This window comes from Cololabis saira, chromosome 22 (genome assembly GCF_033807715.1).
Source record: "Cololabis saira isolate AMF1-May2022 chromosome 22, fColSai1.1, whole genome shotgun sequence".
Taxonomy (NCBI): domain Eukaryota; kingdom Metazoa; phylum Chordata; class Actinopteri; order Beloniformes; family Belonidae; genus Cololabis; species Cololabis saira.
This window is the reverse complement of record NC_084608.1, coordinates 2,035,147-2,107,235: the sequence shown is the minus strand read 5'-3', so window position 1 is coordinate 2,107,235 and position 72,089 is coordinate 2,035,147. Positions and strand designations below refer to the sequence as shown.

At 41.0% G+C, this 72,089-nt stretch overlaps 1 protein-coding gene across 1 annotated transcript; it reads left to right on the top strand.

Moving 5' to 3' along the window:
* The first annotated feature begins 23,268 nt into the window (after positions 1 to 23,268).
* On the top strand, positions 23,269 to 49,435 carry gal3st2 (galactose-3-O-sulfotransferase 2). The gene is made up of 4 exons (XM_061713520.1): positions 23,269 to 23,357; positions 36,932 to 37,036; positions 45,584 to 46,154; positions 48,492 to 49,435. The coding sequence occupies exons 1-4, from the start codon at positions 23,308 to 23,310 to the stop codon at positions 49,338 to 49,340; spliced, it is 1,575 nt and encodes a 524-aa protein (XP_061569504.1). The 5' UTR covers positions 23,269 to 23,307; the 3' UTR covers positions 49,341 to 49,435.
* Positions 49,436 to 72,089: the final 22,654 nt, after the last annotated feature.

Sequence of the window (72,089 nt, the reverse complement as noted above, 5' to 3'; positions counted from 1 at the left end):
AACCTTGGTGTTGTTTTCGATCAGGATTTGTTGTTTAAACCATATATTAATCAGGTTTGTAAAATAGCATTTTTCCATCTCCGTAATATTGCAAAAATTAGGAAAATCCTCTCGCAGAGTGATGCAGAAAAACTAGTTCATGCGTTTGTATCTTCTAGACTAGATTACTGTAATGTGTGTAGCAGGATGTCCAAGTAATTTGCTGAATAGGCTCCAGCTGATCCAGAATGCAGCAGCACGAGTACTGGACAGGAATCAGCAGGAGAGACCACGTCTCTCCAGTGTTAGCGTCGCTCCATTAGCTACCCGTAAAATTCAGAATCCAATTTAAAATTTTATTACTTGCATATAAAGCCCAAAACAGCTTAGCTCCGCATTATTTACAAGACCTGATAGTGCCTTATGTTCCTGGCCGAGCTCTCCGCTCCCAGAGTGCAGGTTTACTCGTAGTTCCTAGAGTATCCAAATGTAGATTTGGAGGGCGGGCGTTCTGCTATCAGGCACCATTTCTATGGAACCAACTTCCAATCTGGGTTAAGGAGGCTGACACCACCTCCACCATTAAAACTAAACTTAAAACCTTTCTGTTTAGTAAAGCCTATAGTTAGTGTTTAGTAAACCTCTAGCTGGTGTTGGTAAATCTCGGTAGTGTAAACTCTAGTGTGTTAGAGTCAGTAGTCATAGTTGCAGCTATAGAACAAGACTATAATAGTTAGTCTCAAACATAGCTTGGTGGTAGATATGCTGCTATAGGCCTATGCTGCAGGGGGGACCGACATGATCCACTGGGCGGTGCCTCTCACCCTTCTTCTCCTCTCCTCTTCCCTTCCTCTCTTCTTCATTTCCATTTTTATTTATTATAAATATCTCATAGCTATCGTTTTTGTCCATCGCTCCTGTAGTTTCTTGTGTCGCTTTGTCGCTGATGCTCGTTCGCATCGCATGGGACATGGTTTAAAAGCCTGAATTATGGTTCCGCGTTAAATCGACGGCGTAGGCTCTGCGTTGGTGTAACGCAGAACCATAAATCAGCCTTAATAGTGTACAGAGCCGCTGCTCTTCTGCCAGAGCGATGCTTTGTTCCCTCCCCTGCTACACGTCATTCAGGCAGCCAATCAGCACAGAGCCTCATTATCATAGCCCCGCCCCTCAGAATCCCTCATAGAGAAGGAGGTTAGAGAATTGGAAAATAAAGACATGGCCCAGAGCAGTGTTGTGCATGAACGAGTTCAAATGAACACCTTCATTGAACTCGTTCATTTCTGTGAGAACGTTAAACTGAACGCAACATATTTGCAAATAAAGAACTTGAACGTGAACTTGTTCATTCTGTAGATCAAGAACTGGAATTTGAACTGTTCAGATTATGTGAGTTTCAGGTTCACTGTTTAGGTCCAATTATGGAATAATCCTTCTCATTTCACCAGCGGGCGGCGTGCACATTTAAAATACTCCACGAGCCCGGTGCAGTCTTTACATGACCAGTGAAGAGAGAGACGTTGCAGACGCAGCGTCAGCGAGCCGTCAGATGATGATCCGCTTATCATTATCTGCAGGAATTTTACACATCGTCTCCCAAAGAGTCCGACGGTAAAAATCTAACTTTTCTGGGCAAATTATGTCCACCTGCACTGAGAAAACAAGTCTGAGCGTCTGTCTCGTCAACTTCACATGTAAAACGTCATGCAGAGTTAAAGCATCCGTCCAGTGTGAGGAAATATCTGCAAGTCCTTAACAATCAAACAAAGTTAACAGGAAAGACCAAGAAGACCCAACAGCCCCAAACGACCCCAGTCCCACTGCTGCTCCTTCAGGGGGTTGATTTACCTGCAACAGGTAGACAAACTGATAATGGACGACATTGTTGGAGATTTACGGCCTCAGTAAAGTTGAAAAGCCTCTAGAACAATACATGATAGTATACACCAGGGTCTCCAGCCCTGGTCCTCTGGACCCAGGGGCGCAGATAGGATTTTTGAACTGGGGGGGACCAAGCTGTCAGCAAATGATTCCAACTATTTTGTGTAAATGCATATATATATATATATATATATATATATATATATATATATATATATATATATATATATATATATATATATATATATATATATATATATATATATATGACCAGAAACTCTTTTAGGGGGCCGGACCACATGTGGTCATGAACTTCTTATGATTAGCTAAAATTATCTGGTAACTTATGCAGTAATATCTTTATGTAAAGAATATGCACTTTGGGATTTTTATTTTTTAACAGTGAAGCAAATAAAATAATACTGAACTCCATTGAAAAAACCTTCAAATTAACACAACGATGGTCGATGGTTGTGATGAAGTTAACTTACATTGTTACTGAAATGAGTCCACATTTACCTACAAAATATGTGCCGAATTACATTGAAGTGGCTAATGAATGTTATTTTGTTGTATGCTTGTTGTAAATGGTGTATGTTTATAAGGGAGTTCTGCAGCAGCTGGACAGAGTTCAGTATCTCCAGCACACACCTCCACACACCCCCCCCCCCCTTTTTGTTATAAACATGTTATGAAAATATTATAAATTAGTAAATAACTGAAAAGACCCCCCCCCCCCCCTTTGTGTTATAAACATGTTATGAAAATATTATAAATTAGTAAATAACTGAAAAGACCCCCCCTTTGTGTTATAAACATGTTATGAACATATTATAAATTAGTAAATAACTGAAAAGACCCCCCCCCTTTGTGTTATAAACATGTTATGAAAATATTATCAATGAGTAAATAACTGAAAAGACCCCCCCTTTGTGTTATAAACATGTAATAAATGTGTTATAAATTAGTAAATAACTGAAACCCCCCCCCCTTTGTGTAATAAACATGTGATAAATGTGTTATAAATTAGTAAAAAACTGAAAAGACCCCCCCCCTTTGTGTTATAAACATGTTATGAAAATATTATAAATTAGTAAATAACTGAAAAGACCCCCCCTTTGTGTTATAAACATGATATGAAAATATTATAAATTAGTAAATAACTGAAAAGACCCCCCCCCCTTTGTGTTATAAACATGTTATGAAAATATTTTAAATTAGTATATAACTGAAAAGACCCCCCCCCTTTGTGTTATAAACATGTAATAAATGTGTTATAAATTAGTAAATAACTGAAAAGACCCCCCCCTTTGTGTTATAAACATGTAATAAATGTGTTATAAATTAGTAAATAACTGAAAAGACCCCCCCTTTGTGTTATACACATGTAATAAATGTGTTATAAATTAGTAAATAACTGAAAGGACCCCCCTCTTTGTGTAATAAACATGTAATAAATGTGTTATAAATTAGTAAAAAACTGAAAAGACCCCCCCTTTGTGTTATAAACATGATATGAAAATATTATGAATTAGTAAATAACTGAAAAGACCCCCCCCTTGTGTTATAAACATGTTATGAAAATATTTTAAATTAGTAAATAACTGAAAAGACCCCCCCTTTGTGTTATAAACATGTAATAAATGTGTTATAAATTAGTAAATAACTGAAAAGACCCCCCCCTTTGTGTTATAAACATGTAATAAATGTGTTATAAATTAGTAAAAAACTGAAAAGACCCCCCTTTGTGTTATAAACATGTAATAAATGTGTTATAAATTAGTAAAAAACTGAAAAGACCCCCCCTTTGTGTTATAAACATGTAATAAATGTGTTATAAATTAGTAAATAACTGAAAGGACCCCCCTCTTTGTGTAATAAACATGTAATAAATGTGTTATAAATTAGTAAAAAACTGAAAAGACCCCCCCCCTTTGTGTTATAAACATGATATGAAAATATTATAAATTAGTAAATAACTGAAAAGACCCCCCCCTTTGTGTTATAAACATGTTATGAAAATATTATAAATTAGTAAATAACTGAAAAGACGCCCCCCCTTTGTGTTATAAACATGTTATGAAAATATTATAAATTAGTTAATAACTGAAAAGACCCCCCCTTTGTGTTATAAACATGTTATGAAAATATTATAAATTAGTAAATAACTGAAAAGACCCCCCCCTTTGTGTTATAAACATGTTATGAAAATATTTTAAATTAGTATATAACTGAAAAGACCCCCCCTTTGTGTTATAAACATGTAATAAATGTGTTATAAATTAGTAAATAACTGAAAAGACCCCCCCTTTGTGTTATAAACATGTAATAAATGTGTTATAAATTAGAAAAAACTGAAAAGACCCCCCCTTTGTGTTATAAACATGTAATAAATGTGTTATAAATTAGTAAATAACTGAAAGGACCCCCCTCTTTGTGTAATAAACATGTAATAAATGTGTTATAAATTAGTAAAAAACTGAAAAGACCCCCCCTTTGTGTTATAAACATGATATGAAAATATTCTGAATTAGTAAATAACTGAAAAGACCCCCCCTTGTGTTATAAACATGTTATGAAAATATTTTAAATTAGTAAATAACTGAAAAGACCCCCTCTTTGTGTTATAAACATGTAATAAATGTGTTATAAATTAGTAAATAACTGAAAAGACCCCCCCTTTGTGTTATAAACATGTAATAAATGTGTTATAAATTAGTAAAAAACTGAAAAGACCCCCCCCTTTGTGTTATAAACATGTAATAAATGTGTTATAAATTAGTAAAAAACTGAAAAGACCCCCCCTTTGTGTTATAAACATGTAATAAATGTGTTATAAATTAGTAAATAACTGAAAGGACCCCCCTCTTTGTGTAATAAACATGTAATAAATGTGTTATAAATTAGTAAAAAACTGAAAAGACCCCCCCTTTGTGTTATAAACATGATATGAAAATATTATAAATTAGTAAATAACTGAAAAGACCCCCCCCTTTGTGTTATAAACATGTTATGAAAATATTATAAATTAGTAAATAACTGAAAAGACGCCCCCCCTTTGTGTTATAAACATGTTATGAAAATATTATAAATTAGTAAATAACTGAAAAGACCCCCCCCCCCTTTGTGTTATAAACATGTTATGAAAATATTTTAAATTAGTAAATAACTGAAAAGACCCCCCCTTTGTGTTATAAACATGTTATGAAAATATTATAAATTAGTAAATAACTGAAAAGACCCCCCCCTTTGTGTTATAAACATGTTATGAAAATATTATAAATTAGTAAATAACTGAAAAGACCCCCCCCCCTTTGTGTTATAAGCCTGTTATGAAAATATTATAAATTAGTAAATAACTGAAAAGACCCCCCCCTTTGTGTTTTAAACATGTTTTAACAATTTTATAAATTAGTAAATAACTGAAAAGACCCCCCCCCCTTTGTGTTATAAACATGTTATAAAAATATTATAAATTAGTAAATAACTGAAAAGACCCCCCCTTTGTGTTATAAACATGTAATAAATGTGTTATAAATTAGTAAATAACTGAAAAGACCCCCCCTTTGTGTTATAAACATGTTATAAAAATATTATAAATTAGTAAATAACTGAAAAGACCCCCCTTCGTGTTATAAACATGTTTTAACAATTGTATAAATTAGTAAATAACTGAAAAATACCCCCCCTTTGTGTTATAAACATGTTATAAAAATATTAAAAATTAGTAAATAACTGAAAAGACCCCCCCCCCCCCTTTGTGTTTTAAACATGTTTTAACAATTTTATAAATTAGTAAATAACTGAAAAAGACCCCCCCTTTGTGTTATAAACATGTTATAAAAATATTATAAATTAGTAAATAACTGAAAAGACCCCCCCCCCCTTTGTGTTATAAACATGTAATAAATGTGTTATAAATTAGTAAATAACTGAAAAGACCCCCCTTTGTGTTATAAACATGTTATAAAAATATTATAAATTAGTAAATAACTGAAAAGACCCCCCCTTCGTGTTATAAACATGTAATACATGTGTTATAAATTAGTAAATAACTGAAAAGACCCCCCTTTGTGTTATAAGCATGTTATGAAAATATAAATTAGTAAATAACTGAAAAGACCCCCCCCCTTTGTGTTATATACATGTTATGAAAATATTATAAATTAGTGAATAACTGAAAAGACCCCCCCCCCCTTTGTGTTTTAAACATGTTTTAACAATTTTATAAATTAGTAAATAACTGAAAAGACCCCCCCTTTGTGTTATAAACATGTTATGAAAATATTATAAATTAGTAAACAACTGAAAAGACCCCCCCCTTTGTGTTATAAGCCTGTTATGAAAATATTATAAATGAGTAAATAACTGAAAAGACCCCCCCTTTGTGTTATAAACATGTTATGAAAATATTATAAATTTGTAAATAAATGAAAAGACCCCCTCCCCTTTAAGACCCCCCCCCTTTGTGTTATAAACATGTTATGAAAATATTTTAAATTAGTATATAACTGAAAAGACCCCCCCTTTGTGTTATAAACATGTAATAAATGTGTTATAAATTAGTAAATAACTGAAAAGACCCCCCCTTTGTGTTATAAACATGTAATAAATGTGTTATAAATTAGTAAAAAACTGAAAAGACCCCCCTTTGTGTTATAAACATGTAATAAATGTGTTATAAATTAGTAAATAACTGAAAGGACCCCCCTCTTTGTGTAATAAACATGTAATAAATGTGTTATAAATTAGTAAATAACTGAAAAGACCCCCTCTTTGTGTTATAAACATGTAATAAATGTGTTATAAATTAGTAAAAAACTGAAAAGACCCCCCTTTGTGTTATAAACATGTAATAAATGTGTTATAAATTAGTAAAAAACTGAAAAGACCCCCCCTTTGTGTTATAAACATGTAATAAATGTGTTATAAATTAGTAAATAACTGAAAGGACCCCCCTCTTTGTGTAATAAACATGTAATAAATGTGTTATAAATTAGTAAAAAACTGAAAAGACCCCCCCCCTTTGTGTTATAAACATGATATGAAAATATTATAAATTAGTAAATAACTGAAAAGACCCCCCCCTTTGTGTTATAAACATGTTATGAAAATATTATAAATTAGTAAATAACTGAAAAGACGCCCCCCCTTTGTGTTATAAACATGTTATGAAAATATTATAAATTAGTTAATAACTGAAAAGACCCCCCCTTTGTGTTATAAACATGTTATGAAAATATTATAAATTAGTAAATAACTGAAAAGACCCCCCCCTTTGTGTTATAAACATGTTATGAAAATATTTTAAATTAGTATATAACTGAAAAGACCCCCCCTTTGTGTTATAAACATGTAATAAATGTGTTATAAATTAGTAAATAACTGAAAAGACCCCCCCTTTGTGTTATAAACATGTAATAAATGTGTTATAAATTAGAAAAAACTGAAAAGACCCCCCCTTTGTGTTATAAACATGTAATAAATGTGTTATAAATTAGTAAATAACTGAAAGGACCCCCCTCTTTGTGTAATAAACATGTAATAAATGTGTTATAAATTAGTAAAAAACTGAAAAGACCCCCCCTTTGTGTTATAAACATGATATGAAAATATTCTGAATTAGTAAATAACTGAAAAGACCCCCCCTTGTGTTATAAACATGTTATGAAAATATTTTAAATTAGTAAATAACTGAAAAGACCCCCTCTTTGTGTTATAAACATGTAATAAATGTGTTATAAATTAGTAAATAACTGAAAAGACCCCCCCTTTGTGTTATAAACATGTAATAAATGTGTTATAAATTAGTAAAAAACTGAAAAGACCCCCCCCTTTGTGTTATAAACATGTAATAAATGTGTTATAAATTAGTAAAAAACTGAAAAGACCCCCCCTTTGTGTTATAAACATGTAATAAATGTGTTATAAATTAGTAAATAACTGAAAGGACCCCCCTCTTTGTGTAATAAACATGTAATAAATGTGTTATAAATTAGTAAAAAACTGAAAAGACCCCCCCCTTTGTGTTATAAACATGATATGAAAATATTATAAATTAGTAAATAACTGAAAAGACCCCCCCCTTTGTGTTATAAACATGTTATGAAAATATTATAAATTAGTAAATAACTGAAAAGACGCCCCCCCTTTGTGTTATAAACATGTTATGAAAATATTATAAATTAGTAAATAACTGAAAAGACCCCCCCCCCTTTGTGTTATAAACATGTTATGAAAATATTTTAAATTAGTAAATAACTGAAAAGACCCCCCCTTTGTGTTATAAACATGTTATGAAAATATTATAAATTAGTAAATAACTGAAAAGACCCCCCCCTTTGTGTTATAAACATGTTATGAAAATATTATAAATTAGTAAATAACTGAAAAGACCCCCCCCCCTTTGTGTTATAAGCCTGTTATGAAAATATTATAAATTAGTAAATAACTGAAAAGACCCCCCCCTTTGTGTTTTAAACATGTTTTAACAATTTTATAAATTAGTAAATAACTGAAAAGACCCCCCCCCCTTTGTGTTATAAACATGTTATAAAAATATTATAAATTAGTAAATAACTGAAAAGACCCCCCCTTTGTGTTATAAACATGTAATAAATGTGTTATAAATTAGTAAATAACTGAAAAGACCCCCCCTTTGTGTTATAAACATGTTATAAAAATATTATAAATTAGTAAATAACTGAAAAGACCCCCCTTCGTGTTATAAACATGTTTTAACAATTGTATAAATTAGTAAATAACTGAAAAATACCCCCCCTTTGTGTTATAAACATGTTATAAAAATATTAAAAATTAGTAAATAACTGAAAAGACCCCCCCCCCTTTGTGTTATAAACATGTAATAAATGTGTTATAAATTAGTAAATAACTGAAAAGACCCCCCTTTGTGTTATAAACATGTTATAAAAATATTATAAATTAGTAAATAACTGAAAAGACCCCCCCTTCGTGTTATAAACATGTAATACATGTGTTATAAATTAGTAAATAACTGAAAAGACCCCCCTTTGTGTTATAAGCATGTTATGAAAATATAAATTAGTAAATAACTGAAAAGACCCCCCCCCTTTGTGTTATATACATGTTATGAAAATATTATAAATTAGTGAATAACTGAAAAGACCCCCCCCCCCTTTGTGTTTTAAACATGTTTTAACAATTTTATAAATTAGTAAATAACTGAAAAGACCCCCCCTTTGTGTTATAAACATGTTATGAAAATATTATAAATTAGTAAACAACTGAAAAGACCCCCCCCTTTGTGTTATAAGCCTGTTATGAAAATATTATAAATGAGTAAATAACTGAAAAGACCCCCCCTTTGTGTTATAAACATGTTATGAAAATATTATAAATTTGTAAATAAATGAAAAGACCCCCTCCCCTTTAAGACCCCCCCCCTTTGTGTTATAAACATGTTATGAAAATATTTTAAATTAGTATATAACTGAAAAGACCCCCCCTTTGTGTTATAAACATGTAATAAATGTGTTATAAATTAGTAAATAACTGAAAAGACCCCCCCTTTGTGTTATAAACATGTAATAAATGTGTTATAAATTAGTAAAAAACTGAAAAGACCCCCCTTTGTGTTATAAACATGTAATAAATGTGTTATAAATTAGTAAATAACTGAAAGGACCCCCCTCTTTGTGTAATAAACATGTAATAAATGTGTTATAAATTAGTAAATAACTGAAAAGACCCCCTCTTTGTGTTATAAACATGTAATAAATGTGTTATAAATTAGTAAATAACTGAAAAGACCCCCCCTTTGTGTTATAAACATGTAATAAATGTGTTATAAATTAGTAAAAAACTGAAAAGACCCCCCCCTTTGTGTTATAAACATGTAATAAATGTGTTATAAATTAGTAAAAAACTGAAAAGACCCCCCCTTTGTGTTATAAACATGTAATAAATGTGTTATAAATTAGTAAATAACTGAAAGGACCCCCCTCTTTGTGTAATAAACATGTAATAAATGTGTTATAAATTAGTAAAAAACTGAAAAGACCCCCCCTTTGTGTTATAAACATGATATGAAAATATTATAAATTAGTAAATAACTGAAAAGACCCCCCCCTTTGTGTTATAAACATGTTATGAAAATATTATAAATTAGTAAATAACTGAAAAGACGCCCCCCCTTTGTGTTATAAACATGTTAATATAAATATTATAAATTAGTAAATAACTGAAAAGACCCCCCCCCTTTGTGTTATAAACATGTTATGAAAATATTTTAAATTAGTAAATAACTGAAAAGACCCCCCCTTTGTGTTATAAACATGTTATGAAAATATTATAAATTAGTAAATAACTGAAAAGACCCCCCCCCTTTGTGTTATAAACATGTTATGAAAATATTATAAATTAGTAAATAACTGAAAAGACCCCCCCCCTTTGTGTTATAAGCCTGTTATGAAAATATTATAAATTAGTAAATAACTGAAAAGACCCCCCCCTTTGTTTTAAACATGTTTTAACAATTTTATAAATTAGTAAATAACTGAAAAGACCCCCCCCCCCTTTGTGTTATAAACATGTTATAAAAATATTATAAATTAGTAAATAACTGAAAAGACCCCCCCTTTGTGTTATAAACATGTAATAAATGTGTTATAAATTAGTAAATAACTGAAAAGACCCCCCCTTTGTGTTATAAACATGTTATAAAAATATTATAAATTAGTAAATAACTGAAAAGACCCCCCTTCGTGTTATAAACATGTTTTAACAATTGTATAAATTAGTAAATAACTGAAAAAGACCCCCCCTTTGTGTTATAAACATGTTATAAAAATATTAAAAATTAGTAAATAACTGAAAAGACCCCCCCCCCTTTGTGTTTTAAACATGTTTTAACAATTTTATAAATTAGTAAATAACTGAAAAAGACCCCCCCTTTGTGTTATAAACATGTTATAAAAATATTATAAATTAGTAAATAACTGAAAAGACCCCCCCTTTGTGTTATAAACATGTAATAAATGTGTTATAAATTAGTAAATAACTGAAAAGACCCCCCTTTGTGTTATAAACATGTTATAAAAATATTATAAATTAGTAAATAACTGAAAAGACCCCCCCTTCGTGTTATAAACATGTAATACATGTGTTATAAATTAGTAAATAACTGAAAAGACCCCCCTTTGTGTTATAAGCATGTTATGAAAATATAAATTAGTAAATAACTGAAAAGACCCCCCCCCTTTGTGTTATATACATGTTATGAAAATATTATAAATTAGTGAATAACTGAAAAGACCCCCCCCCTTTGTGTTTTAAACATGTTTTAACAATTTTATAAATTAGTAAATAACTGAAAAGACCCCCCCTTTGTGTTATAAACATGTTATGAAAATATTATAAATTAGTAAACAACTGAAAAGACCCCCCCCTTTGTGTTATAAGCCTGTTATGAAAATATTATAAATGAGTAAATAACTGAAAAGACCCCCCCTTTGTGTTATAAACATGTTATGAAAATATTATAAATTTGTAAATAAATGAAAAGACCCCCCCCCCTTTAAGACCCCCCCCTTTGTGTTATAAACATGTTGTGAAAATATTATAAATTAGTAAATAACTGAAAAGACCCCCCCTTTGTGTTTTAAACATGTTTTAACAATTTTATAAATTAGTAAATAACTGAAAAGACCCCCCCCTTTGTGTTATAAACATGTTATAAAAATATTATAAATTAGTAAATAACTGAAAAGACCCCCCCTTTGTGTTATAAACATGTAATAAATGTGTTATAAATTAGTAAATAACTGAAAAGACCCCCCCTTTGTGTTATAAACATGTTATAAAAATATTATAAATTAGTAAATAACTGAAAAGACCCCTCTTCGTGTTATAAACATGTTTTAACAATTGTATAAATTAGTAAATAACTGAAAAAGACCCCCCCTTTGTGTTATAAACATGTTATAAAAATATTAAAAATTAGTAAATAACTGAAAAGACCCCCCCCCCTTTGTGTTTTAAACATGTTTTAACAATTTTATAAATTAGTAAATAACTGAAAAAGACCCCCCCTTTGTGTTATAAACATGTTATAATAATATTATAAATTAGTAAATAACTGAAAAGACCCCCCCCTTTTGTGTTATAAACATGTAATAAATGTGTTATAAATTAGTAAATAACTGAAAAGTCCCCCCTTTGTGTTATAAACATGTTATAAAAATATTATAAATTAGTAAATAACTGAAAAGACCCCCCCTTCGTGTTATAAACATGTAATACATGTGTTATAAATTAGTAAATAACTGAAAAGACCCCCCTTTGTGTTATAAGCATGTTATGAAAATATAAATTAGTAAATAACTGAAAAGACCCCCCCCCTTTGTGTTATAAACATGTTATAAAAATATTATAAATTAGTGAATAACTGAAAAGACCCCCCCCTTTGTGTTATAAACATGTAATAAATGTGTTCTAAATTAGTAAATAACTGAAAAGACCCCCCCCCCTTTGTGTTATAAGCATGTTATGAAAATATTATAAATTAGTAAATAACTGAAAAGACCCCCCCCCCTTTGTGTTATAAACATGTTATGAAAATATTATAAATTGGTAAATAACTGAAAAGACCCCCCCCCCTTTGTGTTTTAAACATGTTTTAACAATTTTATAAATTAGTAAATAACTGAAAAGACCCCCCCTTTTTGTTATAAACATGTTGTAAAAATATTATAAATTAGTAAATAACTGAAAAGACCCTCCTTTGTGTTATAAGCATGTTGTGAAAATATTATGAATTAGTAAATAACTGAAAAAAGACCCCCCCTTTGTGTTATAAACATGTTGTGAAAATATTAAAAATTAGTAAATAACTGAAAAGACCCCCCCCCCTTTGTGTTATAAACATGTTATGAAAATATTATGAATTAGTAAATAACTGAAAAGACCCCCCCTTTGTGTTATAAACATGTTATGAAAATATTATAAATTAGTAAATAACTGAAAAGACCCCCCCCCTTTTGTGTTATAAGCATGTTATGAAAATATTATAAATTAGTAAATAACTGAAAAGACCCCCCCCCCTTTGTGTTATAAACATGTAATAAATGTGTTGTAAATTAGTAAATAACTGAAAAGACCCCCCCCTTTGTGTTATAAGCATGTTATGAAAATATTATAAATTAGTAAATAACTGAAAAGACCCCCCCCCTTTGTGTTATAAACATGTTACGAAAATATTATAAATTAGTAAATAACTGAAAAGACCCCCCCCTTTGTGATATAAGCATGTTATGAAAATATTATAAATTAGTAAATAACTGAAAAGACCCCCCCCCCTTTGTGTTATAAACATGTTATGACAATATTATAAATTAGTAAATAACTGAAAAGACCCCCCCTTTGTGTTATAAACATGTTGTAAAAATATTATAAATTAGTAAATAACTGAAAAGACCCTCCTTTGTGTTATAAACATGTTATGAAAATATTATAAATTAGTGAATAACTGAAAAGACCCCCCCCCTTTGTGTTATAAACATGTTATGAAAATATTATGAATTAGTAAATAACTGAAAAGACCCCACCCCCCCTTTGCGTTATAAACATGTTGTGAAAATATTATAAATTAGTAAATAACTGAAAAGACCCCCCCCTTTGTGTTATAAACATGTTATGAAAATATTATAAATTAGTAAATTACTGAAAAGACCCCCCCCTTTGTGTTATAAACATGTTGTGAAAATATAAATTAGTAAATAACTGAAAAGACCCCCCCCTTTGTGTTATAAACATGTTATGAAAATATTATAAATTAGTGAATAACTGAAAAGACCCCCCCCTTTGTGTTTTAAACATGTTTTAACAATTTTATAAATTAGTAAATAACTGAAAAGACCCCCCCTTTGTGTTATAAACATGTTATGAAAATATTATAAATTAGTAAACAACTGAAAAGACCCCCCCCCCTTTGTGTTATAAGCCTGTTATGAAAATATTATAAATTAGTAAATAACTGAAAAGACCCCCCCTTCGTGTTATAAACATGTAATACATGTGTTATAAATTAGTAAATAACTGAAAAGACCCCCCTTTGTGTTATAAGCATGTTATGAAAATATAAATTAGTAAATAACTGAAAAGACCCCCCTTTGTGTTATAAACATGTTATAAAAATATTATAAATTAGTAAATAACTGAAAAGACCCCCCCTTCGTGTTATAAACATGTAATACATGTGTTATAAATTAGTAAATAACTGAAAAGACCCCCCTTTGTGTTATAAGCATGTTATGAAAATATAAATTAGTAAATAACTGAAAAGACCCCCCCCCTTTGTGTTATATACATGTTATGAAAATATTATAAATTAGTGAATAACTGAAAAGACCCCCCCCCTTTGTGTTTTAAACATGTTTTAACAATTTTATAAATTAGTAAATAACTGAAAAGACCCCCCCTTTGTGTTATAAACATGTTATGAAAATATTATAAATTAGTAAACAACTGAAAAGACCCCCCCCTTTGTGTTATAAGCCTGTTATGAAAATATTATAAATGAGTAAATAACTGAAAAGACCCCCCCTTTGTGTTATAAACATGTTATGAAAATATTATAAATTTGTAAATAAATGAAAAGACCCCCCCCCCTTTAAGACCCCCCCCTTTGTGTTATAAACATGTTGTGAAAATATTATAAATTAGTAAATAACTGAAAAGACCCCCCCTTTGTGTTTTAAACATGTTTTAACAATTTTATAAATTAGTAAATAACTGAAAAGACCCCCCCCTTTGTGTTATAAACATGTTATAAAAATATTATAAATTAGTAAATAACTGAAAAGACCCCCCCTTTGTGTTATAAACATGTAATAAATGTGTTATAAATTAGTAAATAACTGAAAAGACCCCCCCTTTGTGTTATAAACATGTTATAAAAATATTATAAATTAGTAAATAACTGAAAAGACCCCTCTTCGTGTTATAAACATGTTTTAACAATTGTATAAATTAGTAAATAACTGAAAAAGACCCCCCCTTTGTGTTATAAACATGTTATAAAAATATTAAAAATTAGTAAATAACTGAAAAGACCCCCCCCCCTTTGTGTTATAAACATGTTATGAAAATATTATGAATTAGTAAATAACTGAAAAGACCCCCCCTTTGTGTTATAAACATGTTATGAAAATATTATAAATTAGTAAATAACTGAAAAGACCCCCCCCCCTTTTGTGTTATAAGCATGTTATGAAAATATTATAAATTAGTAAATAACTGAAAAGACCCCCCCCCCTTTGTGTTATAAACATGTAATAAATGTGTTGTAAATTAGTAAATAACTGAAAAGACCCCCCCCTTTGTGTTATAAGCATGTTATGAAAATATTATAAATTAGTAAATAACTGAAAAGACCCCCCCCCTTTGTGTTATAAACATGTTACGAAAATATTATAAATTAGTAAATAACTGAAAAGACCCCCCCCCTTTGTGATATAAGCATGTTATGAAAATATTATAAATTAGTAAATAACTGAAAAGACCCCCCCCCCCTTTGTGTTATAAACATGTTATGACAATATTATAAATTAGTAAATAACTGAAAAGACCCCCCCTTTGTGTTATAAACATGTTGTAAAAATATTATAAATTAGTAAATAACTGAAAAGACCCTCCTTTGTGTTATAAACATGTTATGAAAATATTATAAATTAGTGAATAACTGAAAAGACCCCCCCCCCTTTGTGTTATAAACATGTTATGAAAATATTATGAATTAGTAAATAACTGAAAAGACCCCACCCCCCCTTTGCGTTATAAACATGTTGTGAAAATATTATAAATTAGTAAATAACTGAAAAGACCCCCCCCTTTGTGTTATAAACATGTTATGAAAATATTATAAATTAGTAAATTACTGAAAAGACCCCCCCCTTTGTGTTATAAACATGTTGTGAAAATATAAATTAGTAAATAACTGAAAAGACCCCCCCCCTTTGTGTTATAAACATGTTATGAAAATATTATAAATTAGTAAACATGTTATGAAAATATTATAAATTAGTAAATAACTTAAAAGACCCCCCGTTGTGTTATAAACCTGTTATAAAAATATTATAAATTAGTGAACAACTGAAAAGAACCGCCCCTTTGTGTTATAAACATGTAATGTGTTATAAATTAGTAAATAACTGAAAAGACCCCCCCCCCCCTTTGTGTTATAAACATGTTGTGAAAATATTATAAATTAGTAAATAACTGAAAAGACCCCCCTTTTGTGTTATAAACATGTTATGAAAATATTATAAATTAGTAAATAACTGAAAAGACCCCCCCTTTGTGTTATAAACATGTTATGACAATATTATAAATTAGTAAATAACTGAAAAGACCCCCCCCCCCTTTGTGTTTTAAACATGTTTTAACAATTTTATAAATTAGTAAATAACTGAAAAGACCCCCCCTTTGTGCTATAACCATGTTGTAAAAATATTATAAATTAGTAAATAACTGAAAAGACCCTCCTTTGTGTTATAAACATGTTATGAAAATATTATAAATTAGTGAATAACTGAAAAGACCCCCCCCCCTTTGTGTTATAAACATGTTATGAAAATATCATGAATTAGTAAATAACTGAAAAGACCCCCCCCCCCTTTGCGTTATAAGCATGTTATGAAAATATTATAAATTAGTAAATAACTGAAAAGACCATGAACGTTGGTTGTTATTCTGTTCAGATTGTCCCACTCACTGTGAAACACTGTTTTGATGTTTTGAAAAGCGAGAAGCTATCATATCTACACAGAATTAGGGATATGAGACTCAAGGAACCATCCAGTTCACCATACCGCATGACAGGTATTTGTGACCAGATCCCATCAACACTAGATGGCTTGGATTTGGCAACAACTGGATATCATCAAAACTGCTATACATGCTTCACAGGGAAATTATCTCGGTTGCAAGTATCAAAGGCTGAACCATCATTGTCTGTAAGGGATTCCCTCCGCAATCTGAAATCTCTTGTAACCATGAACCAACGTTCATGGTTCAAATGTTGTGAACAGCGCAGGGGGGATCATGATACAAGAGGTGAAGGACAGCCTTCCGAGCACCAGAAGGAGGACCCTTCCTCTGTATGAAAGGTCATCCAAGATGAGAAGCCTTAAGATCACACCTCCTGAGAGTCTCCCAGAGCTGGTGTTCAAAAGGACCGGCCCCAGCTTCCCCAAGAATGCCAAGTTTACCCCTCCTGCTGAAAACCAAATTGCGTTTCATTCCTCAATGTTGCAATACAACATTCATCTTCTCTGCCGATGGTTGAGCAGCCAGGGCAAGCAACAGGTGCCTGGGTTTGTTGGTTTTATCTCGAGCACAGGGAAAGTGCCTCCGAGGAAATCTACTATCGACTTCTAAACGCCCATCGACCAGCCTATAACAGACAACGCAGTGGTGTATGAGATCCTCAAGAGGTCTGAGGCAGCAACCGAGGAGGTTGCACAGCCATACACGATCAACACATTTGACCTAGGAGTGGTGATGAAGGCCTGTCCTATAGTATGGAAATATGAGGAGGAATTCAGTAGGCATGTCGTCCTTATTGGCAAGTTCCATACAGCCATGAATAACATGGGTAGGCTCACTGGCCATAAGTGTCTTGGAGCTGGCTATGCAGAGATCCTCATTGAGGCAGGCCTCGCAACCAGTGGTTGCTGAAACACATCCTAAGTGGGAAATCATATGCCAAGGCTCTCTTTAGTCTGAAGGCAGTCACAGAAGCACTTGAACGGCTGCTCTTCGATGTCTTCCTAGATGACGAGAAGCCAGACATCCCACATGAGACCCTAATCAACCTCATCCACTGCTGCTCTTCGGAGAACCTTGACACCACTCTGAACGATCCCTCACTCCTAAACCTGATCGGTCAGTACCAACAATACCAAGACAAGGTACGCAGAGGACATCTGGGTAAAACAGGAATGTTCTGGCTCTCCGTTATGAATCATGCAAGGCTGGTCTTCATGATGGATGTTGCTGTGAAAACCAACAACTTCGAGCTCTTCCATCACTGTAATGGCGCCATGGCGGATCTCTTCTTCGCGTACGATGGCCACAATTACTCCAGGTAATCTATTAATAATCTATTTGAACTTATTCTTTTATTACTTAATGTAAAAATAAGTGACAAACTTGTAATTGCTTACTAAGTTGATCTTTAAACGATTCATTTTTCATAGGTACCTGACCTGGTTTGAGGCCTTTCTTACAAATATCTACAATGTGGTGTAACTTTTGTCCTAAACAACTTACAGAGGCGGTTGCTAGGGTGGTTGCTAGGGTGGTTGCTAGGGTCTTAAAGGTGGTTGCTACGTGATGGCCTATCAGAGTTGGCTTGGAAAATGTATTAATTTGTCTCTGTAAGTTGTTTAGGACAAAAGTTGCACCACATACTATGTCGGTGTTTAGAGTTTTCTGGTCGGGGTTCGCAGTACAAGGATAAAAAATAAAGCCTTTGGGAGATGATTTCAGGGGGATTTCAGGGGTGACGACATCCACTGCCAATCCAGGAAGCAGGAACACACGGAGACACACGTCAAGCACTGGAAATCTGCAACAAAAACCCACAAACAAAGCACGAAACCGGCACGGAGCCAACCAAAACACGAACAGCAATCGACCTAAATCTTGAGATCTGATCGCAGTCTGAGCTAAGCTATCGCTACCGCTACCTAAACCCAAAAACTAGAGAGCCAGCATGCAGGTGAACAAGCCAGTGTGTATGTCTATGTGTGTGTGTGTGTGTATGTATATGATCATGCGTGTGTGTGTGTGTGTGTGCATGTGACTAAATGACTATATGTGTGTATGTGTGTGTGTGTGTGTGTGTGTGTGTGTGTGTGTGTAATAAACCAAACAAAGCTCCACCTGAAGTGTATCTATAGTGGGGGAGGGGGGGGAGCGACCCCGCCACCCGCGAGACCAGAGGCCGACAAGGAAGAGCCCGGAACCCAGGCCACCGGCAAACCCCACAGAGGGGAGAAGTAGGAGGGAGGCAACCCACCGCCTGCGAGGCCCCCCCCCCGCCCGGCGGCGGCCGAGGGGGCCCGCGGGCGGGGCCCCCACGGCGCGGAAAGAAGCAGCCAGGGATCCCGCGGCGGCGGACCGCGACCCAGGCAATCCCCGGCCACCCGGTCCAGGCCGGACACGCGGCCAGGAGGCCCTCACCCTTCAGGCCAACGACCCCCACCCGGCAGGGGGCCAGCCTGCCCGGAGAGACAGAGCCGCCCCGGCCGCCGACGCGGGCAGGCGCACCCGTCCCCCACGAAAGTGGCCCTCCAAGACCAGAGGGGCGCCCCGCCGTAGAGGCAGCGGGGGGGACCGGAGACGGGCCCGGAGAGAGGGAACCCCCCAACAAGGCGACACCCGCGCAGGCCCGACAACGGAGGGCCCCAGACCCAGGCATCCCATTCATTCATCCATTCGCCTATCCGATACCTATACTAATAATAATATAATATACTATACATAATAATAATAATTATAATACTAATAATAATAATAATAATAATAACCATCTTTGTATAATATAATATTGATAAATTATTAAAATTATTACTTTGCCAATCTCAAATTTCAATTTTCTGGTCTGGAGTTAGATGCAATTAAGTGTGAAAACGAAGCCTTTCAGACATTAGTTGATCTTGGCACTGACCAAATTCTGAAACTAGACATTTAAAGGATTTAAAAAAATCAGGTGGCATAAAAAAATCTGGGGGGTGCGCGTGGACCCCACTTTCCATCTAGACTAATACATGTTATATTTTTTATTCATTTTTATGTTTATTATTAGGTAAAAAGTTACATTGGACAGAAAAAGTAAGCGTCACGTCTTTGACCCAAATGCAAAATCTGCCATCCAGACGTCATCTGAGAGCTCTGGGATGTCTTTGTTTTTCTTTTCACAAAACTCTCGAATCTCTGCTTTCAGGTTCCAAACTCTTTTTAGCACTCTGCCAAGGCTAAGACATCTGACTGTTGTGTGGTAGCCAATGTCACTATGTTCAGTCTCATGCTCCTCCAAAAGTTCAACAAACTGTCTGTGATTCAATGCTCGTGCCCTGATGAAGTTAACTATTTTAGTTACAACATCAATAACATGGTTAATTTTTAGCACTGACTTGCACAACACATGCTGATGTATAATACAATGCAAAAATACCAATTTGTGATCTGCGTCGATTTCAGTCACTTTATCTTGCATACGTTTCAAAAGTCCGACATTTTTCCCGGTCAGATTTGGACAACCGTCCGTTGTGACACCTGCCAGTCTGTCCCATTTAAGTCCCAGTGTGTCCAAGCACGCATTTACCTCCGTGAACAGATCGCCCCCCGTCGTAGTCCCTTTCATTGGCCGCACTGCTGCCAGCTCCTCCGTAATCTTGAAGTCCGTTATCCCACAGACGAATACAAGTAACTGAGCTGTGTCACGGACATCACAGCTCTCATCCAAAGCCAAGGAGAAGAAGTCAAAACCTGCCACTTCACGTTGCAGCTGAAGCTCCAGATTCCCCGCAATGTCCTCGATCCTTCTGGTCACGGTTCGCCTGAACAGCGGGACTTGCTCAAATGCTTCTTTTTTTTCAGGGCATATAAGTGCTGCAGAGTCCACCAAGCATTCTTTCACAAACTCCCCCTCCGAGAATGGCTTACTGTTTTTAGCGATTTTGTGGGATATCACAAAGCTGGTCTTGGATGCTGCATCCCTGGATGCGTGAAGCTTGGTAAAAAAGCCCTGCTGCTTTTGTAGCTTAGCAAGCAAAGCTTCCGATGTCCGCGCCTTTTCAGCATCACTGAAGTTTTTATATTTCTCCGCGTGTTTCGTCTTGTAATGCCGACTCAAATTGTAATCTTTAAACACGGCGATCTGCTCTCCACAAACTAAACACACGGCTTTACCTCCGACTTCAGTAAATAAATACTTAGCAGTCCATGTTTTGTTGAAAATCCTGCATTCGGCATCCACCTTTCTTTTTTTTAGCGCAAGCGGACATTTCTGCGGGCTGACACCTGCCAGTCTGTCCCTGTGAAGATGTGACCAGATGTCGCACGTAGGCTATCAATTTACATATATTGCGTCATTGTGTTCTGTACGTGAATGAAAAATGACCTTCAAAATAAAAGCAATGCAGCTTTAGCTCACTATGAGGTAAAATTAGAAAATAGGTTTATTTTGTAATTTCCAAATAACCTTACGCGGGCCGGTCAGAGTCAATCAAAGGGCCGTATGTGGCCCGGGGGCCGTACAATGCCCAGGTCTGCCGTAGGGTCTACGTTGGTGTAACGCAGAACCATAAATCAGCCTACAAAGCGAGTTTCAGCTGTCAATCAAAATAACCCATCACACTTTCAGTGTGGACAGAGCGCGTGTAACGCAGCAGTGGGACGCGATAGTCCGACGCTGCATGCAGTTAGGACAGGCTTTTACATAGGGACAGTGGGTGGGAGGGACGGATTGGGACCACTATAAATCTGGGGGGGACGGATCGGGGTCTTTATAAATCTGGGGGGGACGTGTCCCCCCCGTCCCCAGTGCCATCTGCGCCCATGTCTGGACCCCTGTCCTGTCCTGCATGTTTTACATGTTTCCTTGCATCATCACACCTGATTCTAATTAATGGTCGTCATCAGCTTGTCATCCAGGTCTGCACAAGTCTGTTAATGAAAGTCATTTATATCAGGGTGCTGAAGCAGGGAAACATCTAAAACATGCAGGACAGGGGGTCCTGAGGACCAGGGCTGAAGACCAGTGGTATATTGCCACTGCACTAGTCTCGCCTCAGCCCGGCTCGGCTCGGCGCGGCTTGACGCGGCTCCCCCCGTGTGTTTTTCCACAGCCAGGGGAGAAGTGGGGGGGTTGGGGTGAAGCTGCTGTGACGTACTCGATTGCGCAACACCTTTGTTTGTGTCGGCTCAGATGAGAAATCAGCTGGAGCCGCGAGCGGCTGAGAGTAAAACAGCCCGTCTACATCGCTTTTTTAATTCTCTCCTCAGCTACCAGGTTTATGAACATCTGCACCTCAGAGTTGGATCACCAAACAGACGTTTGTGCTGTATAATAAAATCGCCGCGAGTCGCCTCGCGCTGACTCCCGCTTCCTGATTCAAACGTCTGACGCCCCCGCCCCCCGACCAATCAGGGGCCTGTAGTTTGATGACGGCCCCGCCTCCCGACCAATCGGTGGCGAGGAGGGTGGTGACCTCAGAAATAGTCCCGGCTCAGCCCTGATAGAACCTGCTATGGCGCTTTTGCATTAGTCTCACTTCTCCCCGGTTCTACCCGCTATGGCCCCGTTTTGCGCTTTCGCACTAGGGCTGAGACGTGTAGAGCCGCTCCAAGTCGGTACTTTTTTCTGTAACCATTTCAGCCAGGTTCTTAGCGGGCTGAGAAGGGACTATTTCTGAGGTCACCACCCTCCTCGCCACTGATTGGTCGGGGGGCGGGGACGTCACCACCCTCCGCGCCTCTGATTGGTCGGGGGGCGGGGCCGTCAGACGTTTGAATCAGGAAGCGGGAGTCAGAGCGAGGCGACCATGGAGGCGACCCGCGGCTCGCGGCGATTTTATTATAAAGCACAAAACGTCTGTTTGGTGATCCAACTCTGAGGTGCAGATGTTCATAAACCTGGTGGCTGTCGAGAAAAAATTAAAAAAGGGATGTAGACGGGCTGTTTTACTCTCAGCCGCTCCGGCTCCAGCTGATTTCTGATCAGCGCTGACATGAACAAAGGTGTTGCGCAATCGAGTACGTCACAGCAGCTTCACCCAAACCTGCCCGCTTCTCCCCTGGCAGTGCGAAAACACACAGTGGAACCGTGTAAAGCCGTGCCGAGCCGAGTCGGGCCAAGTAAGTCCTAGTGCAAAAGCGGCACTAGAATGGTTACAGAAAAATGTATCGGCTGGGAGCGGCTCTACCCGTCTCAGCCCTAGTGCAAAAGGGCAAAACGGGTAGAACCGAGCTGAAGCGAGACTAGTGCAAAAGGGCCATATGGTGAACAGTTTTAGGATAGGGGGGCGTTTTATTCGTACTTCTCACCTAAAAATATTGAAATGAACTGAATTTGAACTAGTTCAAAATGGAAATGGTGAACTATGAACGTGAACTGTTCATTTTTAAACTATGTGAACTGAACTTAGCAGAGGCTGAATTTCTAATTTATTTAGAAAAAAACAATCAAAAGCTTGTTTTTAAGACATTCAAAGCCTGTTTAAAATAGACATTAAATGCCATCCCCTTTAACATCATGCGAACGTCAAAGCAGGAATGTTAGGGTAGGAGGAGTCGAGGGAGCTTTGCAGCGACAGGAGAGACAGGAGAGGGAGCCAGCAGGGCGCGCAGGGTCGGAGCGGAGACTTCAGCAGCCAAACTTCCCTCACATGTTCCGGGGAGATGCTGACCGCGCAGAGGAGATGGAATTGGCCCCTCAGCTTCACCGCCTCGTAAGTCTACTTTATTGTGCTGCTGGGCTCTAACTGAACCTTTTCTGGAAGTGTGTGAGACCTTTTGCGGCGTGTCTGGAGTCGCTCCTGCTGGCGCGGCTATTTATCTGGGAGGCGGGCAGGAGTGAGGAGCCCGCACACACACAGCAGGGATGCACGCACACACAGATGCACGCACACACAGCAGGGATGCACACACAGCAGGGATGCACACACAGGGATGCGCACAGGAACCGCATCCTATACGTAGCCTACTCTGGTTGCAGGTTTTTGCATCTGATCGTGGCTGCATGTCCAGTAAAGTGCGTGCGCCAGCGGTGCCCGGGGGGCGCACGGCTCGGGTTACTGGCATGTGGATCAGTCTGCATCTGCGTGTGGAGTTTGGAGAGTGTTTCCAGACTCTGTGTTTGTTACACATCTACAAATAAACGAAACAAAAGTCGGTTATCGAAGTTTTTCAGGCTCGCACAGGGTTCCGGGTGTGAAAGACAGAGGCTCATCACCTTTTGAAGGCGGACTTTTCCGTCATTTGCTTTTATATATATATATATATATATATATATATATATATATATATATATATATATATATATATATTATATTATATTAATATATGCCTTAGGTTTTTACCAACATTAACCATTCATATTCAGACAAGTTAGAAAGTTAAAGAAAAAAGTATTTCTGAGCCTGTATACTACAACAGTATAATAAAGTCCTGTAATGATGGCTTTTAGTTTTGGTGTCCACCTCAAGAATTGAAGTGGCCCCCTCTGGCCCCCCCTAGGAAACATTTTTGGAGGCGCCCCTTGCCGTTACCAGAGGAAGTTATGTTGGCAGTGAAAATGTACCAAATGTGCTGCGGAAATACATGACTAACTACAGCCTGGATGACAAACTGATGAGCGAGGACAAGCAGGACAGCAGCCCTGAGGACAAGCAGGACAGGAACTCTCAAGGACTTGTCCTGCTTCAGAGGATGAACCATTGGGATATTTCAATGCTTTTTCCTTTCATAAATGCCCTGCCGCTGTTGCTTGTATATTGAATTAGATTTGATCATTATTATCTTGTAACAGGACTGTTTGTTCCATGAGAACAGTCTGTCCCCTGGCAGGACATATTTAGACCAGAATTAAATGATTTGCTGTTGTTTGAACTCACTGGCTCTTTGATGAGTTGGAACTTATCATGGTTGAAGAAAATTAGAAGTGCATTCTGAGGTCAGAAAGGGCAAGTGACTGTTTTGAATTGTAGAAAACAAAAACAGCTTTTCATCCTTTTTGGTACAAAGTTGAGGACTGTGATCAAATTAGCGGTTGACTAGAAAGGACCAGTCTTATATGGAGATCTAATCCTGGATTGTGGGTCACCTCCACAGACAGCTTTTACTCTCCCATCCCCCAACATTTCTTCAACCTGGAAGGTTTACAGAAATAAAACATCATTATCATTTAAGGAGGTAGTGTTACTTGTGATATTTTTATCGTTTGGCGGTATAATGGCTCTAAGGTAAAAGTACTGTAGATAAGACAAAAGAGGCTGAAAAAGAGCTCTCTGATGTGAACTTAAATGATTTCATGGAGAGGTGAGGTGAAACCAGCATAGTGCAAGCAGCTGTGAACACTGTTGGGGTGTGCAAGTGTAGTAGTTCAAAGGTGTCTCAAAGTACCTCTGTGTGCTGGATTACAATACAGTATGAAGTCCTATCTGTGCTAAATGGATATGAACCACGTCACACACGCGCCGCTTTCCCAGATTTCCATTCAGCTTCACTCTAAACTGAGAGGAAAGATCAATGAAGCTCTTCAGTACAAAAAGCTTTCAGTTTCACATCCAGATTGATCAACATCTGGGAAGAGGAGCCATGAATCAATACCATTACACCACATTTGTCAAAAAGTGATTGAGGCTTTTTTGTAATAGATAGGGTTATTTTTGATCAATTCGGTTTAATTAAGTCAAATTCATTAAAATCTTGTTTAAACTGTTTGATTTCCACTTACTAAATAGCAATCTTGCCTAAGACAACATTGTGAGTTGGACCATTTGACCCTTTCAACTCAATGGACCAAAAGAGGAACACTGTAATAACTGTCCCTAAAACTTTCAAAACTATGAGGACATGTTAGCAATAAGGTTCTGTAGAAGCCGAATAACCAAAGAGACAAGCAAACTGGTGCTTCTGTTGAGCGCATTAACTAAAAGAAATGATGTAACCATGAAAGATTGGCGTAGTAAACTCCAACTGAACATTGCAAAAGCCAGCAGGAACGACAGGGTCTCAACATCTGAAACACCAGGGGGTCTGATCGCATGGGTATAACAACATTCATACCCAAACATGATATTATAAACTCTTCTTTGCATACAGACTTTAAAGGGGACCTATTATGGCATCTAGTACCTATTTTAAACAGGCCTTGAATGTCTTAAAACAAGCTTTTGATTGTTTTTGCTAAATAAATTAGAAATTCAGCCTCTGATCCATGTCTTTATCTTCCCATTCTCTAACCTCATTATCTATGCAGGATTCTGAGTGGGCGGGGCTATGATAATGAGGCTCTGTGCTGATTGGCTGCCTGAATGACGCGATACACCGCTACGAAAAAATGGCGGAAGCTCCGGCCGGCGGAGTTAGTTGTTAGTGGTTTCACGCACCTATGTAAATCACTCCCATTATTACTTAACGACGGGAGCAGAATCTTATTGTCTCGTAGATCCACATCACACTGGACGGCTCATCCGGGCGGCTGTACAGACACTGCAGAATTTGGTTGCTTTCCTCCTTCTCTGAGTTGGCAGGCTGAGGGGAGACCACTTTATAGCGATATGTTAAAGCAAGAGAAAATGTGTTTTTCATAATAGGTCCCCTTTAATGACTTAAACAGTAGCACCAGGATTATTTGTGTGGATATCTTCACTGTCCTCATCTGTGTAGCCTAGCTACCAGCTCCATCATGTCACTCCAGCTAAATAAACATGCAACACTGTCCATCGTGTTCACGTCTGCACACTCCCCTGTGCGCTCCCAAGGGTTTCATCTCTAAAAAGCACAGCAACTTTCACTCAATATATAACAAATCCACTCATGTAAGAGTAAAGAAATATTTAATTTATAATGTTCTTTGTGTAAAAGTTACCGGGTTAGTTTGATAGCAGTATGAAGAAGGTCTGTCTTGAGCAGTAGTAAGAGGACAAGGTGAGATTCATCTGAAACAAGCCGTTTCTATTAATGAAGTGTGAATCCCTGCAGATCCAGGTTAATTCAGAGCTGCCAAGTCCCACACATGCACCGTGAGAATCCTGTTCACATGCATCTCTGCCTACTAATAATATCCTCGGTCAAGGTCAGTAGCACCTACCCCTAGTGTTGGTGAAGCACACTTTGAGCTCACCTGATGGTTTTGGAGAACCTACTCAGTGAATAGAAGTCACTCGTCACAGCCATATCTGCAGTTCGCTAGTCAACTTCCTCAAGAGTCCAAAGGGCTAACCAAGTCCAAGGACTTCCTCTTTAGTTTGCTGTCCTCCCTCACCTGGGGTGACCACCACCAGATTCAAGGATGTCTGTCATTGCAGGCGCCGACAACTTTGCAGCCAGAGTTCCGGTCAGTTGTCTTGGTAATTGAGGTGTGGAACATTCAGGCTCACTGCTCCCCGGTTCCTCTGAGATGCAAATGAAGCTCTGTCAAAGGGGGGAGTTGAAGACTATTCTCAATCAGAATCAGAATCAGAAATAAGTTTATTGCCAAGTCGTTTAACAGACACAAGGAATTTGTTGTAGTGATTGGTGCAATACAAAAGAGCAAATATTATTAAAAGAGAAAATGTACAACATGTTGGTTTTGAAGTGCCGGATTAATGAGTCTGTGCAAAGGTAGCCTAGGATGTGTGTTAATGTGACGCATAAGGTCAGGATTGGAGTCTTTACGTTAATGTAACGTAGAGTGGGATGGGGGGGCAGTCCGTGGTAGACGGTGGAGAGGGGGGACCGGGGCCTTGTTGATGAGGCCAGCTGCAGACGGGAAGAAACTGTTTTAGTGGCGTGAGGTTTTGGTCCTGATGGACCGCAGCCTCCTGCCAGAGGGAAGAGTCTGGAACAGTTTGTGCCGGGGTGGGAGGGGTGTGCTGCAATCTTTCCTGCACTTTCAGGGTCCTGGAGAGATGGAAGATTGCAGCCTTCTCTTCTCTGCAGAGCAGATGATACGCTGCAGCTGCTCCTGCTCCTGCTCCTGCTCCTGACAAGTTTTTTGACCAGATGTTCCCAGCAAACCCTCACTACGTGTTTGGACTTGTTGAGTCTCTCCGGTATCATCCCTCACCATCTAAACCAACTTACCACCAGCTGGGGATGAGGTCTTCATCCCAGTGTCCAGAAATACCTCCAATGATACAACTACACAATCAATCATAGAACTGCGACCCATTTATACCCTCCAATCAACTAGGGAACGCTCCATTGTACAGATTCTGAGCTGGGATCTGTGATTAAGCCCAGTCCACCCCAACACCTCTCATCCTGAACACCTGCAGACTGGAGACTCTCAAGGAGACTGGTTCCAGAATCCACTCTGCATTGAGGTGACCGTGAGGATGTCGGTCTTTTAGACCTTACCCACAAGTTCAACCTCGCTCCCACCAGAGATGTAACATTCCTTGGTCCAAGAGTCATTTTCTCCTCCATTGGCCACAATCAGTGCGTTTACATGGGAAGTTTAATTCCTCTTTAATTCAGAATTAAAATTAAATCCGATTTAAAATGAGTAAAAAATTACCATGTCAACACCTAATTCCAAATGAAAATGGCCATTACAAATTAAACTTAATTCCGTAATAAAGTAAGTGGCTGGTTTATTTCGATTTTAAATCCGAATAGAATAATTCCGCGATCATGTATAAACTCTTTCCTCTTTAAATTAATTCCGGTCTTTCTTTCTGCTCGTTCCCTCGCCCGTCTGTCTCCATGACGCTTATATTCCACTGGGCTGGTTTTCCAAACAAAGTTTCAAGATGGCAGCACACAGTAAACGCTGGTCGTGCCAAAGCACGGTTTTCTATCTCCCTCCTCCTCAGCACACCAAAGAAAATCATCGACATGATGTCGTTGTGCTGCTGCTTCAAAAATAAAATCAAAACAAATCCAAATAGGATGCTAATAATGTGGTCCTTCATGTTGTTGCTAATCGAGTAAGTTTGTTTTCTTCTGGTAAACGTAAATACGTAAAGACGTCCGCCCCCCTATCCAATCAGAACCTTCCTAACCCCCAGACTTTAAGCGGAATTGGATAAAGCCAATCAATTCGGAATTACTATTTCCATGTAAACTCGAAGGAAAATAGTTTATTCTTAATTATTTAATTCGGAATAATTATTTCCGAATTAAAAAACATCATGTAACCGTGGCCAATGCTGATGCCCGTAGCACAATGTACCCCACCCATACAGGACTTCCTGGAAATAGTCAGCTCAGTACCTTTTGTTTTCAATACAATTAACATATTGAAAAAAATGACTGCCTTATTAATATACATTTATTTCAGTTTAGCTAGTAAATAGTTCAGAATTTGGCTCATGGTGGGTGTGTTTCCACTTGTGGTGGTTCTGGGTAGTTTTCCGGAGGCTGGATCGCATGTTTCCATTAACCAGGAACAGTCCTGAAAGGCCTTCAAGACCCTTTGTGGGATGAAAAAGATGCTTGTTCCACCATCGAGGAACCACTTGGAGAACATATTGGACCGATATCTCCTTGTGGAAGGAGAGGTCAGTTGTGTTGTTGCGATTGAAAAACATTGCTAGAATTAAGGGGTTTCTGTCTAAACAAGACATGGAAAACCGTATTCATGCATTCATTTTCAGTAGGTTGGATTATTGCAATGGCATCTTTACAGAAACTGGACCACATTGCACCAGGAAACTGGACCACATTACACCAGGAAACTGGACCATATTACACCAGGAAACTGGACCACATTACACCAGGAAACTGGACCACATTACACCAGGAAACTGGACCATATTACACCAGGAAACTGGACCACATTACACGAGTAAACTGGACCACATTACACCAGGAAACTGGACCACATTACACCAGGAAACTGGACCAAGAAACTGGACCACATTACACCAGGAAACTGGACCATGTTACACCAGGAAACTGGACCATATTACACCAGGAAACTGGACCATATTACACCAGGAAACTGGACCACATTACACGAGTAAACTGGACCACATTGCACCAGGAAACTGGACCACATTACACCAGGAAACTGGACCATATTACACCAGGAAACTGGACCATATTACACCAGGAAACTGGACCATATTACACCAGGAAACTGGACCATATTACACCAGGAAACTGGACCATGTTACACCAGGAAACTGGACCACATTACACCAGGAAACTGGACCATATTACACCAGGAAACTGGACCATATTACACCAGGAAACTGGACCATATTACACCAGGAAACTGGACCACATTACACCAGGAAACTGGACCATATTACACCAGGAAACTGGACCATATTACACCAGGAAACTGGACCACATTACACCAGGAAACTGGACCATATTACACCAGGAAACTGGACCACATTACACCAGGAAACTGGACCATATTACACCAGGAAACTGGACCATAGTACACCAGGAAACTGGACCACATTACACCAGGAAACTGGACCATATTACACCAGGAAACTGGACCATATTACACCAGGAAACTGGACCATATTACACCAGGAAACTGGACCATATTACACCAGGAAATTGGACCATATTACACCAGGAAACTGGACCATATTACACCAGGAAACTGGACCATATTACACCAGGAAACTGGACCACATTACACCAGGAAACTGGACCACATTACACCAGGAAACTGGACCACATTACACCAGGAAACTGGACCACATTACACCAGGAAACTGGACCACATTACACCAGGAAACTGGACCACATTACACCAGGAAACTGGACCATGTTACACCAGGAAACTGGACCATATTACACCAGGAAACTGGACCATGTTACACCAGGAAACTGGACCATATTACACCAGGAAACTGGACCATATTACACCAGGAAACTGGACCACATTACACCAGGAAACTGGACCACATTACACCAGGAAACTGGACCACATTACACCAGGAAACTGGACCATATTACACCAGGAAACTGGACCATGTTACACCAGGAAACTGGACCACATCACACCAGGAAACTGGACCATATTACACCAGGAAACTGGACCACATTACACGAGTAAACTGGACCACATTACACCAGGAAACTGGACCACATTACACCAGGAAACTGGACCATATTACACCAGGAAACTGGACCATATTACACCAGGAAACTGGACCATATTACACCAGGAAACTGGACCATATTACACCAGGAAACTGGACCATGTTACACCAGGAAACTGGACCACATTACACCAGGAAACTGGACCATATTACACCAGGAAACTGGACCATATTACACCAGGAAACTGGACCATATTACACCAGGAAACTGGACCACATTACACCAGGAAACTGGACCATATTACACCAGGAAACTGGACCATATTACACCAGGAAACTGGACCACATTACACCAGGAAACTGGACCATATTACACCAGGAAACTGGACCACATTACACCAGGAAACTGGACCATATTACACCAGGAAACTGGACCATAGTACACCAGGAAACTGGACCACATTACACCAGGAAACTGGACCATATTACACCAGGAAACTGGACCATATTACACCAGGAAACTGGACCATATTACACCAGGAAACTGGACCATATTACACCAGGAAATTGGACCATATTACACCAGGAAACTGGACCATATTACACCAGGAAACTGGACCATATTACACCAGGAAACTGGACCACATTACACCAGGAAACTGGACCACATTACACCAGGAAACTGGACCACATTACACCAGGAAACTGGACCACATTACACCAGGAAACTGGACCACATTACACCAGGAAACTGGACCATATTACACCAGGAAACTGGACCATGTTACACCAGGAAACTGGACCATATTACACCAGGAAACTGGACCATATTACACCAGGAAACTGGACCACATTACACCAGGAAACTGGACCACATTACACCAGGAAACTGGACCATATTACACCAGGAAACTGGACCATATTACACCAGGAAACTGGACCACATTACACCAGGAAACTGGACCATATTACACCAGGAAACTGGACCATATTACACCAGGAAACTGGACCACATTACACCAGGAAACTGGACCATATTACACCAGGAAACTGGACCACATTACACCAGGAAACTGGACCATATTACACCAGGAAACTGGACCACATTACACCAGGAAACTGGACCACATTACACCAGGAAACTGGACCATATTACACCAGGAAACTGGACCATATTACACAAGGAAACTGGACCATATTACACCAGGAAACTGGACCACATTACACCAGGAAACTGGACCATATTACACCAGGAAACTGGACCATATTACACCAGGAAACTGGACCATATTACACCAGGAAACTGGACCACATTACACCAGGAAACTGGACCACATTACACCAGGAAACTGGACCACATTACACCAGGAAACTGGACCATATTACACCAGGAAACTGGACCATATTACACCAGGAAACTGGACCATATTACACCAGGAAACTGGACCATATTACACCAGGAAACTGGACCACATTACACCAGGAAACTGGACCATATTACACCAGGAAACTGGACCATATTACACCAGGAACCTGGACCATATTACACCAGGAAACTGGACCACATTACACCAGGAAACTGGACCATATTACACCAGGAAACTGGACCATATTACACCAGGAAACTGGACCATATTACACCAGGAAACTGGACCATATTACACCAGGAAACTGGACCATATTACACCAGGAAAGCTCCCAGACCCCTGAGCTTCATCTGGATCTGTTAGTTCCTATGAAGCTCCCAGACCCCTGAGCTTCATCTGGATCTGGTTTGTTGTGGTTCCAGAACCAGAACCAAGCAAGGTGAGGCAGCGTTCAGTTATTCTGCTCCTCACCGGTGGAACAAACTTCCTGTAGACCTGAAGTCTGCTGCAACTGTAGATCCTTTAAATCAGGATAAACATATTACTGTTTAATTAAATACTTACCTGCTGTACTCTACTGCCCTTACTTTTCAGCAACTTGTGCTTTTTATTATTTTACTTCTTTTCTTATCATTTTATTTCATGTTATTTGTTATTTACTGTTTAATCGTGTCTTGCAGCTTTTAATGTTGATGTAAAGCATTTTGAATGCCCTTGTGTTGAACTGTGCTATACAAATAAACTTGCCTTGTGATGAACGCAGTGCTTTTGAAGGTCCGGTCAGGTCAGATCCAGGTCAGATCCAGGTCAGATCCAGGTCAGATCCAGGTCATATCATATATATAATATATAATATAATATAGGCAGGTGTGGACCCAGAGATTCCTCGTAGACCAGTGACAGGCTTCTGTGTTATTGTTGCAGCTGCAGATCGCCAGCGAAGATGGTTAAACGTTTTATCTGGCATCAGCTTGGTTCCAGCAGGCCCACCCCACCTTTTAATATTGAGCAGTTTTATTTGAAAAAGTACGTCATATTGATTATACTTAAAGACTTCAAAGCCAGACTAAGGTGGCGGCGTAAAATCCTGTAGCGTAACATGGAAGCAGCAAGTTTGATTTGATAAATATCGCTTTTCCGACAGGTCTAATATTAAACTGCTGTTGGAGTCTTGGCCCATTTAAGAAATGTTTTTCTTGTGCGTAGGAGAACTTGTGCCAGAAAACTCTGAATATCTTGTTTAAGACCAGACTTTTATAACGGGGGAGTAATTCCAGATACCTGCAGAGCAATTAACCTCCCTCTTGAGAAATTCTGTTTATGGATGTTTATTCAATCATCAATAATAATCTTTTATTTGTTCATCATAATCATTGCTATTATTAGAACAGAAGTTTTTATTGAAGAATGTATTCTGTCTTTGTCCCTCAGGTCATAAACACATGATAGTCAGGGTTTCCTGTGTGACTGTCAAGTTGGAAAAGAGTTGGATTGTAGCAGTCAGGGAAAAAGTGAAGCGTGTGTTTGTGAAGTGTTGTTTTGGTTGTGGCTGTGCCCACAGCTGTTATTAGAAATCCATCTGAGTATGGTTCAGAGACAGACTCGGGGTGCAGAGGGATCTGCTGTCTGGGTCAACGCTGTGATATCACAGTGGCTGTTATTTTAACCTACTAAATCAATCATGAGGGGGATTGGTTCTCCGTTGTGGTTGTGACGGTAACTGGGCCCAGGTAAAGTGATACTGGAGACCTGGCAGGGCTGGCTGTGTTCTCCCTGGACCACAACATGTCACAGCAACCACTATTTCCATGAGCTTTTCAATAGATTACTATCATTTCAAGCATCACAAAGCTCTAGCAAAAATGTCCAGTGAGGACGGTCTGGAGAGTCTCAACAACACCGATGAAAGCAACTTCACGAGAGTCAGATCAAAAAGAGCTTAGTGTTCCTGCTGTGGGCCTTAAATATGAACATTTTAAAGAGACAGACACTCAACCCTGGTGCTGTCTGCAGGTCAAGGAAGGAGGGAGGGAAGAAGGGAGGAAGGAAGGAAGGAAGGAAGAAAGAAAGAAAGAAAGAAAGAAAGAAAGAAAGAAAGAAAGAAAGAAAGAAAGAAAGGAAGGAAGGAAGGAAGGAAGGAAGGAAGGAAGGAAGGAAGGAAGGAAGGAAGGAAGGAAGGAAGGAAGGAAGAAGAAGAAAGAAAGGAAGGAAGGAAGGAAGGAAGGAAGGAAGGAAGGAAGGAAGGAAGGAAGGAAGGAAGGAAGGAAGGAAGGAAGAAAGAAAGAAAGAAAGAAAGAAAGAAAGAAAGAAAGAAAGAAAGGAAGGAAGGAAGGAAGGAAGGAAGGAAGGAAGGAAGGAAGGAAGAAAGAAAGAAAGAAAGAAAGAAAGAAAGAAAGAAAGAAAGAAAGAAAGAAAGAAAGAAAGAAAGAAAGAAAGAAAGAAAGAAAGGAAAGAAAGAAAGAAAGAAAGAAAGAAAGAAAGGAAGGAAGGAAGGAAGGAAGGAAGGAAGGAAGGAAGGAAGGAAGGAAGGGAGAAAAGAAGGAAGGAAGGAAGGAAACAAGGAAGGAAGAAAAGAGGAAGGGAAGAAGGAAGGATAGAGCAGGAGGAAAGAAGGAAGGAAGGGAAAAATGAAGGAAGGAAGGAAGGAAGCAAGGAGTAAGGAAGGAAGGCGTAAGGGAGGAAGGAAGGAAGGAATGAATGAATGAGGAAGCAAGGAGTAAGGAAGGAAGGAAGGAAGGCGTAAGGGAGGAAGGGAGGAAGGAAGGAAGGAAGCAAGGAGTAAGGGAGGAAGGAAGGAAGGAAGGAGTAGGGAAGGAAGGGAGAAGGAAGGAAAGAAGAAAGGAAGGGAGAAAAGAAGGAAGGAAGGAAGGAAGGAAGGAAGGAAAGAAGGGAGTAAAGAAGGAAGGAAGGAAGGAAGGAAGGAAGGAAGGAAGGAAGGAAGGAAGGAAGGAGTAGGGAAGGAAGGGAGAAGGAAGGAAGGGAGAAAAGAGGAAGGGGAGATGGAAGGAAAGAAGGAAGGAAGGAAGGAAAGAAGGGAGTAAAGAAGGAAGGAAGGAAGGAAGGAAGGAAGGAAGGAAGGAAGGAAGGAAGGAAGGAAGGAAGGAAGGAAGGAAGATGGAAGGGAGAAAAGAGGAAGGGAAGAAGGAAGGAGAGAGCAGGAGGAAAGAAGGAAGGAGAAGGTCATGTTGACCCAAAGACAGTACAAGAGTTAAGTGAAAAACAACAGGGAAACATGGAATGATGACTGAACGTTTGCATTATTAGACATTATTAGACATTATTAGACTTGCAGCTGAACACATGTTTCTCGGGAATGTCAGTAGGATTAAAGTGAGTGATACCTGAAACGTTCCCCTGAAACGTTCCCCTGCCCCCCCTGGGCTCCAGCAGGCCCCGCTCATCCTGTACAGGGTTAAACAGCAGAGAACATGGATGGATGGAAACCCAAACTCTGGGCTTTGATCACATGTTTAAGCCTCATCATGGTTTGTTTGCTTTGGATTTGGATTTCAGACCTGAACCTTGCTGTCTTTGTGTCGTACATCTGCATCCCTCTTGAGATAATTGTTGCACTTATGACGGTTAAGATCATTTGTGTGGCTCATTGTAACATACCTGTAATTGTTTTGTGGATGCTGTGGTTCTTTCTGGTATTCCACCTTCACTACCTTTAAACCTTCATTTAACTTGAGCTGAATAAGGTCTGTAAGTTTAACCAGAACCAAGGTTTTTGTTTTCGCTGTGGCCCAGACACGTTTGCTTGCTGTCTCTGTTACGGGAGTATTTCACTCAATACCATTCCAGGAATGTGCAACTCCCAAACCTTTCTCTGATTTATTTTGGAAAACGTTCCATTAGCTTTTGGCATGACCACATTACCGTCTTCAGACAGATGAGCAAAAGCAGCAGTAAAAGATTAATAAAGATAAGATCAATCTTCCTGAACCAGACTATAGCCTACAGAGCTGGAAACAATACTCGTACTGTATGTCCTTCCTAAAAATGCAAGGTGAATTAATGGCTTAACATTTCAACCAGATTCAGTTTTGTCCAGGATGTTGGTATGATGATAAAGTGTGTGTTACTGCCGTCAGACTCCCCTCTGCACTTTGAACTTTTCATTTCTGAGATGCTTTTAGGGATATACAGGATGCTACCAGAGGTGGGGAGGAACCAGTTAAATTTACTCTGTTACATTTACTTGAGTAAGTTTGGGGAAATGTTGTACTTTTAGGAGTAGTTTGGAATCACTATACTTTTCACTTTTACTTGAGTAGATTTGTGAAGAAGAAACTGTTCCTCTTCCTCCGCTACATTAGGCTACGTTGAGCTGTTACTTTTCTTTTATCCCTTTTATCCGCGTATGCATCAATCTCATGACATCACTGGTGATTCTTTGGGAAAAATGTTAGTTTTTGCATGTTTTGTCACATTTACACAGACTCAAACACACACAGAGTTTCTATGAGTTCATGTTTGTTCTAGTTCTGCCTGGTTAAAAAAGAAAAGTACAAAGGCTTGAAATGTTGTAATACTTGTGCTTAATTTATTCTTTTATTCTGTTATTAATTCATTTATTTTATTATTTATTAAAGTACATACATTTACTTTAAGATTGTTTTAATTTAAGCTATTTTTTTTTATTAATTTTAATTATGTTATTAATTTAATTTGCCTGAAGATGATTATTTTGTACTTTTGTCTGTTTGAATGTTTGTGTTAAAGAAATAAATCAGACGTTACTCAACAGTTACTCAGTACTTGAGTAATTTTTTACTTTTACTCAAGTAATTATTTGGATGACTACTTTTTACTTCTACTTGAGCCATATTATTCTGAAGTAACAGTACTTTTACTTGAGTACAGTTTTTGGCTCCTCTCCCAGCTCTGGGTGCTACTGACTGGTAGCTGGTGTGTGTGTTGCGCCCCCTGCAGGTCGGTGAGGAGAGGGCTGTGCAGCAGGCGTCTCTCTCCGTGGGTGCTGCTCCTCCTGCTCGTGCTCGGCGTCGCCGTCCAGACCTTTATTGCCCAACAGGCCAGGTGAAGTATCATCCACACCACCGGCACGGAGACACTTTTGTTCTGGTCGGCTCAACCAAATCCCATCCCGTATGTCTGTCCACAAATTCAACTTTGTTTTGATTTATTAGGGAAAAAATACCTTTTGGCGTGTGACATAAGCAAGTTTTATTTACTGTATTTTCCGCACTATAAGGCGCACCTAAAAGCCTTTAATTTTCTCAAAAACCGGCAGTGCGCCTTATAATGCAGTGCGTCTTATATGTGATCATTACGGTAATTTCTGTTACTGTAGTCAGGGGGATTGTGGGTAATGTAGTCAGGGGGATTGTGGGTAATGTAGTCAGGGGGATTGTGGGTAATGTAGTCAGGGGGATTGTGGGTAATGTAGTTGGTGTCGCCGAAGTAACGGCACTAAAAACATCAGGAATCGTCACAGACGTTCAAGACAACAGCAGCGACGCTGATTCTCATAATGGAGACTTTGACGAGACGGAGCAAAGCTGCTTTTTATTTTGTTAATAAAGTTTGACATACGGTACTTTTCTTCTTGTTTTTTTTTTTTGCATTTGCTGTAGGATTTTGTTGCATTTCCTGTAGCAGCTCCATCAGGTAGATACGTAACTCAACCCCAGCCCATATAGTACGGTATTTTACCAGATATTTACCTTATAATGCGGTGCGCCTTATAGTGCGGAAAATATGGTATTTTATTGAACCTTTATTTAACCAGGAAGTCCCTTGAGATTAAAATCTCTTTTTCGAGGGAGACGTGGCCAAGATAGCACACCATTACAGAGTTACAAAAATGATTAAAAAAAACACTTTAAAAACAGACAAAGAACAACAGACAAGTACAACAAAATCCAGTTCAGAAATAGCAATTGCACTCTTCAGTTACACAGTTTTTTACCAGAGCTTTGACTCTCCCAGGGAGACCCGATCATTAAGCTGTAATGTTCTGAAGATTGTTCCATGACCTGAGCACAAAATAAGAGAAAGCTGCTCTACCAAGCTCTGTTAAATCCTTGGTACCTGGTAGAGCAGCATCTAGTGGAACAGAGATTATAACTGTTGGTGAGTGATAGGAGATTACACAGATATGAAGGAAGTTTACCCAGTAAAACATAGCAATGCTGCTTTCTCCTTAGGCTCAGTGAAGGCCAGGAAACCAACTCCTAAAGTACACAGTGATGTGTCTGGGACGATGAGGTGGATATTCAAACAGAGTGGAGGGAGCCAAGTGTAGAGGAGGCAGATTGCATGTATATAATATCCCCATAGTGTAGAACACTTAAGAACGTATCCTGTATACCAGTTTTCCTAACCGCTAAATTAAGGCAGGACCTATTTCTATAATAAAAACCCAGCCTAAGTTACTGCTGCTCCATCTAGAGCAGCAGGGTTTCATCTCATGTAGCGCTGCAGCTTTCAAATCATTTAGTAATCCAGTATTCTACTGAAAATTACATCGATTAATCGAGTAATCGGATAAAACATATTTTTGCGAAAGAGTAATTATAAATATACATATATACATAATATACATAAGATGTTAGATGTTAATTGACATTACTAAGACTAAATGATATAATCCAGTAGGTTCATGGCTGTGCATTTAAAAACCCTGAACTTACACCAGTCGACCAAATTCACTGATTCACTCAAAAAACTAATCTTACCAAGAAATGTTCTTATTTCTAACCTAAAAATGCCATTACACCTGATATCAGACATAACTTAAAATGTTAGGGGTTTTTCCCACGTGTTTCAATTTAACTTTCATTTGTGTCAAGCACATTTTAAGTTCTAGTTAAGTTTTAAGTCAAAGCCTTGATAAGATTTTGAGTTTTGGCAGTGTTCAAAATATAATTCTGATCCTGCTGTATTGGAGCACATTAGGCACCAGCGCTACTGGATGTTTTATCCATCAATGAATACAGAGCTAAAATTGAAAACTACCCAGTTAGCTTTATTACGTTTTCTTTTTCCCCCTCATCTCTCTACAGCTCTGTGTTTTTACAGATTAAATGCGTTAGCCGCATGGACAGTCGTTATGTTGGCAAGGTACCGTAACGTTAATCTCATTAAGTGGCGTCAGCGCGTTGTGCAGCATTAAACGTAGTCCGGGAGAAATACCCCGTCTTTGAGCTGGTGAAATTAAACAATGATTAATTATTGGAGGAATGGTTTCAGCCCTAATCTCATGGTGGCATCAGTGGAGCTGTCATGTAAATGCTCTAAAGACTGGACGTCTAGCGTCAGCCGTTGTTGATGCAGCCGCATGTGACCGGCGGGACTGAAGAAGATATACCGGTCCAGAACTGTGACATTACTCACATAAAAGTGACGCCAAAGACTGGTGAGATGCAAGCTGAAGGTTCAGTTGTGTTGGAAAACATCAGATACGTGTCAGATTTAGAACCACGTATACAAGTGACCGGGTCTGGAATGAGGAATGGGTTTCATGTCATTTGAGATGCAACAAACCAAATGGGATTTGGGTCGCTTTACTCGCAGTGTGAACGTGGCCAAAGTCTAGACGAGCCTGCCCACTGCATATTAGTGCAAAGTTACAATAACACGTTTTTAGCTGGGATCCAGGTGTCAAAACGCTTCTCCTGAATTCAGCTAAACTATTTGGAAACATTTTTCATCCACAGATCAGCAGAAGATAACAGCAGTTACGCTCTCATGAACTCCAGCACTGAAACATGTTTGTCAGAACTCTAGGTATTTGATTAAAAGAAAAGTCAATGTAGGTCAACTGACTGAATGTTTCCAAGAAGCCAAAATGGTTGAACAGACAGATCCAACCTTATTGGGACGGTCCATTTTCAATAGCTTCATTTCAATTCAATTCAATTCAGTTCAGCTTTATTTATATCAAATCAAATCATCATAAATGTCATCTCAGGACACTTCAACAACACAGTTCAGCTTGGAACACTGGCTCATAACAACAATAGAGTCATTCACAGAGTTGGAGAGAGGAGAGGTGCATTATGGGAGGTCTCCCAGCAGTCCAGGTCTATAGCAGCATCACTAATGGCACTTTTATTCTAGTACCTACTCACTCCACTCCACTCGCCTCCACTCGCCTTGCCCTCATTTCTTTTTAGATACCCAGATCAGAAGTAGGAGGTTGGAGAAGCTGCTGTGACGTATTTGATTGTGTATCTAAAGGAAGAAGACAACAACACTCAAGATGTAGAACCTGGAGGAGATGATAGATGTGCTGCTGGGTCTGTGGCTTGTGTTTGATATCAAGTTAAAAAATGAGAGAGAAAGAAGCTTCAAGCGGCGGCGCTTTTAAATTTTTTGTTAGTTTGTCTCTGTGCTGCTGAAAAGTCAGCTGGAGCCGTGAGCAGCTATGAAGAGACAGAGCTCCTGGTAGATCTGGTCGTTCCTTATCTCCGTCTACATCCCTTTTTAATTCTCTCCTCAGCACCAGGTTTATGAACATCTGACCCTCAGAGTTGGATCATGAAACAGACTTTTGCTGCCGTTGCCTGTTGAATAAAATTAACCAGAATCCGTCAGAGTCTCTTTCTCTGATTTCCTCCTCCTGACTCAGACGTCTGACTCCAACCCCCCGACCAATCGGTGGCCTGTAGTGTGATGATGTCAGATACAGCCCACTCAGCAGCTTAGAACCTCGGCAGAATAGTTACAGACTCTGCACGCCTCCACCCACCTCCACCCACCTCCACCCACCTCCACCCGCCTCCACCCACCTCCACCCACCTCCACCCACCTCCACCCACCTCCACCCGCCTCCACCCGCCTCCACCCACCTCCACCCACCTCCACCCGCCTCCACCCGCCTCCACCCGCCTCCACCCGCCTCCACCCGCCTCCACCCACCTCCTCCCACCTCCACCCACCTCCACCCACCTCCACCCACCTCCTCCCACCACCCACCTCCACCCACCTCCTCCCACCTCCACCCACCTCCACCCACCTCCACCCACCTCCACCCACCTCCACCCACCTCCTCCCACCTCCACCCACCTCCACCCACCTCCACCCACCTCCTCCCACCTCCACCCACCTCCACCCACCTCCACCCGCCTCCACCCGCCTCCACCCGCCTCCACCCGCCTCCACCCACCTCCACCCGCCTCCACCCACCTCCACCCACCTCCACCCCTAGTGGAGAAGCTCAAAACAGGGGGGCGAGTGGAGTGGAGTCGCGCTGAGTACTAGTGGAAAAGTGCCATAAGTGATGTTTCAGGTCACCTGATCAACCCCAACTATAACCTTTATCACACAGGAGGGTTTGCAGCTTCATGTTAAAGGTAGAGAGGGCGTCTTGTTCCTGGACACGACCTCTCGGACCCACAGGTAAACCTGCTGGTTCCTGGTACCTGAAGGTTCTACTCCCATCCTCCTGTTACAGCCTCTCTGATACATGGGCTGGTGATCATTAAGAGGTTTCAATGTGAGGGGAACAAGTTTTACTTCTATTTGTGGATTTCAAAGGTAGACGATGAAGAGAAGATAAAACTGAAACGTGATCTCTCCTGCTGGTTCTTTTCAGAACCCCGGCTGCAGCATTTTGGATGAGCTGGAGATGTTTAGAGTTTTTAGGACGACCCATTAATAAAGAATTACCACAGTCCATTCTAGAGGTAACAAGTACACCCATCAGTTGTTATGCATCAGTCTGAGACAGGATGTCCCTGATTTTAACAATAAACACAAAATACTAATACAAAGAAAAATCAATGATATTGTGTATGTCACTGCTTATTCATTGTATCTCAGTGTTTGTTTATCAGTTAATAAAAGTTTCAAATGTTACGTTCTGTTGTTCTTCTGAGGTTTCATTTTAAGGGAAGAACGAGGTTTTTCATTTTTTAAATGAAAGATTTTGGTGAACCATCTTGACATTTATAACTTTGCAATTTAAAATGTTTTCGGTGTTTTTGTAGGGGATGCCCCGATACCATTTTTTTCACACCGAGTACGAGTATTTAAATTTGTGTACTTGCGATACCGAGTACCGATACTTCTACCACAAAAATAACTAAGCAAAAAATGCAATGAAAAATGCAATGAATTGGAAGACAGGTTTTATTTGCAACAGATAAATTCAATAAAAATTAATAAAATGAGTAGAATAACTATTTTAAACAAAAAATAATAATCTGTGTAAATATAAAGTCTCCACACTGGCACTGTCTTCACATTTTTTTTTTGTCTGCACGCGTATTAATGGTTAATACCATGCTGGTAAGAACCTAAGACATATATATGTGCATTTTTTTATATAAAATACATATGATTTTATTTTTTTTAATATGTCAAATATATTTATTTTATTAATTATATATATATATATATATATATATATATATATATATATATATATATATATATATATATATATATATATATATACATATATATATATATATATATATATATATATATATATATATATATATATATATATATATATATATATATATATGTATATGTACATATGTACATATGTACATATGTCTATGTGGCTCCGGGGACCGGAGACGGGCCCGGAGAGAGGGAACCCCCCAACAGGGTGACACCCGCGCGGGCCCGACAATGGAGGGCCCCAGACCCAGACATCCCATTCATCCATCCATTCACCCATCCATTCACCCATCCAATTTCTATAATAATAATAAAGTATACTAACAACATACGTAATATACTTGGTCTTCTCCAGCTGACAGTGGCTGCTCATCCAGCGCTATATAACGGTTAGAGCTTCCGTTACTTTAACGGCCCGTGGGTCGTCTCTTTCCATTGTCTGTCTCTTTTGCAGAACCTGAGCTAATGTTGCTGTTGTGTTCTTGCAGTAGCATTAGCATACTCCGTATACTCAGCTTTATGATGCGTCTTGAGATGTTTCATCAAGTTGCTGGTAATAAACAACGTATTCTCCTTTCCTCCTCATGACACCTTACTAATAAGTTTCAGCTTGCGTTCCCGTACGTTCATGTCCGTTCGCATGCACCACCAACTGCAACGTCGCTCATGTACTACCAATGGTAACCGATAGGGGGCAGTAAGCAGAGCAACAGTTGGAAAAGTGATTAAATATTTATTAGTAACGGTAGTAGCAGCGGTAGTAGATGTCTATTAACATCTGGCGAAGGGACTGCCCATGAAAATTAGCCTTTCGGCTAACTCGGGTACATTTACTTTCTGCAAGGAAACGTTGATCAATGTACACTGTCCCTTTTTAAAAAATAAAGAATTATTATTATTATAAGTAGTAGCAGTAGTAGATTAGAACAACGAACAAGTTGACATGACAACATTGGATGAAGAGGAGATTATAACATTGATTTGGTTGCATCTCGGCAAAGGAAACGGTGCCAGCTGGTATCAGACCGGGACCAGCTGGTACCAGACCGGGACCAGCTGGTATCTGATCGGGACCAGCTGGTATCAGACCAGCTGGTATCAGACCAGCTGGTATCTGACCGGGACCAGCTGGTATCAGACCGGGACCAGCTGGTATCAGACCAGCTGGTATCTGACCGGGACCAGCTGGTATCTGACCGGGACCAGCTGGTATCTGACCGGGACCAGCTGGTATCAGACCGGGACCAGCTGGTATCTGACCGGGACCAGCTGGTATCTGACCGGGACCAGCTGGTATCAGACCGGGACCAGCTGGTATCAGACCGGGACCAGCTGGTATCTGACCGGGACCAGCTGGTATCTGACCGGGACCAGCTGGTATCAGACCGGGACCAGCTGGTATCAGACCAGCTGGTATCTGACCGGGACCAGCTGGTATCAGACCGAGACCAGCTGGTATCAGACCAGCTAGTATCTGACCAGCTGGTATCAGACCGGGACCAGCTGGTATCAGACCAGGACCAGCTGGTATCAGACCAGCTGGTATCAGACCAGGACCAGCTGGTATCAGACCAGCTGGTATCAGACCAGGACCAGCTGGTATCAGACCCGCTGGTATCAGACCAGGACCAGCTGGTATCAGACCAGCTGGTACCAGACCAGGACCAGCTGGTATCTGACCAGGACCAGCTGGTATCAGACCAGCTGGTACCAGACCAGGACCAGCTGGTATCTGACCAGGACCAGCTGGTATCAGACCAGCTGGTACCAGACCAGGACCAGCTGGTATCTGACCAGGACCAGCTGGTATCAGACCAGCTGGTATCAGACCGGGACCAGCTGGTATCAGACCAGGACCAGCTGGTATCAGACCGGGACCAATTCAATTCAATTCAATTTTATTTATATAGCGTCTAATACAACAGAGTTGTCTCTAGACGCTTTCCAGAGACCCATACCCAGAACATGACCCCCGAGCAGTTATTACATAAACAATGGCAGGTAAAAACTCCCCTAGTGGGAGAAAAACCTTAAGCCAAACAGTGGCAAGGAAAAACTCCCCTTTAGGAGGGAAGAAACCTTGAGCAGGACCAGGCTCATAAGGGGGGACCCTCCTGCCGAGGGCCAGACTGGTGGGTCAGGGACGGCAACAGCACAGCAGGCAGGTGGAAGCAGCAACGGGATGACCGGGGGTGGGGACCGCAGGCCAGCACACAGCTCCCGAAGCTCCGGCCCAATCAGCAAGTCCCAGGTTGGGGTGCAGGGTCAGGGAAAGACTTGTGCTCCGTAATGCAAGCTACAAGCCACCCACGACCACCTGCAGGACAAAAGAGAGAAAAGGGAGGAGAAGGGGGGGCCAGCAACGGGATGACCAGGGGTGGGGACCGCAGGCCAGCACGCAGCTCCCGAAGCTCCGGCCTGACCAGCTGGTATCTGACCGGGACCAGCTGGTATCAGACCGGGACCAGCTGGTATCAGACCGGGACCAGCTGGTATCAGACCGGGACCAGCTGGTATCTGACCGGGACCAGCTGGTATCAGACCGGGACCAGCTGGTATCAGACCGGGACCAGCTGGTATCTGACCGGGACCAGCTGGTATCTGACCGGGACCAGCTGGTACCAGACCGGGACCAGCTGGTACCAGACCAGGACCAGCTGGTATCTGACCGGGACCAGCTGGTATCAGACCAGCTGGTATCTGACCGGGACCAGCTGGTATCTGACCGGGACCAGCTGGTATCTGACCGGGACCAGCTGGTATCAGACCGGGACCAGCTGGTACCAGACCGGGACCAGTTGGTACCAGACCGGGACCAGTTGGTACCAGACCGGGCCCAGCGCCACTCGCGGGCAGAGCCAGAACTGCAGGTGGCGTACTCTCTTCTCATCACACGCTGACTGCAGCTCAACATCTCCCCCTAGAGTCGCTAATCAGTAACTACAACAACAATGAAGTGGTATCGGTGCGCGGTATCGGAGAATTTTTGTGAGTACGAGTACGAGTATATGAGAGCAGTATCGGCCCCGATACCAATACCAGTATCGGGGCTGATACCGGTATCGGTATCGGGGCTGATACCGGTATCGGTATCGGGGCATCCCTAGTTATTTGTCTTTCTCGTGTTTCAGAATTGAGACGAATTGTTGTTCATTATATTGCAGCTGTATCAGTCATGTGACATACTGACCGTTAAGGACTTTTTTCCAGGGTTCTCAAGCTGATGGGACTCCAACATTCAAGGTCCTCCAATAATGAACACAACCTGTTTCCAACGCTGCACAACATGTCTGCGCACCTCTACTCTGTCTCTTCTACGACATTAAAGAAGGGCTGGATGCAGAGGGAAGAACATGCAAATCCTCATCATCGGATTGAGGGACAGGGAGAGTCCGGAGACCACCTTCCCCTGAAGAACATGGAGAAAAACAATATCAAACTTCCTTTAAGCTCCAAGACAGGAACAGGAGAGGTTTCACCTGGAAAGCTGTTTCTGCCGGATGAGCGAGACGAACCGAGACGAGCTCCTCCCAACGCAACATGCCACCCAAAGTCTCACATTGTTTTCCTCAAGACACACAAAACAGCAAGCAGCAGCATCTTAAACATTTTATATCGCTACGGAGAAAGCAGGAACTTAACCTTCGCCCTCCCGCTGAACAAACACAGCCAGCTGTTTTACCCACACTTCTTTTCTGCACATTTTGTGGAAGGCGTCAGCAGCGGGAGATTGAGAGACGTCCACATCCTCTGCAACCACATGAGATTTAAAAAGTCTGAGGTGAGCTGAATCAGAAAAATCACTCAAGGTGTTTATTTGTTACTGTTTGTATTCATTTACAGTCCAGATTAACGCAGATGTTTGGTGGGACGAGTACAAGACCCAGAGCAGACTAGAGTGGCTGCAGCACCTAACTGGTGGAAAAGGGGGTCTTATATGAAGGATAATTATATGAATAAAATATGATATGAACAATATATTAAGGACAAGTCTAAACATGGCTCATTTAGCTGATTTATATGGGGATCAATATGTTTTTGTTGATTGTAAGATTCAGTTGAGTTCAAACAAGACCAGGGCTGGGGATCCATTCAAATGTCAAGAATCGATTGGATTCCGATTCTTAAGATTCAGAATCCATTATCACGCTTTGATTCAATCCGATTCTGATATTGATTTGGGTTAGTGTTATTAAAACAGTTTTTTCAGCTGTTGCATGAATGATATGACTTTAGTTCTGCAACATATTAATACTAGTATTATATTGAAATTCAACAGCAAGTATTGCAGCTAATGATGCTGTAAGGACCAATCAGCTCCCAGAATGCTGATAGAACTGAAACAGAAACATCGTGGGGCAGAATTACCAAACAGATCCAGGGAGGAAACAGAGACGGATGAAATCCGTTTTATTTTTTTCCCAGATTCCATTTTTATTTTTTTCCATTTTCAGTCTTTTAATTTTTGAGAATTGGGTTTTTAGCATTTTATGCAAATGTAACCCCAAGACAGTATATAAAGTAATGAAATATAGACAATTTATGCAATTATAACCAAAAACTTTAATGTTTTCATACCTTTAAACATATTTGAATGCAAAAACTTTTTTGGGCATGAACACAAAAATACCAAAAGTTGTAATGTACATAATCATGGAAAAAAAAAATCGATCTTTAGACATACAATTCGATTTTTAGGAATTAATATGAGAATCGATTTAGAATCGGAAAATCTATTTTTTTAACACAGGCCTAGACAAGACGGGAAGTTTGGGATTACAAATCAGTTTTGACATTTGTCATAACGTACTTTATGAACCAATGAAACTTTGTTTCAACTTTCTTGTGAATATCCATCTATTTGTACACATAAGGCCTGCAACACATTCCTGAAGTAGAATTTTGAATAAAAAATGCAGACGGCGTTGAATGCCATAGATGAGTTTGCATGAAGAATGGGATGAATTAACACCTGAAGCTTTTGATCTCCTTGATTTGGCTGGAACCAGAAGGACTACTGATATTACAAACCTTTTGGATTGTGAGTGTGTTTACATGGGAAGTTTAATTCCTCTCTAATTCAGAATTAAAATTAAATCCGATTTAAAATGAGTAAAAATGACCATGTAAACACCTAATTCTGAATGAAAATGGCCATTCTGAATTAAACTTAATTCCGAAGTAAGTGTCTGGTTTATTCTGATTTTAAATCTGAATAGAATAATTCCAGATCATGTACCCACTCATTCCTCTTTAAATTAATTCTGGTCTTTCTTTCTGCTCGTTCCCTCCCCCGTCTGTCTCCATGATCTTATATTCCACTGGGCTGGTTTTCCTAACAAAGTTTCAAGATGCAGCAGCAGTAAACGCTGGTCAAGAGCATAGATCATTTATTTAATAAATAGAAATCATTAAAAGAACAGATGGAAACAGGAAACAGTTGTGTTAGTTTTTCTTCCGGTAGTTTAACTTCCGGTCCCCCCCCTATCCAATCAGAACCTTCCCAACCCCCAGACCTGGAGAGGAATTGGAGAAAGACCATCAAACATGTTTTCCATGTAAACCTCAATTCAGAATTACTATTTCCATGTAATTCAGATTCAGATTCAGATTACTTTTATTTGCCATTTGTGTTAAACACATAGGAATTTGTCACGGTGGTAACAGTGTGCGCATTCAGAATATTACTTTCACATATAAATAAATAAATAACAGACACATAACACCACAGTGAGGGAATAAACAAAAAATAAAGTGCAGGCATATACAATAAGTTATAGTCCAGTTATAGTATATTTAAGTGACACCGGTGACCTGTAAACCTGTAGACCTGTTCGGTGTAAACTCGAAGGAAAATAGTTTAATTCTGAATTATTTAATTCGCAATAATTCATTGGGAATTAAAAAACATCATGTAACCGTGGCCTGTGTTGCAGACCTGAAATGCAGCAACTGATGAATATTAACAGCTGAAATGAAGCTGAACACTTGGAGACCCCCTGGGCTTCGCTGACTCCAGTGGTGTCCAGCTGTTTTTGTTCACTTGTGGATGATGACGGCATGTTCGGAGTATTAACCAGAATATTTCTGTCTGCTTCTTGTGATGACTACGGCTCAGCTGGCCAAAGTGATGCCTGAGGATGCAATTTACTTTTCCATCCTCAGGCATCCTGTGGACATGATGGAGTCCATCTTTACGTACTACAGGAGCATCCCAGCCTTCCGCAAGACTCGCAGCCTGGATGACTTCTTGGATAGCTGCCGGGAGAAATACGAGCCGTCCCTGAGCAACAACCACTACGCTCACAACGTCCTGGCATTCGACTTCGGCTTTGACAACAACGCGGCAGACGGTGCTGAAGACCTGGCGGAGCGAGCAGCCACGGCTATCACTGCTATCCAACGGGAATTCCACCTCGTCCTTATCTCTGATTACTTTGAGGAGTCCATGGTCCTGCTCAAGCACGCCCTCTGCTGGTCCACGGAAGACATTGTTTCCTTTAGGCTCAACAGCCGCAGTCACCAAACTCGCCACCGCGTTTCACCCGACACTGCAGAGAAAATCAAGCGGTGGAACGCTTTGGACTGGAGGATTTACCAACATTTCAACACCACTTTCTGGCACAAAGTGGACAATGTGGTTGGGCGGGAGACAATGAAGCGTGAAATTTCACAGCTGAGACAATTACAGGCCAAACTGGCAAACATCTGCCTGAAAGGTGGAGGGGCAGTGGACCCGTCCAAAGTAAAAGAGACTGGGTTCAAGCCCTTTCAGTACGGAGCCGCTGTGATTCAGGGCTACAACCTGAACTCACACCTCGACACACAAACCAGGAGGAAATGTCAGAGGCTGATAACTCCTGAACTGCAGTACACCAACCATCTGTACAGGCAGCAGTTCCCTGAGGAAGCTGCCAGGATCAGACAGGCGGCTAAAACCGCTGCTCCTAAAGGAAGAGCATCGTAGCCTCCTCTCAACATGCTGATTATCACGGAAGAGTATTAGGGCCATGCAGGAGAAAAAATATTTGAGAGGGGAAGATTTCTTTTTATTGTGCACTTCGAGAAAAAAGCCAAAATGTTGAGAAAAAAGTTGAAATGTCGAGAATAATGTTGAAATACAATTTCAAGAATAAAGTCGAAATTTCACCTTTTTTCTCAACATTTCAACTTTATTCACGAAATTTTGACTTTTTTCTCAACATTTCGACTTTTTTCTCGAAATTGTATTTCAACATTAATCTCGACATTTCGACTTTTTTCTCGACATTTCGACTTTTTTCTCGAAATTGTACTTCAACATTAATCTCGACATTTCAACTTTTTTCTCGACATTTCGACTTTTTTCTCGAAGTACATAATGAAAAAAAAACGTCCTCCTCTAATATTATTTTTATTTTTTTCCTGCCTGGCCCTAATACTCTTCCGTAGATTATGGACAAATACGTGGAGATAAATCAGGCAACATATTACCCGTATTACACGCCCTGGCCAGTCTTTGAACTCTTTTCTGTCAGTAAAAATAAAAATGTCTACGTTCATACCTCAAGATGCTCCAGATCAGAACGTTGATTTGCCCTGATCAACTTTTGTTGACTCTGGTTGTATTATTTCTTCTTCTCTTACATTACAGACCAAAAGTTTGGACACACCTTCTCATTCAAACAAATGGGAGAGTGTGTCCAAACTTTTGGTCTGTACTGTAGCTATTGTTTTTGAGTGAATAAAAGAGTGCAACTTTTCTCTGGATCTTTTCCATCTTGTTGTTTTTATTAAATTAGCTCCCAAAAGCTGGAATTTAACATTAGTACTGTATCAAATAAAGTAGGAATAGTGTGAAGGAGTTGTATTAAGACTGAACATCTAAAATGAAAGACCTGATTGACTGATGAAGACCTGCAGTTATTGATAATCTACACGGAAAAATGAGAAGCGCTCACAGACTTAAATTAAGTAGTTCAATAAGTAACAAATGAATGAAGGTCCCTCTACTTCTGGCCTGTAATGAGCTGGGATCGGCTCCAGCAGACCCCCGTGATGGTCAGGAGTTATCAGCCAGGCTGTGACCCTGCAGTTTATAGGGCTTGGTCGTCTTGACGTCATGACTTGGCGGAGCCGCCATGTTGGAAGCTACCTTAGCTGCTCTTCGGACCACTGCGCACTGTGTACAGACGTGCTCCCTATTCGTTGTGTCTTATTTGTAATCGTTACTTTCCGTTATTCTGTGAACCATGGTAACCCGTTGCTGTGTTGTAGCTGCAACAGCTCCACACATAACAGACGTGGGGAAAAGATCGCTAATGGTTTAACTTTTGTTCCCACTGTTTGCCGGCTTTATGATCTGAAGCTCCTGCACATCCATCCATTAGTGAACTGCACATGAGACTCCAACGACTATAACAAGTGTAGCCGCTCACACCGCAAACAATGTAGCCGAAGACGTGGGTTGTGCAGAATTGCGGCAGTAAGACCATTAATAATCATTATTTTCTCCTTATACCGGTCCCTGGCTTCCTTGTTTAAGGTATCCCAGTAAATTCCTGTTCCTTTCTGGCATTTTAACTTTTTTTTTTTTTGCGTTTTGTCTCTTCACTTAGTGCTTCCACACTTCTACTACACTGCTGTTTGTTTACACTCACGAGGCTGCCAACATGGCCGCCGTGTCCCAGAATGCAACTTGGCGACCAAGCCCTATTATCTTATCTGGCTTCTTATCAATCAATTCTCTTTTTCTCAGTGTAATCACACTGACCTTTGGTTGTAATGGAGATGTGTGCAGTAAAACCTGTCAGCGTAGGCACTTGAACTGTAAGATTCAGAGTTCCTGTGCATGAAACTTTTATTAAAAGGAGTTTTTCTGGTTTTATCTTATTTGGTCTCGTAATCACATTTTTGTAAACCATCGCTTTTTTAAGAGAATACTGCTTTAACTTTCAATGAGCTTTGTCATCTGTTAAACGTTAAAGCTTCAGAGGAACACAGTGGGGGGGTGACATCCGCTGCTAATCCAGGACGCGAGCACACACATCACACATGGAGGCGCACATCGAGCACTGGAAATCTGAAAAAAAGAAAAAACAGAACAGACACGAAACAAGCACGGAACCGGCAGAAGCACGAGCAGCAACCGTCCCAGGTCTCGAGATCCAATCACAATCTGAAATAAGCTAGGGGCGCCCCGCCGCGGAGGCAGCAGGGGGGACCGGAGATGGGCCCGGCGAGGGAACCCCCCCAACAGGGCAATACCCACGCAGGCCCGACAACGGAGGGTCCCAGACCCAGACATCCCATTCATCCATCCATTCATCTATCCGCTATCTATAATAATAATAATAATAATAATAATAATAATAATATTAATAACCATCCTTATGTTGGACTACCGTCCATATGATTATGAATTCATGACATATGTGAGTGGGTGAACATTTCTCTTGGACCAGTAAAGGGCCGAAGCCAACCTAAAGTTTCATGATCCCTGCCTCATGGTGAGTTTACGACACCTCCAGCGTGGTCTGGAGAACAACGGAAAAACTCCATGGACACCAGGATTTGCATATGTGACCCTCTTGGTGATAAGGCACCACACTTTGATTGGACAAGGAATTCAAGCTGCAGGAAGGAGTCAACTTCCTGTGCGCAGCTATAAAAGAGACGGCCCCCCTCTCTCCGGCCTCTTCTCCCCTTTTCTGCTTCTTCCTTCTCACCCACAGGTCTCTGCTGTAGCACCAGGGAGCCAGCCAAGGGCCGGCTTTCTCCTTCGTGAATGAAGGAGCGTCCGTTTTGCAGCGCTGCACGAGCGACCCACGCAGTTCCGAGCCCAGAAAGCCGAACTAGGGACCCTGCATTGCCTCGACGTGAACGCGACGCCGATCCGAAGTTGAAAGAAGCCAAGTGCTGTGCCCAGCTGCTATCCCATCATCCAGCCGCTATCCCCTCATCCGCAGCAAGGACACAGGAGGGAGTGATAGCCGCTTTATCAGGATCGCCTGCTGAGCGTAAACACCCAGCTGTTCCCCGAGGAACGCTGACTGACCACCCTTTTTTTTCTTCAAATGCAAAGATTCACGTAAGAGGCTGTTTTTGGTGTCTGGGCAGAGAAAACTTAGTAATACACTTTAAAAGTTAGTTTACGCTGTGAGCTGGACTGCTGATCCCGTCATAGTGGTGTTTATTAACTTAAGTGTTTTTGTTTATCTTCTTATTGGTCTACTGCTGCATCCACATTGCTGGATCGTTATGACATGCTTCTCGACAACTGAAAACAAGGCCCTTCTAAATTTCCCGGTTGAATGACCAGAGCGCAAGTGTGAAGTTTAGTTTCACCGTGGGGCATTTCTGGGTGGGAAAGATCAGAAGGTCTTGGGTTTCTGGTAGTGAGAAGTTATTTAAGACTGTCTATTATTTTACTTTTCTTCTGTATCTCTCTCTCTTCCTCTCCTACTAACCCCCCCCCACACGCACACACACACACCCAGACGCTCCCCTCGGTCATAAATTCCCGAGCCATTCTGAGATCCGACACACACACACACACACACACACACACACACACACACACACACACACACACACACACACACACACACACACACACACACACACACACACACACACGGATGACCGGAACTTTTGCATTATATAATTTCTGTCCCTGTTTACGTAGTGTGCCATCAGGACTTATTTGGGGTGTTACGTTACCATCTTTTGACACCTATATGTAAATAAATTCTGATTGATTTTTAATGAGTGGTTTTTGTTATTTCATGCATTTTGGTCACAATTGATTTGTTTGACAGAGCCCAGTGCTCGAATCTCACCCTTCAATTACTGTATTAGGCATAAACCTTAATTTCTGAGACTGATATTCTGCTGTAAAAGTTATCATTTCCCTGCTTAAGGAACAGGGTGGTGCCCCGAGGATTTTATTTATCATATTGGTCATTCAATTTGATAAATAGTCGACTTTATTAATTATTAATAATCCTTGAATAAAATTATTAATAACCCTTCGATAACTGGACAGCCAAGCTACCTGAGTTGCACAACACTTATATGATAATAATATTAATAAATTATTAAATTTTGTGGCCCAAATCCTCCGTGGCAGGACCCTTCCATACCGCATTCTCACCGACAAAGACGCCCCCCCCCCCCCCAGGCTGCGCGGCGAGCCCCGCCAGAACCCGGGCATCGCGACCCGCCCGTCCCAGGCTGACGAGGGAATGCGGGTGATGTGGGCCCCCCTCCCGACCCTGGTGTTGAGTGCATGTGGCTAATAAAAACAGGGAGGGGGAGGTCAGGGTATCATATTGACAATGACCTCCCCCTCCAAGACGCTAAGTATTCTTGTTAAATGTATTTATTAAATGTTGAGTGTTCAGTGTGTTGGAATTATTGTAGTAAGTTATCATGCTTGCTATTAACAGAACGTATGATAATTTGCTTACGCCTGTGACACACTGATAAAACAATGCTGTGTTAAGTGATTAAAAAGTGCTGCACAAGAAGTTTCCTGATTATCAGCATAAAGCAGAAATCTGCAGAGAAGAGGAAACTTCTTGTTGCTAAACAAACAAGAACAAGAACAATCTATACCTGTCCACTGACTGCGACCACTCCCTTTTCCCCTCCCTTTAGGGGCGCAGTCAGCTTATGTAAACTAGGGCACACCCAGAGTGAATAAAAGCAGGGGAGCAGCAGAGACGAGTTAGAGTATCTAAGGTGTTATCAAAACCGTGGGGCGGGGAGTACCACCCCGGCAGACACCCCAAAGGTCACGTTGCAGCAACGGAGGACCACGGCAGCAATGCCCCCCCAGTGTTTTTATACTGTGCTTTTTATACTTATTTATTCCTCTTATTTTGATTGCTTCCTTTGCACTTTGGTGGGAACATCCTAACCAATTTCGTTGTAACCTGAGCACAATGACTATAAAGTCTATCCATTATCTATTATCTATACCCACTTTATCCTTTGCAGGGTGACGGGGGTCTGCTGGAGTCTATCCCAGCTATTTTCAGGTGAGAGGCAGGAGTTCACCCTGGACAGGTCACCAGTCCATCACAGGGACACAAATAAACAAACAACCATGCACACTCACACCTACGGGCAATTTAGAATCACCAATTAACCTAGCATGCATGTTTTTGGACTATAAAGTCTATTCTATTCTATTCTATTTTTGGGTAGCTAACATTAAACGGTCAAATCATAAAGTTCGTGTCCTCATCACTTTAATTTCGCCAACAAATCCTGAGTAGGACCAGGCGTCAAGACTTTTGTCTGCCTTCAAGCTTTTCTTCATGTATTTCCCCGGCGTAGAAATTAAGTACATATAAATATCAGGAAACTGGATTCGTGGACAAATATTAATGTCCATGGACCACCGGTTCTTGGTAACTGTACCAAATATTAATGTCCATGGACCACTGGTTCTTGGGGTAACTGTACCAAATATTAATGTCCATGGACCACTGGTTCTTGGTAACTGTACTAAATATTAATGTCCATGGACCACTGGTTCTTGGTAACTGTACCAAATATTAATGTCCATGGACCACTGGTTCTTGGTAACTGTACCAAATATTAATGTCCATGGACCACTGGTTCTTGGTAACTGTACCAAATATTAATGTCCATGGACCACTGGTTCTTCTGGTCACTGTCAAGTCCAACTGCCTTTAATTTAAGCTGATAATCGGCTGTTATACCGTCTTCTCCACTAGTTGCAGCTGTTTTTGCCACTCAGTTCGAGTGAGGAGGCGTGGTCCAGTGGGGAAGTGACGTCAATGCAGACCCTCTAGATTTGCGACTTAAGCCTGAATTATGGTTCTGCGTCAAACCAACGCAGAGCACACGCCGTCACCGTGATGCCGTCGTGAACCTTCGGACTTCTCTGTCACTCCATTTCTCCGCGGTGCAGTACCCCCCGCGACCGCTAAGTCACGATCTTTTCCTGAATGGTTTATCCGACTTTTCCGGTCATAGTGAATCAAAGAGATAAGAACAACTATTGTGCAAAAAACCAAAGCAAAAAAAAAATCACACATACACGAAGAAAGGAGCGCTGAAAGTTCACGACTGCCTTTTGGGAGGTACGCGTCAGTGACGGCGTCAGTGACGGCGTCAGTGACGGCGTCAGTGACGGCGTCAGTGACGGCGTCAGTGACGGCGTCTCTGACGACGTCAGGCACGGCGTCGTTTTGACGCAGAACCATAACTCAGCCTTTAGAGTTTGAGATGACCTTTGGGCCATTCTGACATTTGTTTAAGAAATAAAGATATACCTGGGCCGCTCGGTGGCGCAGTGGGTTAAGCGGCGGCTCATATACTGAGTCTACAGTCCTCCTCCTGCAGCGGTCGCGGGTTCGAATCCAGCCCGCGCACCTTTGGTGCGTGTCTTCCCCGTTCTCTCTCTCTACCCCTTTCCAGTCTGCATCTCAATAAAGGGCCACTAGAGCCCAAAAAAATCTTAAAAAAAAAAAGAAATAAAGATATACCTTGGCTTATGACCTGATTTTCTTACTGATGAATTTCAATGTTAGTGGACCTCAGTGTTTCATGGCAAATGGCTGCTGGAGGCGGGGTTTCAGCATGTCACTGTCTTTGTACGTTGATGTTGTCACAATTGGCTCAGAAAGATCCCAGATTCTGCAGTCTGTTTTTATGCCCTTTTATTGTGATAAACCTTTTTATGACTTTAAAAGTTGGCGTCAGAGCAGTCTTTTGACCCTTTTTTGCACACTCATCAACAAGAGACCGACGGAGAAAGAGCAAACCCAGTTAACCACATTGTGGCGCCACTAATGGTCCAGTTTGCGTCCCAGCGCTTCAGCTGCTGAAAGGCTGGAGTGTTTTTCATTTCTTAAAGACAAATAAAGAGTTGTGCCCAAACAGCAGAGAGAATAAAAGGGGCACAAAGTCAAGATCAAGTAGTGTTGGGCAGCAGGTGCCTAACTCAATGCCTAACGTCCCACTAAAAGTAAGACATTAATAGACTAGCTAACGACCTGCCAAAGATCACTTTGCTAGTGAGTTAGTGTAGATAAATTAAAGGTGACCACACCCTGGGCCCTGGGCAGAATTGGCAGAATATAAAACCAGTAGGATAAGAAAAGAGCTGATAAAGGATAAAGATGAAATAAAGGTAAGAGAAGTGTATAACGTCTGATTTAGTAACGAACAGTGGAGCTGATAGCATGCAGCCTGGTGGGAAGCACCAGGTACCAGCCACGGATAAACGAGTCTGCCGCCCTGTGAAAGAGCGACGTTATCCAGATGTTTGAAATAATGTGAAATAAGAGAAATATAAGCCTTTACACATCAGGCCGATGTAACTGCTAGGCTGCGAGAAGATGAAGAGGTTAAGAAGAGGAAACAGGAGTGAAGTTGTAAAGTTGGCAGCGCGCCATGAATGTGGGCAATAAACAGGCGGTGCTGAGCTCACGTCAGGAGATGAAGCTGCAGGAAACAGTGAGTGAACGGCAAAGGCATGTGCGTGTGTGTGTGTGTGTGTGTGTGTGTGTGTGTGTGTGTGTGTGTGTGTGTGTGTGTGTTGATGATGTTTAAGGGGGGAGACTGCGGTAATGGCTCTGACGGTTGTATTTAGGCATGTTAAGACCAGATGTTTAGAAATTAAATGTCTAATTTTCCACGAGCTCAGAATAATATGACCCATCAGCTTCTTTTGTAGAAGGAGGACTAACCATCTCACCAACTCACTTAAATACCTCCACATTCAGTGCGTTTACATGGGAAGTTTAATTCCTCTTTAATTCAGAACTAAAATTAAATCCGATTTAAAAATTACCATGTAAACACCTAATTCTGAATTAAAATGGCCATTCCGAATTAAACTTAATTCCGAAGTAAGTGGCTGGTTTATTCCGATCTTCCGATATTTAAATCTGAATAGAATAATTCCACGAACATGTGTTGTGCCACAGGGGGCATGCTGTTCAGTTATCAAGAGAGCTATTAATAATTGTCCTTCGACAATTATTAATAATTAATAAAATAGATTATTCATCAAATTGAATTATCAAAATGACCTCTTCGCACACTTGTAAAAGTTGCCAAAAACGCCTATCCAAGGCGTACCCAAAGTAAATTGAAAGCTATTCTTGAACCGTTTGATGTACATGGATGGTTCTGGTCTCTTTTGAAAGGTAACACTCTGAAGTTTTTTCTCCTACTGTCAGAATCACTGTAACTACTACTATAATTGAATAATCTACAGGTAACTTTGAACACACTCAAATAGAAGGTTTTTTCTTTCCGCCTGCGGGCCCCCTCCCAACATGAGGTTAATCAAAACGGGGCACCACCTGATGCAATCAGGAAAATGATAACTTCAGCAAAATCAGTGTCAAGATAAATTATTCTACAGAATAATAGTGAAGGAAGCAAAGTTCGAACACAGGCCCTGGCAAACCAGCATTTGTAACAAAATATGTGTAAAATAAACACAAACAACTTCTCTCATTCAAGTTAATCAGAATTTATTTACATAAGTGTCAAGATTAACAGGCCACACTTTCTGATTAAATTCTGATGCCTAAACTACACATAAAAAAACATTAACTACATAAAAAGGGACAATAAATCATGTAATGCAAATCTTCCGATCATCCGTGTGTGTGTGTGTGTGTGTGTGTGTGTGTGTGTGTGTGTGTGTGTGTGTGTGTGTGTGTGTGTGTGTGTGTGTCAGAACAACGTCACGTCACGTGGACCTATAGCCAAGATGGCAGCCCACGTCACGTCACGTGACCAAAAAGAAAATGGCGGGCACGTTATTTAGACTAGTGGTTCCCAACCTTTTCCAACTCAGGGCCCACTTTTATGTCTCAAAAATGGTCGCGGCCCACCTCATAAATACAAAGGCCATATAATGCGTTCTCAGAGCACTTTTTTATTGAAAATTGAACATAAAGGACTGAACTGAATACAGGAGAAACATGTTGCAACACCTTAAGTATTAGTTTTCAAGGAGCTGTCCACACACACACACACACACACACACACACACACACACACACACACACACACACACACACACACACACACACACACACACAAACACACACACACAGCAAGGGGGTGTGTCTGTAACTAATTAACAAATTATTAATAAATAACGGTATCCTTCAACAATGGAAAAATGCGGGGGCACGGTGGCGCAGCAGGTAGTGCAGCCGTCTCACAGCAAGAAGGTCCTGGGTTCGATTCCCGCCGGGGACGCTGTGGGCGCTGAAGTGCATGTTAGTTCTCCCATGACTTCAGTGCCCACACCCTGGATGGGGTTGGTGAAAGGATCTTTCTGTGTGGAAACATGCACACAGTCCTGGGCTCTACTGCCCCCTCTGGCCAACCGGGGAACAGATGGGGTGGGGAGGATCCGGCCGGAATAACGTGATCCTTCCACGCGCTACGTTCGGCCGGAGAAACCCCACCCTGTCTGGTGAAAAGATGCGGCCTGCTCACTCCTCAGGTTAAGAGAATTTGACATCCAATATCAGATCCAAACAAAATCCAAATATCATTATAATCACCCATTAAATCGATAGGGTTACAAATAAACACAAACCCAATATAAAGATGATGTAAAGATGAAACTTCAATTCAAGCAAAAGCAATAACATCAAAGAAACAAAATTAAAACATTGCACTCTTATGGCTTTTTCATTTTAAAATAAAAATTGCAGTGGATCATATTAAGACGTCATGGTGTTGGTGTTTGACATACAATGTCGCAGAACACAACCAAAACCCAAATATCAAAACAAGCCAGTTAATGGCTTAATGGCCGTTAATTTCCGACCTACTCACGACTCCCCGCATATAAAGAGAGCATGTGTCTGCTGGCTCATATAGGGGCTTTCATCCGCGACGCATTTCCACAGCTAACGAAAAATTACAGATGTGTTATTATATTAAATCATGAGCCTACAAACAAACCAGTGTACAGATTGCAAAATTCGGCATGTAATGTTAGGCCTCGGCAGAAAAAAACTATTTACATACAAGCAAAAGCAATAATTGCAACGAAACAAAATTAAAACTTTTATAAAGCTGCAGTGGATCAGTGCAACAACAGGCCAAAAACATGTCAACTCACCTAATGAGACGGCTGGTGTTGCATGGCGGAACACAGTTCATCATTCATAGTAAGCTCATACTGTACATTAATAATGGATGAATTAATTGTTTTGAGGAAACTAAACAAATGGCTTCAACAAGAAAATTCACATGTTTAATCCCAACAGGTATTAAAAAGTAAAATATAGTAAAATACAAAAGCGTTACACACAATTAAATCACTATAAAAATATTCATATATAATATTAAAAAATACAATGCACACAGTATTTGTTGTTTATCTTTATTTAATGAACAACATGGCTGGGTGTTATGTGACAGATCCTCCCATCTAAAAAGGGGAAGAGAAAACATGGATGGAGCAAAATTAATGCAGGCATAGAGTCCTCTCACTACAAACATCACAATGGTCAAAAGTGTACCATTTGTGTTTGTGTTGTTCATTGCACTCACACACACAATCGTCATCACAACAGCCTGCCAAAGTGCATTATATTTATGTTGCACTGCAAAAACTCAAAATCTTACCAGGAATATTTGTCTTATTTATAGTTAAAATGTCTCATTTTTAGTCAAAAAAATCTCATTAACTTAAAACAAGAGTAATTACCAAAAAAATGTACAGTACTGGAGTTGAGGGGGGATGAGGGGGGACGGCATCCCCTCCTGAAATAAAAACGGTCCAAATCATCCCCCCTGTAAAACTGCCATCCCTCCTTTCCATCCCGTCATTTCATCAATGAATGTGGTTTTACTGCTATTTCAACATTTAGAGTCATCACCAGAAAAATAACACCAGAAAGATATGTTCTTTGACAATTTTCACCTGTTTCAAGTAAATTTTCACTTGAAATAAGTAGAAAAATCTGCCAGTGGGACAAGATTTATCTTCTTATTACAAGCTAAAAAATATTGTTCCACTGGCAGATTTTTCTACTTATTTCAAGTGAAAATCTACTTGAAACAGGTGAAAATTGTTGTTTTTTCCAGTGATGAGTCTTGTTTTAAGTGATAAGTAATGAGATTTTTTTGACTAAAAATGAGACATTTTAACTAGAAAATGCGGCGCAACGCTGTAACTGCAGTTAAAATAACATCCATCCAGTCCAACACCTGCCAGAAAATAACTATTTTCATGACGACGTTTGAATGCCATGCGATCTACCCACAATGCCTTTGCGATCGACCAGTCGATCGCGAACGACGTAATGGGCACCCCTGGTGTAGATTAACACACGCAGACACGCAGACACACACACACACACACACACACACACACACAATTAATTGTAGCTATGGTGGGGATTGTTTGTCCCATCTCCAAAACCATCAACTGCCTTATCAAAATACCAGTACAATGTTAGTGTATGACAACTTCTTCATAATTAACAGTACTGTAGCTTCATGGCTAAAGTTGCTGAACTTACCTCAGATCCGTGTTTTTTCTCCGGGGGAGGCAGCGGATCCCCCGGGTGAGTTTACTCCTCTCTGGCTGGGGAGAGCGATTATAAACCAACCACAACTCAGGGAAAGGATTATCCTTTGTTGGTTTTTTGTCAACAAAGTGGTGTGAACAAACAAAAATGTTGCGCGGTGGTTTTTTAGATTTAATACCTTCAGCCAGGTCCTTGATTCCGGAAAAAAAGTAAACAACGGAGCGCATGGACGTTGCCACTTCGTAGCTGGTTTGTGGTCGCAGCTCTCTCTATCTGACCACTCGTTCAGGTGCTTTCTCCAGTTCTTACAACCAACCACCACACACGTCGTTCCAGAACCACTTTTCTTCTGCGAAATATCCATTTAGTCCCTCTTTGTCAGAGCAATGTCGCCACTCTGCACAACGGTAATCCGCCAGAACGGAAGTGGACTGCTTAGACGGGAGGACTTGAGGAAGTAGAGCGGAAACGGCTCGTAAACTTGTCTATAAGCCTTATAATGAAGGCAACACATGCTGTATGTATTTATATTAGTTATATTAACCTACTATCAAAATGACTAAGTTGGCTACAAATACATAAGAGTTCACATACCTGCATAAAAGCACAGTTTGGTCAATATCCATCACATCACACGACTCGCTCTGAATTTATGTCCTTGATTTGCTGATCGGTGATGCTGCTGCCATTTTAATGGCCCTTTCCTTCACTGTCTTAGCAGAGAGAGTCTGGATTATATCGGTTTTGTTTTTTGAAGTCTGTAAATAGGTCTGCAATGAATGCAAATGATTCGGTCCAAGAAACGCTAAATCCTTTTTTCTCCTCAGTTATTTTTCTCTTTTTCCCTTTGGAAATAATCCCTTTGGCCGGTTTGTTTACAACAGCCTCCTGCCTGGCGCCGCCCTGCCGGTAGAAACGTGTGGCTATGACACAAATCTTCGTTAACAGAAATGTTGAAATTTTGTATTTATTCTACACATTTTTACATTGGAAAACGAAGAATGTTCGTGTGGTGTTTGTGTCATGTTTGTCCTCCTACAGAAACCATATTAAAACAAAAAATATATTTCCCTCGCCCATCTTTTTCCATTTTTGAAAAAGCTCCATGGAGCCACGAGGGCGGCGGATGCGGCTCTAGAGCCGCGGGTTGCCGACCCCCGCTTTGGACTAAAGATCCTTTAGACCAGTGTTTCCCAACCCTGGCCATTGAGTCACACTGTCATGCATGTTTTAGATGTTTCCCTGCATCATTACACCTGATTCTAATTTAATGGTCCTCATCAGCTCGTCATCAATGTCTGCACAACTCTTTTGTTGACACAGCCACTTGTATCCAATGCGCTGAAGCAGGGTAGCATCTAAATCATCTTTAAGAAAAAAGGTGATACTGCAGATTGTGATAATTATAGAGGCTTTTGAGTTGTCTGGGTAAATTATTTACAAATATATTAAATGCCAGACTACTTAAGTTTTGCGATTATAACCCTATCCTGAAAGAAAACCAGGCAGGATTTAGAAAGAGCTACTCCACCATTGATCATATATTTCTGTTAAAACATATCATTGATCTATTCTTTTTTCAAAAGAGAAGACAATTTTGTTCTTTTATTGATTACAGTAAGGCCTTTGATTTAGTCTGGAGGGATGCACTTTGGTACAAATTGTTAAAAGTAGGAATAAAGGTTAAATTTTTGGAAGTAGTAGTGAATATGTATAAAAATATAAAATCATGTGTCTTCGTAAATGGAACCAAGTCAGATTTCTTTGTAAGTTTAGCAGGTGTTAGGCAGGGTGAAAATGTATCTCCGTTGTTGTTTGCACTGTTTATTAATGATTTAGAGGATTACCTGATATGCAATGGCTGCCAGTCTATTACATTTGACGATGTAATGATTGATAACTATATACAATTATTGGTACTACTGTACGCTGGTGATACTATTATTATGTCTACTTCAAAGGAGGGCCTACAGAAAGCAATAGATCTGATGTGTGGTTTTTGCAAAAAATGGAAATTAAAAATGAATAGTGAAAAAACTAAGGTCACAGTCTTTGGATGTAGAAAAGCCGATATTAGTAAATTAAAGTTCGTTTGTAATGGAGAAAATTTAGAGATTGTATCTTGTTTTAAATATCTTGGGATTACTATGAACTATAATGGCTCTTTTAAAATAGCCATTGGTGAATTGTACAATCAGGCGTCTCGCGCCATGTAAGCCCTTCTCTGTAAAAGTAGAAACTATAAACTACTTTGGATATATTGAATTTGACAGGAATCTCAACTGTAAATTTTATTTGATCAATTTGCTCGTTATTTTAACTAAATTCTATATCCACAGATCCAAATTTTTAAATAAAAAGCAGAATTTTCCGGAGCTGTCCGCATATATCAAACAATACATATTCTCCATATCTGATTCTGTAAATAAAAAAGCTGTTAAAACTTATAACCTTTGTAAGCTATATAAGATATTTGTTTAATTCTTTTTTTTTCTTTGTCAATGACTAATTCCCATGGCGTATTTGTGACTGTATAATTGTGTAATTTATGTTGTATACACATATGTCTGATGTTGCTCTCAATTCTATGTATACTTATGTCTTTTGCTTCAATAACGTTGAGGAAAAAAAAAAAAAAGAATAGCAGGGGGCGTGGCCATCCTCTGGCACAAAGAGTTGGACTCGATGATAAAAGTCATCAGGCTTGAAGCTGACTGGTGTATTGCTGTCCTCATAAAAATGTATAATAAGGAATTTAGCATCCTTAATATATACACCATATGAAGCATTGGCAAATGAGGATGAATATTTAAATCAACTTGCTTTTATAAATTATTTTATTTCTGAGAACCAAGCCACAAGTGTCTTTGTAGTTGGTGATATGAATGCTGACATATCAGATAAAAGTTCTTTGTTTGCAAATCATACGTTGCAGTTCTGTGAAGAACATAATCTAACTGTATCCACTCAAATGTTTTTGCCTGCAGACAGTTTCTCTTACATAAGTGAGGCCTGGCATACCACATCATGGCTTGACCATTGCATTAGCACTTCAGATGCACATGGTATTATAAGAACTATAGAGATTGTCTATGAGGCATCTTTCTCTGATCATATTCCTTTTGTCATGACATTGGATTGTGATAGTCTCCCTGAGCTGACTCAGCAGGTGAAAAACTCCTAGAATAATAAAATTGACTGGTCTAAACTCACATATGAGGATAAGCTTGTATACTATGGAAACACTGATGACCTCTTGAGTAGTCTCTGTCTGCCCAAAGATGCTCTCCTGTGCACTGATGTAAATTGTAACCTGAAATCTCATTGTGAGGATCTCTGTGCCTTATATGATGGTATTGTGGGGTCTGTATATGAGGCCAGTAAAACGTACTGTACCAACTCTGAGAGAAGACACACTATTAAGCCAGGGTGGAACAAACATGTGTCTCACCATCATGCTGAAGCCAAGCGTGCATGTAGGGCTTGGGTCCAGGCAGGCAGACCAAGAGAAGGACCTGTTCTTGATTACAAAAAAGCCACTACTGCTAGATATAAATATGCAGTTTGTCATGTTAATACAAATGAGCAATTGATGAGAGCAGATTCCATGGCTGAAAAGCTCCTTGGTAACGATGTCACTGGGTTCTGGAAAGGGGTGAAAGGGGACAATACATCACTACCTTGTACCATAGAGGGGGTTTCTGGTTGTGACAATATAGCTGAACTGTGGAGGCAGCACTATTCAAAGCTTTTTTTTTTTTTTTACCTTTTTATTTTTAGTTTTATAATACAGAATTTTCTGTGCTGAAAAAAAACATGACATAAATCAAACAGCACAGAACATACAGGTCACCGAAGGGGTTGTAGTATGGTGTATCGAACAAACAAAACCAAAAAACAGATATTGTTCTCGGTAATAAAGGGTTACTATAGTTCCTGGGTGATAAAGGGTTACTATAGTTCCTGGGTAATAAAGGGTAACTATAGTTCCTGGGTAATAAAGGGTTACTATAGTTCCTGGGTGATAAAGGGTTACTATAGTTCCTGGGTAATAAAGGGTTACTATAGTTCCTGGGTAATAAAGGGTTACTATAGTTCCTGGGTAATAAAGGGTTAATATAGTTCCTGGGTAATAAAGGGTTAATATAGTTCCAGGGTAATAAAGGGTTACTATAGTTCCTGGGTAATAAAGGGTTACTATAGTTCCTGGGTAATAAAGGGTTACTATAGTTCCTGGCTAATAAAGGGTTACTATAGTTCCTGGCTAATAAAGGGTTACTATAGTTCCTGGGTAATAAAGGGTTACTATAGTTCCTGGGTAATAAAGGGTTACTATAGTTCCTGGGTAATAAAGGGTTATATAGTTCCTGGGTAATAAAGGGTTACTATAGTTCCTGGGTAATAAAGGGTTACTATAGTTCCTGGCTAATAAAGGGTTACTATAGTTCCTGGGTAATAAAGGGTTACTATAGTTCCTGGGTAATAAAGGGTATCTATAGTTCCTGGGTAATAAAGGGTTATATAGTTCCTGGGTAATAAAGGGTTACTATAGTTCCTGGGTAATAAAGGGTTATATAGTTCCTGGATAATAAAGGGTTACTATAGTTCCTGGGTAATAAAGGGTTACTATAGTTCCTGGGTAATAAAGGGTATTTATAGTTCCTGGGTAATAAAGGGTTACTATAGTTCCTGGGTAATAAAGGGTTACTATAGTTCCTGGCTAATAAAGGGTTACTATAGTTCCTGGGTAATAAAGGGTAACTATAGTTCCTGGGTAATAAAGGGTTATATAGTTCCTGGGTAATAAAGGGTTACTATAGTTCCTGGGTAATAAAGGGTTAATATAGTTCCTGGGTAATAAAGGGTTACTATAGTTCCTGGGTAATAAAGGGTAACTATAGTTCCTGGGTAATAAAGGGTTAATATAGTTCCTGGGTAATAAAGGGTTACTATAGTTCCTGGGTAATAAAGGGTAACTATAGTTCTTGGGTGTGAGAGGAGAGGGCAGCCAGCCCGGGGAGCGAGTCCCTCCAGTGTACAGTAAGTCCATCCAACATGCAGAGTAGGGAAGGTGTCTTGTCAGATAAATCCGTAAGGTAAAAACTAGTCAGGGGAACAAAGTTGATAAAACAATCGTGGGTAATAATATCAACAAGGAAATTTCCAATGCAGATGTGATTTCCGATCAGTCCAAGATATTAAGTGACAATAAACATCCATCACAGTATACAAATCAAACAAATGAATTAAACACTGGGGGAATTGCTCTATAACGGTCTCTCACTCATATACTTTAGCCATTTCCCCCAATATTTCTGGGCCTTATCACCACACAGTCGTAGGGAGAAGGTCAGCAATTCCATTTCACGTATTTCTTCCACAGTGTTATCCACTCTCTCACTGTCGGCGGCTCCCTCTTAAACCACTTCCTTGTTAGTGACTTTTTGCTGGCTATAAGCAATATTTTTATTCAAAGCTTTTTAATTGTGTTAAAAGTGACCCCTACATCTTAGGTAAGATTCCCAGTGGTGATAATGTGCAAATCACAGCCAAAGAAGTGCTACTAGCTATTGCACAGTTAACTGACAACAAGGCACGTGGCTCAGATAAAATTTCAGCAGAACATTTTAAATATGCGAGCCCAAGAGCAGCAATTCTTTTAGCCATCTGTTTTACTAGTTTTATGACCCATGGAGTCCTACCAGACTCTGTTATCTGTAACTCTGCTCCCTGTCATTAAGAATAAAGCTGGCAAGGTGGGCAGCATGGACAACTACCGACCAATTGCTTTAGCCAGTGTGCTGTCCAAAGTTTTAGAGAGTATCTTATTAAATAGAGTGTCTGCTTATGTACACACTTCTGATAACCAGTTTGGATTTAAGGCTTAACATGGCACTGATCTATGTATTTATGCTTTAAAAGAGATTGCTGATAGATATAAAAGACATCATTCTTCTGTTTTAATTGGGTTAATAGACGCATCCAAGGCATTTGATCGCATAAACCATCATAAACTGTTTTTAAAATTGAGTCAGAGGGGCGTGCCTGACAGTATCCTAAGGATTCTGGTTTTTTGGTATGCCAATCAGTGCATGCACATAAAATGGGGGAATGTAGTCTCTGCTCCATTTGGGGTGAGTAATGGAGTCCGTCAGGGCGGCTTACTTTCCCCCTGCCCATTTAATGTGTATATGGATGCTCTATCAGACCAGTTGAAAAGCTGTAAAACAGGTTGTGTGATAGGAAATACTGTCACAGTTTCACAGTGTAGGATAGGTTTTTTTTTACTGTTTTACTCACTCCCCTGTTTTTCCAGATCCTGCCACCCTAATCAGCCAGAGATCCACTCATTCCCTTCACCTGTGCTTCCCCACCCAGCTCCACACCTGGTTTCCCTCATCAGCAGTTCCCCTCATATACCGGCCCATTTCCACCTTCTAGTTTGCCAGATTGTCGTGTGTTTTTGCCTCGCTTTCCAGCCTGCATATCCTGTTTTGTTTCTGCCTGCCTGCCTGTCTTTGAGCCTGCCTGATTCTTGGGGTATGGATTTTTGCCTGTCCGTTTTTGGTTTTGTTTGCCTGATCTGCCTGACTACCCGGTTTGACCCCTGCCTGCCTTTTGACAAAGATTAAAGCCTCTTGGACTCTGATCCTGCCTGGTGTTGTGCATTTGGGTTCTCTGTCCTGTCTGAGCCGTGACAGTACAATCTGGCCAAGACTGAACCCAGCCAACATGGACCTACCACGTAAGGAAGAGGATTTGTGGGATTTTTTTTATGGGGACCAAGTGGCGTTCTACCACCGTACGGTGAAGGGGACGGGGACATGCCCCCAGTTCCGGCCTGTTGCTGTTCCCGAGGTGGTCCCAGACCCACCCCAGTCCCTTCCCCCTTTCTGGGGAACACGCCTGGCTCTGGGTGGGCCCAGGAGCCTGCAGGCTCAGGGGAGGCAACGACGAAGGCGTCAGCCTCAGCCTCAGCTTGCTCCGGCTCCTGCTCCGGCTCCTGCTCCAGCTGCTGCTCCTGCTCCGGCTCCTGTTCCAGCTCCTGCTCCGGCTCCTGTTCCAGCTCCAGCTCCTGCTCCAGCTCCTGCTCCAGCTCCTGCTCCAGCTCCCCGCATCCTGTCTGCTCCTGTTCCGGCTCCCCGCATCCTGTCTGCCCCGGTTCCGGCCCCCCGCATCCTGTCTGCCCCGGTTCCGGCCCCCCGCATCCTGTCTGCCCCGGTTCCGGCCCCCCGCCTCCTGTCTGCCCCGGTTCCGGCCCCCCGCCTCCTGTCTGCCCCGGTTCCGGCCCCCCGCCTCCTGTCTGCCCCGGTTCCGGCCCCCCGCCTCCTGTCTGCCCCGGTTCCGGCCCCCCGCCTCCTGTCTGCCCCGGTTCCGGCCCCCCGCCTCCTGTCTGCCCCGGTTCCGGCCCCCCGCCTCCTGTCTGCCCCGACTCCGGCCCCCCGCCTCCTGTCTGCCCCGACTCCGGCCCCCCGCCTCCTGTCTGCCCCGACTCCGGCTCCCCGCCTCCTGTCAGCCCCGACTCCGGCTCCCCGCCTCCTGTCAGCCCCGACTCTTGTTCCTGAGGCGGTCCCGCAGCCCTCGGTTCCGGAGGCGGTCCCGCCGGTCTCTGTTCTGGAGGTGGTCTCTGTTCCCCTTCCTGAGACGATCCTGGATGGATCTGCCGCAGTCCCAGACCGACCCCCTGACCAGCCTGCCGCAATCCCAGACCGACCCCCTGACCAGCCTGCCGCAGTCCCAGACCGACCCCCTGACCAGCCTGCCGCAGTCCCAGACCGACCCCCTGACCAGCCTGCCGCAGTCCCAGACCGACCCCCTGACCAGCCTGCCGCAGTCCCAGACCGACCCCCTGACCAGCCTGCCGCAGTCCCAGACCGACCCCCTGACCAGCCTGCCGCAGTCCCAGACCGACCCCCTGACCAGCCTGCCGCAGTCCCAGACCGACCCCCTGACCAGCCTGCCGCAGTCCCAGACCGACCCCCTGACCAGCCTACCGCAGTCCCAGACCGACCCCCTGACCAGTCTGCCAAGCTCCCAGACCGACCCCCTGACCAGTCTGCCAAGCCCCCAGACCGACCCCCTGACCAGTCTGCCGCAGTCCCAGACCGACCCCCTGATCAGCCTGCCGCAGTCCCAGACCGACCCCCTGACCAGCCTGCCGCAGTCCCAGACCGACCCCCTGACCAGCCTGCCGCAGTCCCAGACCGACCCCCTGACCAGCCTGCCGCAGTCCCAGACCGACCCCCTGACCAGCCTGCCAAGCCCCCAGACCGACCCCCTGACCAGCCTGCCAAGCCCCCAGACCGACCCTCTGACCCGCCTGCCAAGCCCCCAGACCGACCCTCTGACCCGCCTGCCAAGCCCCCAGACCGACCCCCTGACGAGCCTGCCAAGCCCCCAGACCGACCCCCTGACCAGTCTGCCAAGCCCCCAGACCGACCCCTGGATCCGCCTGTTACGCCCCAAGGGCGACCCCCCGAACTGCCTGTTACGCCCCAAGGGCGACCCCCCGAACTGCCTCGTCGGTCTGCCCGGCACCAAGGACGGCCCCCGGAGCTTTGGCCATGTGTTGGCCGGGGCCCTCCTCCGGGACCCCTCCTCCTGCCCGGGGTGGGGGGTTTTGGGCCATCTGGAATCTGTCCCTTGAGGGGGGGGGGTTCTGTCACAGTTTCACAGTGTAGGATAGGTTTTTTTTTTACTGTTTTACTCACTCCCCTGTTTTTCCAGATCCTGCCACCCTAATCAGCCAGAGATCCACTCATTCCCTTCACCTGTGCTTCCCCACCCAGCTCCACACCTGGTTTCCCTCATCAGCAGTTCCCCTCATATACCGGCCCATTTCCACCTTCTAGTTTGCCAGATTGTCGTGTGTTTTTGCCTCGCTTTCCAGCCTGCATATCCTGTTTTGTTTCTGCCTGCCTGCCTGTCTTTGAGCCTGCCTGATTCTTGGGGTATGGATTTTTGCCTGTCCGTTTTTGGTTTTGTTTGCCTGATCTGCCTGACTACCCGGTTTGACCCCTGCCTGCCTTTTGACAAAGATTAAAGCCTCTTGGACTCTGATCCTGCCTGGTGTTGTGCATTTGGGTTCTCTGTCCTGTCTGAGCTGTGACAAATACTATTATTAATCATCTTATGTATGCGGATGATCTGGCAATCATTTCTCCCTCTAGTGCTGGGTTTCAGGAGCTGCTCAACATATCAGAATCAGAATCAGAAATACTTTATTTATCCCCGAGGGGCGATTTCAAGGCAACTGAGCAGCAAAACGTTGAAGGTATCAAATAGGATAATAAAAAATAAAGATAAAATAGCTAAACTACTACTAACAACTAAAACAGCTAAGTGGGGCATGTCTCATATGTACAAGAAATGTGCAAAGAAAGAATGTACAAAAAAGTATATAAATATAAGAATGTCAGAAAAAATGTACAATAGAGTGACTGTGGTTTAAATAAAATATACAGTGTAAAGTGACAGTGTAACGTGTAAATATACAGTGTAAAGTGTCAATGTAAATATGTTCTGAATATGGGGTGGAATTCAATGTTAGCTATAATGCTAAAAAGAGCTCTGTTATGATTTGTAGAACTAATGGTGATAAGGAACTGGGGCCTCATGTACAAAGCGTGCGTACGCACAAAAACATGGCGTACGCCCTTTTCCACGCAAACGTTCAGATCATGTATCAAGAGTGAAATGACCGTGGAAATGTGCGGTGCCCGACGCCAACTTCATGGCTGGCGTACGCACGTTTCCACAGCTATTGGTCCGTTGGCGACACGTAGTGGTGATGCTGGGAAACTGTTAATAATGTGAAAACAATTAGCCCTCAGAGTGATGTGCACATCAGAGACACACTGATGAACAATTAACACATTCAACTCTGCAATTACACGAGTGGATATAAAAGCAAAGTGGTGCAGAAATACTGTTAACAACAATGGCAGCTTTGGCAGTGTTAGAAGATATCACAAATGGCGCAGTAAGAAGACAAAGAATATTTAGCCGGTTTTCCTAATGTAATCGGAGCTATCGACTGCACACACATTGCTATAAAAGCACCAACACTGGATGAATATGTGTACGTTAACAGGAAGCATTTTCATTCCATTAATGTACAGATTATATGATTAATTTATGTTATTTGTGAAGTTATTTCTTGGAAAAAGGGGCAGATCAGATAAGATTCTTCTTCTTTCTGCTTGCTTTTCATTCACGAGTTAAGAACATTTGTATTTGTATTGAATTATTTTATTTTTTTGAATGAAATAAAGAATATTAAAGAAAATAAATAAATATGTCACAGGTGTCAAACTGAATCCCAGAAGGGCCGGTGTCCTGCATGTTTTAGATGTTTCACTGCTTTAACACACCTGATTCTAATTAATGATCGTCACCAGCTTGTCATCAAAGTCTGGATAGTTGTGTTGATGACACAGCTCCTTGTATCATGGTGCAATTAAACAGGGAAACCGGCCCTCGAGGGCCTATTCAAATGCATTTGCATATTTAAATGGAGGCGTGGACAGGGAGTCTGGTACTCCTACATGTGCGCTCAATTCCACGTTGATTGGGATGTACAAAGGAAATGTGCTTGGATTCATGTCTACGCACAGTTTCATACATCTGGATTTTTTTGTGCGTAGGACGTTTTCTGGATTTGAGCGTACGCCATGTTTCAGTAGGAAATCCACGCAGGTCTTTGTACATGAGGCCCCAGGTGTTCCCATCATTAATGTGTTACCTTTTTGTCACACTGCTAAGTATTTGGGACACATCACTGATGATTTTTGTGATGATATGTTTAGGGAACGGCGTGTTTTATATACACAAGCAAATGTGCTGAAGTGTAAATGTTCCTGGTGTTCTGATGAAGTTAAAATGAATCTCTTCAGAGCATACTGTACCCTACTCTACACTGCCCCCTTGTGGGTTAAGTTAAAAAAGGCAAGCATCCGCAAACTGCAGGTTGCCTATAATGATTGCCTACGTATTTTGATGGGAAAACCCAGGTGGTTAGTGCGAGTGAGTTATTCTGTCAAATACGGATAAACACTTTTCATGTTCTGAGAAAATTGATGTATAGATTCATTAGTCGACTGAATGACACACAAAACTGTTTTAATGCTGTTGACCAATCCTGGACTGAGTGCTGTGAGATATCAGCAATGTGGAAACAC

Excerpts from the sequence above, each read along its gene's own strand:
- gal3st2 (XM_061713520.1), top strand. The coding sequence starts at position 23,308 with ATGCTGACCGCGCAGAGGAGATGGAATTGGCCCCTCAGCTTCACCGCC. Across the intron at positions 37,037-45,583 it reads TTTATTGCCCAACAGGCCAG|GGTTCTCAAGCTGATGGGAC; the intron begins GTGAAGTATCAT and ends ACTTTTTTCCAG. Across the intron at positions 46,155-48,491 it reads TGAGATTTAAAAAGTCTGAG|CTGGCCAAAGTGATGCCTGA; the intron begins GTGAGCTGAATC and ends ACTACGGCTCAG.